Raw genomic sequence first — 72,089 nt, 5'->3', positions numbered from 1 at the left:
ACAGCGACGCGCTTCCTCAGACCTGACCCGCTGACAGAGATATGCTCCCTCCGTCTCTATGCGCTGACAGGGACGCGCACCCTCAGCCCTGACCCACTGACAGGGACGCGCACCCTCAGCCCTGACCCACTGACAGCGACGCACTCCCTTAGTCCTGGCCCCTTGACAGCGACGCACTCCTTCATTCATGATCCGCTGACAGTGACTCTCGCCCAGGTCTGGCAGCATCTGTGACAGAAAATGTCGGCTTCGTATTTCACATCCAATGGCTCTTTTCAGCCTGTTCCCAAAGCGCTTCATTATGTTATTAGCTTCACTTGTTTCTGCATTGCAGCACGTTGTTTCTGACAAGACTCACACTGTTCCCAAACTGTTTCAGACTGTAATTCATGCCCTAACGAATGGTAAATACTGTACCTGACTTGTTGCATACTGTTTCTGACATGCTTCCTCCTGTTGCCAGTCTGCCTCAGCATCATCTTTTCACTCCACTCTCCTGCTTTCCCTCCCCATGCTATGTGCGTTACTTTTCTGAAGCGTGCCTTGTATAAGTTCAGCATCACTCCCGCACTCCTGCATCCCATGCCCTGACTGACAAAGCCCAGGATATTCCTTGCCTTGGTTATGATTCTGCATGCCCTGTCACCTTCTGTGATCTATACAATTTTGTTCCTCTGCTCCTGAGCTCCCCCTAGCACTGTATATTTTAATTTATATTTTCTGCCTAAGGCCTTGCCGAGACAAAGCAATGCCTTTGCTTCATTGCATTGAACTTCATCCACAATGTGCTCAATTCAGAACACAAGCTGTCTTCCCTCCCCATCTCTGGCCAATGTGCGAGTGAGAATTAGACAGCATGCGGGCCTGAGCTAAAATGAAATCTCATGTCTCTTCACCAGTCTTGATAATCTCACAATGGCTCAGTGGTTAGCGCTGCAGCATCACACCAGGGACCCGGGTCCGATTCCACACGCGGGCAACTGTCTGGGTGGGAGTTTGCACATTCTCCCATGTCTGCTTGGTTTCAACTGGGTGCTCCAGTTTCCTCCCACAGTCCAGTGGATTGGCCATGCTAAATTGCCCATAGAGTTCAGGAATATGTAGATGAGATGGGTTATGGGAAGATGGGTGTGGGTGCAATGCTCCAAGTTTCAGTGCAGACTTGTTGGCCTGAAAGACTTTATTTCCACACTTCAGGGATTCTATGAATCTTCATTCAATGCTCTCAGCTCTGTCACACAGTTACCAAAGGCTCAGCATTTGTGCCTCTGTGTCATCCACCACCCGTCTCTCCACCACCGATGCTCAGTAGCAGCAGTATGTACCATGTGCAAGACGCACTGCAGAAATTCACCAAAGATCCTCAGACAGCACCTTCCAAACCCACGGCTACTTCCATCTAGAAGGACAAGGGCAGCAGATATACGGGAACACAGCCACCTCCAAGTCACTCAACATCCTGACTTAGAAATATATCGCCGCTCCTTCACTGTCGCTAGATCAAAATCCTGGGATTCCCTCCCTAATGACATTGCGGGTCAACCGTCAGCAGGAGGGATGCAGCAGTTCACGAAGGCAGCTCACCCCCACCTAACATACCACCACATACCATTCATCTAACAGAAGAAACATTGCCTGCACATTGAAAATGTCAAGGGTGCTTACCTGATTCAATAAAATCTCCACTTGCCCCTCGAAACACGAAAGGAACAAACCAAACCTGCCCAACATGGCCGCAACAGGCAAAAAAAACCCATTGCTTTAATTGGTCCACGATGCCTGCCCAGAATTGTCTCTCATGCTGAATATTTGTTTTGAAATAATATAGCCCAGCACTGTGCGCATTCCTGCAGCTGAAGTTTCGTCAGTGCCTAATATAGCTAAAGGTTAACCTCCCTACGTTTGTTCAAGTCCCCTTGTAACAATTGAGAGCATTTTCCCCATGACATGCTGTCCCTGTACATTGGCATTTTGTGAGTCACACAGAAGCACAGTGCTCTCTGCACCCCAGAGTTCCACAGCGAATGACCATTTAGACAATATTTTAGATAATATAACACTGTGTTTAATTTCTTCTGTCAGAATAGACAATTGCAAATTTTCCCACATTACACACTATTAGCATTGTCACTAGCCCATTTTGTTTATCTGTCTTGTCTTGTTGCCTCCTTATGTATTCTTCTGAAAATAAAAATTCCAACTTACATTTGAAACTCCATGACATACCACTCAGTGCATCTCACTTCGATGGGAAAAGCTCATGTGTGCTTACTGTCTGCTTCCTGTTAGCCAGCCCATTTTTGTTTTTGTTTGCCCATGCCAGTATGCTGCCTCTGACACCTTGGGCTTTAATTTTCACCAATAACCTTACGTTAAGGCACTACCCTGAAAAGGTTCCTTGAAGTCCTGGCTTTCATTGGCAGGGCACTTGAGTTTAAGAGCCATGAGGTTTTGCTGCAGCTCTATAAATCCCCTAGTGAGACCACACGTGGAATACTGTGTTCCATTTTGATCGCCTCTTTACAAGAAGGATGTGGAAACTTTAGAGAAGGTTTACTAGGATGCTGCCTGGACTGGAGGGCAAGTCTTATGAGAGAGAGTTGAGGGAGCTAGGCTTTTTCATTGAAGCGAAGAAGGATGAGAGGTGACTTGATAGAGATGTACAAGATGATGAGAGGCATAGATAGATAGCCTGAGACTTTTTCCCAGGGCGGTAATGACTATTACGAGGGGGTATAATTTTAAGGTGTTTGAAGGAAGATATAGGGGAGATATCAGAGGTAGGTTCTTTACACAGAGAGTGTTTGGTGCGTGGAATGCACTGCCAGTGCCAGAGGCGGTCATGGAGTCAGACAGTTTAGAGGCTTTTAAGCGACTCATGGGTGATCATAAAATGTCGGGCATGCAGGATAGTTAGATCTTAGTAGGTTAATAGATCGGTTCAACATTGTGGGCCGAAGGGCCTGTACTGTGCTGTACTGTTCAATGTTCTATGTCCTTTGTTGAACTTTTCAGACCAATCTGTCCAGTCTGTGTGCAGTTTGAAGTCTCCCGTTTGTATGAAAACATGAGAACATGAAGAGGGATCGATCTTCCACCCTGCCCTGCCTTTCTACAATTTCACATCTGACATGACTCAGAACTCGACTTCGTTCAGTGTCAAGTTTTCATAGTTTAGCAATGTCTAAACATATATCAAAATAGATTCAGCATTGTCACCTCAGGACCTATTTAAAACAAGTAATTATAGGCATTCACCACAATCTAAGAAGAGAGTTCATAGCACCCTGTGTTTTAAATGATTGCCCCTTTACACTGGACTTATGCTCCTTGTTAATATTTAACTGATTAGAGGAAACACATTTTCAAACTATGCCTGTTTTGGACAGGGGAATCCTTTAGCCATCAAGCCATCTGATCCTGGCAAAATGACTGCCTTCTTGACTCAATGTCTTTCAAACAATGTGCCCGTTATGATAGGATCTGTTGCAAGATCTGTCCTCCCTTGCCTATCCATTGATAAGAAGCATTTAGAGGGATGTGGGCCAAATGCTGTCCAATGGGACTAGATTAAATTGGCATAGCTGGCCGGCATGGGCACATTGGACCAAAGGGTCTGTGTCTGCGCTGTACAATCCATGAATCTATGAATTGATGAATCATATTGCTGTGGGTCAGGAGTCACAGTTACACCAGACCAGGTGAGGATGGCAGCTTCCTTCCCTAAAGGACATCAGGGATTAAAATAGTCTGGAGCTGGATGAAAACAGCAGGCCAGGCAGCATCAGAAGCATAGGAAAGCTGATGCTTCGGGTCTGGACCTTTCTTCAGAAATGGGGGAGGGGGAGGAGGCTCTGAAATAAATGGAAGCGGGGAGCCAACGATAGAAGGTGATTACTGGAGCAGATAGGTGGAGAGAAGACAGACAGGTCTAGGAGGCGTGAATGGAGCCAGTAAAGGTGCGCGAAGATAGGGAGTTGGGTTGGGGATTGGTCAGTGAGGTAGAACGAGCAGATAGGTGGGAGGGAAGACAGACAGGTCAAGGAGGCGGGGTCGAGAGACGGTGCTGGTCTTGGGATGAGTTGGACGTGTGTGAGGAGATTTTGAATCTTGTAAAGTCCATATTGAGACCATTGGGTTATAGGGTTCCCAGATAGAATCCGAATTGCTGAGCCCCCAGTTTTCAGGTGGCATCTTTGTGGCACTGGAGGAGGCCCAGGATGGACATGTTGTCCAAGATGTGGGAGGGAAATTTGAAGTGGTTCATGACTGCAAAGTATTGTTATTTGTCACAAACTGAGCGTAGATGCTCCATGAAGCGGTTTCCAAGCCTCTGCTTGGTTTCCCTGATTAGAGGAAGCCACATTGGGAACAATGGATACGATAGGCCACATTAGCGGATGTGAAGGTGAACATCTGTTTAATCTTTGGGCCTGAGATGGAGGTGAAGGGGTGCCATACCTCCTATGTTTTCAGGGAAAGATGCCAGGGCGAGTGGTGCTAGTGGGGACTGTGGAGCTGACAAAGGAGTCGTGTAGAGAGCGCACCATCTGGAAGGCAGAAAAGGGTGGGGAGGGAAAAATACCCATGGTAGTGGGGTCAGATTGCAGGTGGCGCAAGTGGCAGAGAATGATGTACTGAATCCAGAGGTTGATGGGGTGATACCTGAGGACACAGGGAATTCTGTCTTTGTTGTTATTGCGGGAAGGGTGTGTGAGGGATAAGGTGCGGGAAATGCTAGAGATGTGGTTGAGGGTATTTTTGACCACTGTGGGGGTGGGGAGGAGGGGTCCTTGGAAAACGAGGACATCTGGGATTTCTAGGAGTGGAACGCCTCGTCTTGGGAGCAGAGGCGGTGGAGGCGAAGGAATTGGGAAAAGGGGATAACATTCTCGCAGGAAGTTGGGTGAGAGGAGGTGAACAATTGGGATTGGGGGTAGCATTCTTGCAGGAAGGTGGGTGAGAGAAGTTTCAGCATTGGCAGTTCCTGCTACCTCAGGGATAAAAAAACCTACTTGGAAAAGGAATCAAAATGTATTCCTGAATGTAATTACCTTAAGGTGAAAATAAAGACCGCGGCAGGCCTTACAACATTTTGATATTTATGTCACAAATAATGTTTCAGAGACGGCTGTGCATATAGAGCACAACCCTCTCACCTTTCTGGAAAGATTTAAGAACTAGAATACGAGATTATTTCGCTGGAGTCTTAAGTTACAGGCTTTTAATCTACATAACATGATGGATCATTTAAATGTCATTGCAGCTGCATTATCGCTGGTTTAAAAGAAAAGGTGTAGACCAGACAGAGCCATTATGGTCCAATGTAATATATAAATGAGAATTAGGATGAAAGGTGCAACTTTAGATTACTGACCTATGTATCTCGTGACAATGGTGTCAAGATTTTTTTTTAAAATGAAGGCATCATTTGATAATGATGTGTTTTTATTCCCTTAAGAGAGGAGGTGTTATGAAGTTGTGTAGAGTAATCGTGAATTAGAAGGCAGGATGTTGAAGTTTGTCTGTTTAAAAATCATAAGGGATAGGAGAGCATGGCTCCATCAAGATGTAAAATGTTTTTCTAAGCTTAGAGATTTATACAGAACAGTTACCTAAGCAGCTGAAGATGTACAGGTGGTTCTAAAATTGAAACATGTATCAATTGGCTGTGTGATTGGAAGCTTTAGATTTGTTTTGATGTTTTGGCAACTCGCCAGAATCAGCCAACTAATTTACACTAAGCACTTATTGGTTGAAAACCAACTGAATTTACATCTGATGGTTTTGACAACCTCGGAACAATGCTATAAGGTAATTGCTATGGGGGTAGCACGGTGGCTCAGTGGTTAGCATATAGCATGCAGCCTCACAGCGCCAGGGACCCGGGTTTGATTCCAGCCTTGGGCGATTGTGTGTGTGGAGTTTGCACATTCTTCCCGTGTCTGGTTTATGTAAGTGGGAGCAAAGTTTGTGGAAAAGCTCAGCTGATCTGGTAGCATTGGTGAAGGAAAAACAGCGTTAACATTTTGGGTGCGGTGACCCTTCCTCAGACCTGATGGTGGCTGGGAAGCTATCAGTTTATATGCAGAAAATAGGGAGAAGGCTATTGAAAAAAATCGATGTGAGAGCGAAATATCATTATTAGTGACTAATAACATGTAGTGTAATGGCAGGTTATGTGATAATGGGTGACTGCTTCGCAGAACACCTACGCTCTGCTTGTAAGAAAAACCCTGAACTACCTGTTGACTGCCAGTTTCCTCTGGATGCTCCAGTTTCCTCTCACAGTCCAAAGATGTGCAGGCTAGGTGGATTGGCCATGCTAAATTGCCGGAAGTGTTCAGGGGTGTGTGTGTTATAGGGGAATGTGTCTGGGTGGGCTGCTTCAAGGGGCGGTGTGGACTTGTTGGGCCGAAGGTCCTGTTTCCACACGGTATTGAGAATTGAATCTAATCTTCCAAGGTATATAAAGGAGAGGGGTTTTGAAAACCGGTATGAGACTGAACCACCATCTGAGAAATAAGAATCATGCTATCACAAGAAATTGCTGAGCTCTCTCAGAAAGCACCATCTATCCATAAAAAGTACCACAGCACTTGCAGGCAAGAGACCTCACAACAGACATCACAGAGAAAGCATCCATGAGTTTGTGAAGCGTTCCATATTTTTGGCGTGGAGTTTAGATAAACCTGAGGTTCAGGGTAAAAGTTCGGCACAACATCATGGGCCGAAGGGCCTTACTGTGCAGAACTGTTCTATGTTCTATGACAGACAGATGAGCAGAAGATAGGCATTTATGTATTGGGGACAGCAGAAGAAAGGCATGTAGGCCTTGAGGGACTAATTTTACTTTACTTCCTTAATACTTGGGTTTATGTAAGTGGGAGCAAAGTTTCTGGAAAAGCTCAGCTCATCTGGCAGCATTGGTGAAGGAAAAATAGCGTTAACATTTCGGGTGCGGTGACCCTTCCTCAGACCTGATGGTGGCTGGGAAGCTATCAGTTTATATGCAGAAAATAGGGAGAAGGCTATTGAAAAATCGATGTGAGAGCGAAATGTCATTATTAGTGACTAATAACATGTAGTGTAATGGCAGGTTATGTGATAATGGGTGACTGCTTCATAGAACACCTACGTTCTGCTTGTAAGAAAAACCCTGAACTACCTGTTGACTGCCAGTTTAACACACCACCCTGCTCCCAGGCCAACATCTCTGTCTCTGGCCTGTTGCAGTGTTCCAGAAAAGTTGAATGAAGGGTGGAAGAACCATTCCTCATTTTCCGCTTGGGGACCCTGCAGCCCTCCGGGCCCAATATTGAGTTCAATGCTTTTAGGGCCTAAACTCTCCCATGTCCCAGACCCCCCAACCCTGCTATCCATAGCCTGCCATTACACGACCTGTTGTTAGTCACTAACAGTCCCCATCAATAGCTATTCACCATCCCAGCCTGATTGTTATCGACTCCTTTGTCTGTCCAACCGTCTTTCTCTCTCTTTAGGCACTCCTCTATCATTTACTCCCTGCCCCAACCCTTCCTTCTTTTCTGTATACCAGCTGTAGAAGTAGTCTCCATTGTCAAGGCTACGATGAGGTCTGGGCATGAGGGGTCAGAAACCAAAATGGGGTCTGAGTGAGCAGGTTGTTGCTGAGCAAGTGCTCCTTGATAGCTCTGTTGAAGACAGATTTCCTCAGTTTACTGATAACCAAGTGATGTAGCGGTAACTGGCTGGGTTGGATATGACATTTTTTCTGTCTCATTATCAGGCAGATACATGTATTGTGGCTATAATGAAAAAAAAGGTAGAGCTCTGCTGGTTTTTGGATCACAATTCCTCAGTACTCTGGCCTGAAATTTTGTCAGTGATCTCAGTCATTCCATTATCGCATGCCTTTAGATATTTCTTGACATTACTTTGAGTGAATCGAAGTGAATAAAAACTGGCATCCTGTGGAGCTATCATCTGGGACATTGTCCATAAGGAATACTTCTGGTAAGAGTAGATTAGGTGGTTTATACGAGGACAGGTTTGCTGGGTTGCTTTGAGAGCCAGTGTGAACTTGTTGGGCTGAAGGGCATGTTTCCACACTGTAGGGATTCTGTTTCAAGTCATTTCAGGGTTTCTGTCGAACTCTCTGTGGTAAAGTTCTCAAAGTTTTAGCATTAGTGTCAGCCTTTTATAAAGCAAGGCATTACAAAAATCACCATGGCTGGGTTTGCTTTAGTGAATGCAAAATGATTTTTCCTTTTTCTTTTCCTATTCTGACCACATCTTTCGAGAGCAACTCGCATTGCTATTGCTCTTCAGTCATTTTTTGATGGCCGGATTAATAAGGGCCTGGGGATTTAATTCATTCAAAGACAAGAGTGAACCAGATAGAATTTTACATCAGTCGAAATTGTCTCATGGTCACCATTAGAGTAGGATTTAATCCTGCTGCCCCATTTACTGTTCCCCTTCTCGTCTATCTTATTCATTTAGATAGGGACAGAATCCTATTTGATTTTGTGCAGATTTTGGATGAAACACACATTTGCAGTTGTCTCAATTCCCACAAACCTCAGCAAAATATTTGGGAAAAAGAGCAATTTTTCATTCATCCCATCCTTATCTCACAATTAACTTAATAATTGCAGTAAAGGGGAATTTTATGAACTCCACGAAATTCCTTCTGAATTTGTCTGAGTTACAGCATTAATACCAGTGTTCATCCAGCAACTCAGGAGCTGAAACATCAATCCCAACTCAAGCACAAATGCAAGCAATGATATAGAACGATACCCCAAAGAAAACATCCGATACCAAATAGAAAACACCATTAACGTTGACCATAAGATAGTGAAATTATCCGAGACAATGAAGAGTAAAATGATGGACTTCCTCCGATTCTCCATCTCTGGATCTCTGCCACTACGAGAAGCATGGAGTCTCCTGCGGGTTCTGCCCGTCAATAAAATATTTCTCACAGTTATTATATTGAACAACAAAATCAGAATGAGAGGGCAGCACGGTGTTAATATATGATGTAAAATTCAATCGTCACCCAGAACATAGACTCTAAAACACTTTCCCTTACGTAACAAAACCAGAGTAAAAGTTGATCTGAAAATAATTACCTGATAGCATGAAATACTAGAAAATGTTCTTCAAGCAGCTCAAAGCAGTCACAGTTCCCAGAATCATAGCGGCTGTTCGTTCAGTGCAGTATTTCCTTTTCAGCTCCTGACAGCAAATGGCAACAAAGCGATCGAAGGTGAAACTGACGGTGAACCAAACTGAACAGTCTGTGGGATAAAGCAGGACAGCGTGGATATCGCACACGGGGCTAGAAAACAAGAAATGAGAGTGACACATTTGGATAGATCACACTTCCCATGGGACAGAATCAGAATTATCATGAAGTTCACTGTAAGGAAGAGTAACAAACATACACATTTTATTTAGGAAATGAGAAAACCTTAAAGAACAAAGAACAATACAGCTCAGGAGCAGAACATCCAGACCTGCTCCTTTACATTTTGCCCTTCCTAGCAAAGGGGGTCTTCAATTACAGGATTTGTATTCCTCCATTTCCTTCCCATTCATGTATTTGCCGAGGTTCTTCTCAAATACTGCTATTGTGTCTGCTTCCTCCACCTCCTCTGACAGCGCGTTCCAGGCACTCACCACCCCTTGTGTGAAAAACTTACCTCACACGTCTCTTTTAGATGTGCCCCTCGCGCCTTGAATGTGTGCCCCCTAGTAATGGAGCACCCCTCCCCACCTTGGGAAAAGCCTCCCATTTGCCACTCTATCCATGAGATTCACAATCGTATGAACCTCAACTCCTGCATTTCAGTGAAAACAAACCTAGTCTATTCAAAATAGGCTATTCATTAGAGCTAAAATCCCCCCCACACCAAGCAATATCCTGCTAAACCTTTATCTATATCCTCTCCCACATCCTTCTGGTTGTATGGTGAACAGAACTGTAGGCAACAAGGTAGATGTTCTAAAAGTTAGATAGAATACCCTCGACCTTATCCTAAGTGTCATGGTTGGCTGGGTGTAGAAGGGGTGCCAGGAGTGTTGGATTTTGAAGAATGTAGAGAATGTGAAAAATCATACCATGCAAGAATTTTTTTCCTGAGGATATATTATGCATTTGCAGAGGAGAATGAGCAAAATAGGATAGTTCAGTTTTGAGTTGAGAAGATTAAGAGGTGAATTAATTTAATTGATTATTTCTTTAATGCAGAACTGTTTCTCTAGATGGGTTATCAATAATAACGTGATCGGACTGTAACACAACTGATAAAAAGAAGCCAAAGTGGCTGGGAGAAATTCTATTGTACCCACCAAACGATATCCATTAAAATGCAGAATTGTCACATGTTGAAAAAAAATGTTCCGAAGGTGGTTTCCAGATTTTGTTTTTATTGGATTTATAATGCAAGGAAAACATTTCCGTTCTTGAGAGATCCAGCAATTAGATGAAAAATGCAAATTTGCCAATAACAAGTTAAACGGATAATAACGGAAATTAGGATGATACAGACTGTTAAAATGGGCACAAAAACATTGACACAGACATGCATTCTTTAGTTATTCAACAGAACATGACAGCAAACCATGGCTATTCTGGAGCGTATGAAGGGAGAGATGCCTGACTTTAGACTATCAGGTTGTGTGTACCAATGGAAATGAGAGCAGCCAGATATGGTGTCTGGTACAAATCCTCTATTTCTAATGCCTCTGCAACATTGCAAGAACTAATTTACCGATCTGAGCTGCATTGACTCATTCTGTGAGCTCATCTGCATGAGACCTTTCCTACCCACAATTTCATCACCTTTTACAGAGTCTGTAGTATGCAACCTCAACCATTCTTTCTAAGATTCAGTAATAGTGGGAACTGCAGATGCTGGAGAATCTGAGATGACAAGGTGTAGAGCTGGATGAACACGGCAGGTCAAGCAGCATCAGAGGAGCAGGAAGGCTGGCGTTTCGGGTCTAGACCCTTCTGAAGAAGCGTCTGGACTCAAAACATCAGCTTTCCTGTTCCTCTGATGCTGCTTGGTCTGCTATGTTCATCCAGTTCTGTACCTTGTTATCTCTTTCTCAGGTTCAGCTATTTTTCGTCACATGCTCTGAGTCCCTATCGTGCTGTGGAACATGGTATCTAATCACCATGTGCTGTTATCATTGGTTTTCAGTAGAACGGGAAACATTCAAGACAACAATGATTTCCTGACTTTCACAATTCAAAACATATTAAATAACCTCAATGTTTTGAGCCTGAAATTTGTACTATTTTAATCCAGATGTTGTAGATCATGGTTTTGGAAGATGCTGTGGAAGTCGTGACTCTACAGATCTACCCTCAGTTTTGGGAAAACAGATTAATAATCTCGACTTGTTTCGAAGCATGCAGCTCCAACAGTATTCAAAGCAGTAGACACCATGCCATCTCAATGCAGAATTTAGGTAGCAGTCTCTCCTTAATTTTCAACATTCATAACCTCAGCCATCAAAGCACTGCATCCAATCTACAAGATGTTCCAGAGCACCCGGCAGAAACCCACGCTGATGCAATGCAAACTGCACACAGACAGCCGCCTGAGGCTAGAACTGAACCCCTGACCCCAGTGCTAAATGCCGAGCCACTGTGCCGTCCTGCAGAAGCTGCCAAAATTTGCACAGCACTAAACTTCATCCGCCACTTCTTGGCATTGTTTCAGCTTTATTCTGTTTAGCTGCGCTTAAGCGGAGCGACATTACGTTTAGTTCCGGGAACTACTCCCCGTCACGATGTTAGTTCGGCAGTGGCAAGGTCACTGTCTGAAATCTTACCCCGACTGGGAAAACCATGGGATGTCGTGCACTGTTTTGCCACGCTTTGAAATTCTCCAGAATTAAGCAGGATGCACAAAGTATAAAATACTTCCAGGTTCAGAGGTTGTTTTCTTATAGAATCCATACAATGTGGAAGCAGGCCCTACAGCCCAACAAGCCCACAGGGACCCTCAAAGCATCCCACCCAGACCCATCCCCATCCCCATCCTCCGACCCTGCACATCCCAGCACACTGCAGGCAATTTAGCATGGCCAATCCACCTAGCCTGCACACCTTTGTACTGTAGGATGAAAGCAGAGCACCCAGAGGGTACCCACGCAGACACGGGGAGAATGTGCAAACTCCACACAGGGTGGAATCGAATCTGGGTCCCTGGTGTTGTGAGGCAGCAGTGTTACCACTGAGCCACGGACATTAAAATGTGCCCAACAGAGCCGTTTTTTTTGTTTGGAGTGAGCACGCAGGAAGTGCCACAAAAAAAGGGGACTGCGCTGGGCTGAGCCATACGAAACAGTGCCAGGCAAGTCGTGGATGTGGAGAAGGAAGGGTCACTGGACCTGAAATGTTAAATCTGATTATTTTTTCTTTACAAGTGCTGCCAAACCTGCTGAGCTTTTCCAGCAACTTCTGGTTTTGGTCCTGATTTAAAGCATTCACAGTTCTTTTGGATTTTAGGCAGAAGGATTTTGTATATTGTGACTGTAATTCATTTATGTTTATGGATGAAAACATTGATGCAGAAACATCTTCAGCCAGAGAGCAGTGAATCTATGGAATTCACTGCCACAGAAGGTGATGGAGACCTGATCACCGGAGTATATTTAAGATGGAAATAGATAGTTTCTTGATTGTCAATGGGATCAAGGGTTAGTGAGAAAGCAGGGGAATGGGGCTGGGAAACTTATCAGCCATGATTGAATGGTGGAGCAGAATGGCTGAATTTCTGCTCCGAGATCTTATGGTCTTACGAAGACAAGGATGGTCTGGACAACAAAACACACTCAGTGAGTGAAGGCTGATTTAACACTCTCAGCTCTCAGCATATATCCCTCCAAATCTGAAATATCCATGCTTCTACTCTGGGCACTTAAGCATTCCCGATATTTTTCCATCATCTGCAGCTATGCTTTCTGCAAGCAAAAGGCAAGACAATGGTTTGACAACTGAAAGCTCATAGGAGTGTGACACATTTGCCTCGATGAGAGTTGCTGATCACTAACAGGGAGCAGAAATACTCTGGAATATTGTACTGGTTGATGATGGCTCATACCATCCTCCCACAGATGTTTAGTTTTCTTCAACCAGATAATTTGCAGTAGAATGGTGTATATATATATATTTCTCCTTAATTTGGAATGATGGAGTGTCAGTGTGTTAACTATTGTAATTGAAGGAAAGTGGCAGAATGAGGGTAGAGTGTTTATGTCAGCCCATACCACACAGCAGAGTGGCTCAGTGGTTAGCACTGCAAACCTGGGTTTGATTCCAACCTCTGGCCACTGTCTCTGTGGAGTTTGTACATTCTCCATGCGTCTGGGTTCTCTGGTTTCCTCCAACAGTCCAAAGGTGTGCGGGTTAGGGTGGATGGAGCGTGCTCAATGGCCTGGTCATGTTCAAGGAGGCAGATATAAGATGGGTTATAGGGGGCTTGGTCTTGGTAGGATGCACTGAGGGCCAGTGTGGACATTTGGAGGGATCCCATGCTAGAGTGATTCCATGATGATACTTCCGCATTATCTGAGAAACTAGCTTTGTCAGAAGTGTTACAGCCATAGCTTTTCACTTATCAGCTGCCTCTTATGTGCGCAATATTTGTTAAACAGTAATAACAAGTAGCAAAAATCTAATGGTATTGGAAAAAAAATGAGAATGGAGCCATGGAATGGGTGAGGGCACATAGGGGCCTACGCAAAAGAATGAAAACATGAAAACTGACTTTCTACCAAACCAGGAACTAATGTCGGTCAGTTTGTACAGGGTGTCAGACAAATAGAGTTGGAGTCAAGTGGGGATGGGCAGTCGAGTTCTGGAAGAATTTTAAAATCATTTTCCCCAAAGTTACTTTTATTGAAAACGAGACCAGCTGAGAATTGTGAAGTCTGATTTTTGAAACAAAGGCATATGTGAGCCTGCTGGCGTGCGGCTGTTTGAATCTGATCTAATATTGATGCAGGTGGTAGGAAGATGTACCTAAGGTCAAGATTACAGGTTGTGGATAGTCTCACTCAAGCTCAGAAAATCGCCCAGAGCGGGGAGAAGGGTAAGTGAATAGCAGAACTGAGGTTTTGTTGAATACTGGAGAGAATGGTTTGGTGCTCCCAGCATGAAAGTAAGAAGATCAACAATGGAGAATAGTGAGGTTTACAAACATACAAATTGAATGCTGACACTTACTGCCCGAAGTCGAAAAGAAAAGGAAGTTAGTTAACAGAAACAGGAATACAGCGGTGGATTCTAAAGTTACCACTATCTATGGAATCATATCAGGTGCACCAGTCTCATCAATAATGTTACACTGAACTACATGAATAATAATCCAGTTAAACTTAGTTCATAGAAAATAAAATAAACATCTGTTGTTACTTACGAGGAACACCAACAATTGCAAGGGTAGGATAGTAGAAGTATTGAACAATATAAAGTACATACTGGATTTGCCAGGCTACTGACATCGGATTGTAAAACAGAGAAAGAAAGTGAACAGTCCAGGATAAATCTCTGTTAATTGGTGTCACATTCCATGTTATTGTTCCAAGATCCTAAACACTTGAAACTTTCCAAGCTCCTGTGCTCAGAACCTGGTGCGTTGCTGTACAAGTCCATTGTGTTGCACTCAGATTCTGATCCATTGCTGTTAAGTTTCAATCACTGCTTTTGGAGTCTCGTAGATTTCGAAATCTATCTTGTATGCAACAACAGTATAACATACCAAAGAAGGATTACAGCTGATAGACCTAGTGGAGTGCTTCGACAAAATGATGCAGTGTCTAAATGTAGGTATTGAGTCACCAAAGTGATCTTACAAAGTATCCTTTGAGTGATTTGTTACAGCAGCTGAAATCTACTGAATAAAGAGCCTACTCTGATTTTTCGATTGGCTAAGAGACCATTAATTTGGCCATGTGGAAAACATTGAAGAAGTGTGCTGATGAAGGGAGAGTTGAGAGCTTGGAGATGATTGTGGAAACTGCAAAGTGCTGTAGAAAGAGCCAAATATAGGGATGTTTCTGACACTAGTTCGAGTCACAGTAAGGTGAAGGAATTAGAGCTGGAGAAGAGCACAGATTTAGCAAGTGGAAGTTTCATGTGGTCTTATACACAAATTCTGAAATGACTTTGTTCATTTGAGACTAACCAACAAGGTAACAGAAAACAGCCTATTGCAATAACTGAAGAAACTTTAATTCAGTATTATTGTTATTGAAGCCCTTACCAATTTCATAGACATACTCAGCTTTTGCTTTCTGCTTCAGGTCTGGGTGCAGACCAACACTCAAACTGTCAATCTCATTCCAAAACCTCCAAGATAGACCACTCCTGTTTGCAAGCTACATAACTTCAAACTTTCACATGGGCATTTTAATCACTGAAAGCTGTTCATTAATTCTTCAAAGCCACACACCTGTAGGCTAATCAATTGAAGCATTAAATGATGATTGACATTGCCCAGGTGAGACTAATTTCTAGATAACAAAGTGTGGATCTGGATGAACACAGCAGGCCAAGCAGCATCTTAGGAGCACAAAAGCTGACGTTTTGGGCCCAGGCCCTTCATCAGAAAAGAACAGACAGAACGTGGAGATTGATGTCCTTGATTACACTTCTCAGTCCTCAGTTAATTGGTGATACTGCACCGAAACGGCCATGTGTTCATTTTCTTCTGCTGTTCGCCTTATACTTCCAACAGAAAATAATGATCTGTGCAAATAAAAACCTAAAGAACTGCAGATGCTATAAATCAGGGTCAAAAGCAGAAGTTGCTGGAAAAGCTCAGCAGGTCTGGCAGCATGAATGATGAAAAAAATCAGAGTTAACGTTTCAAGCCCAGTGACCCTTCCTCATATGAACTGTACATTTTGTGTTAAAGTCTGAAAGAGTAAGCAACTACAAACATAAATACTTTATTTGGATATTATCTCTACCACACAGATTTCATTCAATGAATCTTTATTTCATGAACCATTACATGGGCACAGTTGTTGTTATATTTTCTTAATAAGGGCTATCAGGTTGGGAGTAAACCTTCGAAGTCTGGACTTGAAACTGACCTCTCTCCACCTTACAGCTACATTGCTAAACACAAGGTTCTGACCCAAACCTTCTTGAAATCCTCATGGCACATTTCTTTGCCAAATGCAGTAGAGTCACATGATGTTAGAGTTTGAAGATTTCTATTCAATATAGTATAACATCAGATTGATGACAATATAACTGGATTGTTTAATCATAACTGAATTAAATCAGTCGAAGAATGTTAGGTGACACAGTGGCTCAATGGTTTGCACTGATACCCCACAACGCCAGGGACCTGCATTCGACTGTACCCTCAGGTGACTGTGCGTGTGAAGTTTGCACATTCTCCTTGTGTCTGCATGGGATTTTTCCAGGTGCTCTGGTTTCCTCCCACAGTCCAATGATATGCATGTTAGGGTGGATTAGCCATGCTAAATTGTCTAGTAGTGCCCAGGGATGTGTAGATTAGGTGGGTTATAAGGGGATGGATCTTGGTGGGCTGCTCCCAGGGTCAGTGCGGACTTGTTGGGCCGAAGGGCCTGTTTCCACACTGAAGGGCTTCTGTGTTCTGCAGGCTAATAACAATCAGAAACTCCATGAGATTTGAGAATGTTGCAGATGTCGCCAGGACTGTATAGGCCAAGGCAGAAGACAGTGATATGAAAGATTGCTTTGAGTAAGAGATTGTTAAAGAGGTTTGATTTGATTTATTTACTATCACATGTATTTTTGACATAAAACACAGTGGAAATTATTGTATAATGTCGCCACTTACCGGTGCTATCTTCAAACACAGAAAAATAAATCGAGGTATAAAATATATTGGCAGAAATAAAGAAAATGTGTTCAACTTTAGTTGAGTGGTGAACAGATTTGAGTGCCTTCCCTGTATTGGTGTTTCTGGTATGAAATTTGCCACTCTTTGGCTCTTATCCTGCCCCTTGACCACAATATGCACTTGTCCATACCACCAATGCTCTGGGCACCACACTGGCTCAAATTCAATTCTGTTTTTGCTATGAGTCAGGGAGGGAATGTTGAATCGATGCCAGGTCTTAATTTTCTCGTGGGATGAGACTGTCGCTAGCTAGGCCAGCATTTATACCCATCCCTACATTTTATTATCTTCCATGTGCCTATCAAAGAGTATCTTAAAAGTATCTAAAGTACCACTGCCACTAGCACATTCCACACGCCCACCACTCTCTGTGTGAAGAACTCAGTTAAGATCTGTCTGATATCCCCCCTTGTACCTTCCTCCAATCGCCTGAAAATTACATCCCCTCGTTATAGTCATTTCCTACAGCTTCTTGTGTGTGGAAGACTGGGAATTTTTTGATTTTCCCAAATTTGAAGAATTGGGAACCTAACAATTGAAGCTTTACAGGATGCTATGGATCTTGGATCTCTTCCTTCAGGGATAAATATGATTCATCTCTAGTCCATTTGTGCCAGCTTGTCTAAACCTCAATCCACATTTTCATTCTTGTTCACATCTCTTTTACCAACTTAAAAACCGAAAGAACTGCGGATGCTGTAAAATCAGGGACAAAAAACAGAAGTTGCTGGAAAATCTTAGCAGGTCTGGCAGCATCTGTGAAGCAAAACAAAATGAGTTCACGTTTGGATCCGGTGACCCTTCACCAAATGATAGCCCAAAATGTTAACTCTGATTTCTCTATTTCTTCACAGATGCTCCAGGACTGCTGAGTTTGCCCACAACTTCTGTTTCTTTCCCTCTTTTACAGTTTTGTTCTCCCAGAATCAATTTGTCTGGTCTCTCAGCTAGCACTTGCCCTCTTAATGTCTGAACTTTACCAGTTATATAATTTACAAACTAATTCAATCATTTATAAATCTAGATATTTCACCATATGTTTGAATTGCTCCCATATTCAGTCACTGTATAGATAAACATTTTTTTGTGCAGCGACTAAAATTCCCACAGCATTCATGTGCCTTTTTGGAAGATATCATGAGCAACATCTTTGAAGTACAATAATGATATACAAACCAGAAAAATGTGTGAATTTACCACTTTAACTGGTGAGTGTGATTGTCAATCTTATTCAGAACCTTCAGTGCATTATCAACTCAATTGGTAGATAAAATGTGTGTGATTGTTAGTGTGTTGGGGACAGAATTTAATATAAGGGCAGCAATAGGTTTAAAATCCAAACTGCCTCAAGTCTGCAATGTAGTTTGGCTGATTTCTAGCATCAAATTGTATATTGTTGATCATCTTTCTGTGTTTGAATCAGAACTACAAGGAAATCTTTTTGCAACAAGGAAATCGTTGATAGAACAGCAGTCGCCTTTTTAATTTCTCATGTAATTTTTAAATTTCCGGTTTCTGGAGACAGTGAAATTATTGTGGGTGTGATGCCAATTCAGCTGCACAGCAGATTTGTCTTTCTTTTAACAGGGAGGGCATAAGTTCACAATGCACCATATTGATTTGCAGTAAAAGGCACCTTCAAATAAATATGCCATTGTGAACAGCTGCACAGCAGCAATGCCAACATGACAACGAAGGAAGAAGAAAAAAGACTAAATAAAATCTGTCAAAGGTTAATTGTCCAACCAGGGAGTGCTGAGACATGGCATTCTGGTGAGAACTTTGCAGTCAGCGTGAGTGTGAAGGGTCTGGTGGAAGGACTTGATGTTAAGGATTAGCAGCCTCAAACATCACATCAACTACTTCAAAGGAGGAGGGAAAAGGCTCAGAGGGATAGGTCCAGTGGGTGAGGGAGCCTGTGCTCCAACAACGCCAGGAATCCGTTGTCAGTGAGGAACCGGTACAATTTGAGAAACGCCAACAGCCTCAATCGGGTATTACAAATATGTGACACTGTCTGGATCATTTAAATAAAAAAAGGTAAGACGTGGCAGGAGAGCCCCAAATTGGAGGCCGTCCCGATGTGGGAAGCACATTCCCAGTGCCTGAGACCTGCATGTGTGCAAGAGCTGTCTCCACCTGCAGGTCCTCGAAGCTCGGGTCTCAGAATTGGAGCAGTATCTGGGGACAGTGCGGACAGTGTGGAGGATTGCACATGGCGGGAAGTGGTCATACCTCAGAATTTATAGGCAGGAAAGGGAATGGGTGACCACCAGGCAGAACAGGAGGGCTAAACAGGCAGTGCAAGAATCTCCTGTGACTATCACCCTGCAAAACTGATGCTCTTGTCCTGGATATGCTTGAGCGGAATGCCCTCTCACAGGACTACAGCAGCAGCCAAATTCATGGAACCAGCTCTGCTGCAGAAGGAAGACGAAATAACCATTGATATGCTAGAGTTTGCGGAGATTCAGTCCTAAAGGGAAAAGATAGGCATTTCTGTGGCCATAAACAAGAGTCCAGGATGGTGTGTTACCTCTCTGGTGCTCGGGTCCTGGATGTTTCCAAGTGGTTGCAGGACATCTGGAGGGAAAGATGGGAGAACCAGTGGTCGTGGTACATGTTGGTTGTAACAATATAGGTAAAAATAATAGAAGGAATGAAGTCCTAAGAGCAGAATGTGGAGAATTAGGAAGAAAGTTGAAATGTGGGACCTCAGGAGTAGTGCCATGAGCTATTCAGATCAGAAACAGCAGGATGTATGGGATGAATGCATCGCTGAAAAAATGTTGTTAGTGGGGAGGGTTTCAGATTTGTGGGGGGATTGAGACTAGATCTGGGCATGTGCCACCTGGATGGGTTGCACCTAGAACTGATATATTGGGGACAGCAAGAGTGGGGATTAGCTGCTTTTCAAATCAACTGGCATTTGAAATACTCCCACATGCCTGAGGTGGATTTACCCACAAACAGTCGCCTCCTATCAGGATTCTCCAGTTCCTGCCTGATATTGTTGTAGATCACCTTGCCCCAATTTATGACACTCACTCAGGGACTGTTGTTATTTCTATCCAGGAGAATCTTAAAACTCATGGTATTATGCTCACTATTCCCGAAATGCTCCCTACTGAAACATCAGTCCTCAGGAAGGGCTCATTTCCCAACATCAGCTACAATATAACACCTTCCCTGGTTGAACTGTTTATAAACTGTGTCAAGAAACCTTCCTGAATGGTCCTTATAACTTCTGCCCCATCCAAGCCACCAAGCACAAAGTTAAGCCCAGTCAATATGCGGGAAGTGAAACTTACCCATCACAGAGAGGTTTTGGGGTGGGTGGGTTAAACTAGTGTGGCAGGGGCATGGAAACCAGAGGAGTAGAGCAATAGATGCAGAAATTGAGGGAGAGTTAGAAACCAAGGCAAATGTGCTGAAGACCAAGAACGGGCAGGGACATGCTACTGAGAAGAGCAGGGGAGTTGGGTCAAAAATGTTTCAGTGCAAGAAGAGTAACATTGAAGTAAATGACCTTAGAGCATTTGTTAGTACCTGGAATGATGAGATTATTACAATGACGGAGATTTGGTTGAAAGAGGGACAGGCAGCTGAATATTACAGGATTTAGATGTTTAATGTCAACAGAAGAGGATGTAAAGGGAAGTGTATAGGATGAGCCAAAGGGAGCACCAGAGAGGTAACACACCATCCTGGACTCTTGTTTGTGGCCACAGAAATGCCTATCTTTTCCCTTTATGATTGAATCCCCTCAAACTCTTTTATATTCGACAGCTGCATGGGAAACTAGATTGCACAGAATAGGAAAATAGGCTGAGGGAGTTTTGAATAATAAGTAACAAGCTGCAGAAACTCTGAGTCCTGCGAAAATTCCTTTCTGAGCCGAAGATGACACCCGCACCTGTTTTCCCATCCTGTGTTGTCTGTACCAGGCAGCAGTTTTGCCTTACTGTCTGCTTTCTCTCTACTGCAAGTTTGGCACGCTGTGTGAGACAGAGAATATCTCTCCAGGCTGCTACAGCTGCTGCTTGGCTTCAACTCAGACCAGGATCATGAACGGTGCCAAGAACGAACCTAGGCCCCTCAACTAAACATAGATCAAGGGGTCCCTGAAGGGCAGAAGCAGCAACCTACCTTCCCAGCCCCACCCCTCCTCTCTCTATTTTTGAGATCCCTTCCCCTCCCCATTTCTGAAGAAGAGACCTGACCCAAAATGTCAACTTGCCTGCTCCTCTGAGGCTTCCTGGCCTGCTGTGTTCCTCCAGATCCACACTGTGTTCTCTCTGACTCCAGCCTCTGAGGTTCTTACTATCTCTGAGAGCATGAGTCTTGTAGATATTTTCTAGAAAGCCATGAGGCTTCTTGCTTTATTTTTTTCACCCCTCTTTTCTTTTTCATTCATTATTGCCAGTAAAATAATTTATTACTGCCATTATAATCATGTATTATTATGTAATAAGCATTCACATTTAAGCAAATTGCTGCTGTGGATCATTCTCTTAATTATATTTACTGGAATCCGAAAAGAACAGCTTGAATGTACGCTGTGATCCAAGATAGAGAGATGCATTACTGTTAAAGGAGTATTGCACAACTGTACCGAGGGAGGATACATCACAGGACATGTGCAGTGAGCCAATGTAGAAGGAATAGGGAAGGTGAAATCACAATGCTGGTTGGGGGAATGGGGGTGGCTAATGCTACAGGCCTCCTAACAGCCAGAGGGACTGACAGGTCAGAATATGCAGACAGATTTTGGAACAATGTGAAAAACAAATGGATTGTTGCGTTCGGTGATTTTAACTTCCCCAACCTTGTTGTGCTGAAGGGTCTCTTCCTGTTCTGCACTGTCCTCTTCTCTTTGAAGTCTCGCACAGAAAATAGGGAACAGTCTGGGAGCAGGCGAAGATGAAAAGCCTGAAGCAGGGTGGGAAGATGCAGAAGTTATCATCAACAGACTGAATCTGGTTATGAAGCGTGTTCGGGGACAGCCTGAAACAGCTTGGGAACAGTGTACAGGAAGCCTGCGACAGTTTGAATTCATTCTAAGGAAATCGCAACACAATAGTGAACAACAAAGGGGACAGTCATGAATAGCCTGCAGCCAGCGTGGAACCATGTGCAGCAATTTTGCAGAAGTCAGCAGCGTTTCAGAAACAGGTTGAGAGCAGTCTCAATGGGATCAGGGAGGGAATCAATCATCTGAAGGAGGCAAGGAAGAAGCTGAAGATGGCAGGAACAGCTTGCAGCATTTGCGAACAGTCTGAAGTAAGATGGAGACAGGCTGATGCATTTCAGGAGCGATCTGAAGCTGGAAAAAATAGGCTGGAGGAAGTCACGGACAGGCTAAGGCTGCGTATTGAAGCAGACAATCATCAATAGTCTGAAGAAGATTAGGAATAGGGAGAAACAATTCAGAGACAGCTTTCAGCAAGTCGAGAACAACCTGAGGCAGGTCATGTCCAATCTGAATGAGGGTCATTGGACTCAAAATCCAACCTCTACCTTCTCTCTACCCACACTGCCAGGCCGGCTGAGTTGCTTCAGCAATTCTACATCCCTTGTGTAATCCCCGGCAATCTGTGTGAAACAAGAATCCATATTCCTAAATTTAGAAACATTTAAAGATTCTACATCTACTGCCTGTTGAGGAAGAGGAGACTCAGTACACCTGGACAAAACAAATTGTTTTCTCAGTGATAGTAAGAACTGCCGAGGCTAGATTCAGAAATAACACAGTGTGGAGCTGGAGGAACACAGCAGGCCAGGCAGCATAGGAGAGACAGGAAAGTTGGCATTTCGGGTCGGGACCCTTCTTCAGAAATGGGGGAGTGAGAAGGGAGCTCAGAAATAAATATAGAGAGGAGAGGTGGGGCTGGGGAAGGTAGGTGGGATGGTAATCGGTGAGTGCAGGGAGGGAGTGGTGAGGATTGATCAGTGAGCTGGGAAGGTTGAATAGGTGAGAGAGAAGATGGACAGGTTGAGTCAGGTCAAGGAGGTGGGAATGAGAGGTATGCACCTTTATTTTTAATCCTAGTTTTAGATTGTTCCAAAAAAAATGTCCTTTCAACATCCAGCTGGTCAAATTCCTTCAGGATCTCATTCTGAACTCCAGAGGATACTGGCTTTCCATTAATAATGCCTGAATAAACTGTTTTCTTTTTAATTGTACCAGATCAGCTTGAGGTAACGTGATTGAGATGTACTAAATTAAGAGGGACATAGAGCAGATAAGAAGAAATATTTCCCCTTAATGGAGTGATCAATGGCGAGGGGGCATAGGTTTAATTTTGTGGACCAGACCAAAACTCCCCTGAAAGTATACCAAGGAGATAGCCCAATCCTTAACTTTTATCTTCATTAAGGTGATGCATTCCAGATACGATTGAATTGCTAGGTTTTAAGCAAAACACACTTTATTTGTACATCATAGCTACAATTTTTTTTAAAAAATGGAATTGGCATGTCTTTAACTGTGTTGAAATATTTAACAAAATAATTTATTATTTAACTACTACTTATCAAGTGTTCCATTATAGCAGCATCTCATAAAAACACCCTTGGCAAAGGCAAATTCAGTAAAGCAGATTTTCTCTAATTGAGGAGAAATGATCAGCAAATGAAACAGTCTAGTGGCAGAGAAAGAACTCAAAAGTAGTAACAGCTGTATTTAGCAACTGCAAACCAAAACACTCAACTTCAACATTCCCACATTCTCCACTTTGGTGTGGGGCAGCACGGTGGCACAGCGGCACAGTGATTAGCTCTGCTGCCTCACAGCCTGGGTTTGATTCCACCCTTAGGCGACCGTCTGTGTAGAGCTTGCACATTTTCCCCGATTCTGTACAGGTTTCCTCCAGGTACTCTGGTTTCGACCAACAGTCCAAAAGATGTACATGATTGGCAATGATAAATTGCCCCAGTAGTGTTCATGGATGTGTAGATTAGTTGGTTTTATCGGGAGATGGGTCTGTGTTTGATGTTTTTAGAGTCACTGTTGGCTTTTTGGGCCGAAAGGCCTGTTTCCACACTATAGGGATTCTATTCAATGATCTATGTACTGAAAACTAAACGGAAACCCTGGGCCTGTGCTTCTCATGCTACTTTTGTCTAATAAAAAAACAAATCAAAGCTGTTCACCATATTATATCATCACTGACAAAACATCTCTGCAAGAGGATCAAGATAGTGCAAAATGCTCGAAAGAGCACAATGCCAACGTACCTCAAACCTTATAAAAGGATGCTATAGACAAATAAAGGTGGCTCCATTTTCAAAGACGTTTACCTCAGGCTGTTCGTACGCTAATGTATATATTAATAATTCTGACTCCGTCTGATTGACACTCAGAAATACTCCAGTCTCATCAGCTTCACATTCAGAACGAGTCCATTACAGTCATATTCACATTAAAAATGATTCCTGTGTAGTCAGATTCACTCTCAGTATGGCAGCCAGTACGGCATGGGAATGGACCCTTTGGCCCACAATGTTGTGTTGAGCATGAACCCAAATTAAAGTAATCCCTTCTGTCTGCCCACCGTCCATATCCACCCATTTCGTGCATATTCATATGCTTATCTAAAAATCCCTTAAACACCCTAGAACACTACAGTGCAGTCCAGGCACTTTGGCCCTGATTGTATCTGCCTCCTCCACCATTCCTGGAAGTACATACCAGCTCCAGTCAGTCACTGTATCAAAAACTTGACCCTCACTTCTCCTTTGAAGTTTCCCCCCTCTCATTTTTAATGAATGCCGCCTAATATTAGACATTCCAACTCTGGGAAAAAAATCAACCCTATCGACGCTCCTCATAATTTTATAAACATTTATGTATTTGATAGTATGATACAAATTTTGTAAAATGATACTTATTTTATAAAATTTTTATGAAGTCTCCCCTCAGCATTCACTGCTCCAGAGAAAACAACCCAAATTTTTCCAGCCTCTCCTTATAACTCGATGGCTCAGTGGTATACTCACTGCACTGTTAATCCATAAGACCCAGATAACGTTCTGGGGGACCTGGGTTCAAATCCTGCTGCAACAGAGGGTGGAATTAAGGATTTAATGATGACCATGAATCTGCTTGTCAAGGGCTGGTCTGGGGGACCCACCTGGCTCACTAATGCCCATCCTTCAGGGAAGGAAGCTCCCACCCTTATCTGGCCTGGCCTACATGTGACTCCAAACCCACAACAACATGGTTGATTTAGGACTGAATTAGGGATCCCATTAATGAAGGGAGAAAAACACCTCTCCTTATAGCTCACAGTTCGATTGATATTCAGAATGAATATAGTCTGGTTGTATCACTCCAGAGCTTTCACTCATGCGCAGAATAATTTACAGACACACTCTTTGAGTTTAGTCAGTTCACCCGCGGAACAATTGTGATCTACTCAGCTTCACGTTCAGAGTGATTGTGGTCCAAACCTATTCACATTCAGAATTTCATGTCAGATTTATGTTAAGAATCATTCTTGACATGTTCGCACCACACATTGATTCACACTCAGAGCCCTTTCACATTCAAAATCTGAACCATTCCAGTCTCCTCAGAATGTACCCCAGTCTGTTCAGATTCACATTCCAAATGATTTTGTTCTAGTCATATTCCTGAAATGATTCACTCTCAGTGTGACTCCCATCTAGTCGGATTTACACTGAAAATCACTCCTTTCTGGTAACATTCGCCATCACAATCGTTATAACCCAGAGAGATTCAGCCTCAGGATTATCCCATTCTAATCTGGACCCAGTGAAGATGGTAGTGGAGTGGCAAGGGTTACTCTCAGGCTTTTGACCCCAGGGCTCAGCCACTCCTGTCTGCTTTTCCTTTTCTATTCTTCTCGTTTTACTTCTGCTGTCTTCTTTCTGTTTGTCTATCATTTTAAGACAATAAGGCCATAAGACATAGGAGTGGAAGTAAGGCCATTCGGCCCATCGAGTCCACTCTGCCATTTAATCGTGGCTGATGAGCATTTCAACTCCATTTCCCTGCACTCTCCCCGTAGCCCTTGATTCCTTCTGAGATCAAGAATTTATCAATCTCTGCCTTGGAGACAATTAACGTCCCAGCCTCCACTGCGCTCTGTGGCAATGAATTCCACAGGCCCACCACTCTCTGGCTGAAGAAATGTCTCCTCATTTCCATTTTAAATTTTCCCCCTCTAATTCTAAGGCTGTGCCCACGGGTTCTAGTCTCCCCACCTAACGGAAACGACTTCCCAGCGTCCACCCTTTCTAAGGCATACGTTATCTTGTATGTTTCTATTAGATCTCCCCTCAACCTTCTAAACTCTAATGAATACAATCCCAGGATCTTTAGCCGTTCATCATACGTTAAGCCTACCATTCCAAGGTGGTGGCAGAGAGGCCAACAGACGACAGGTGCCTACATTGGAATCTAAGCTTTCCATTCGCCTTTACTGTGAATTTATTTAGAGCGGCACCGTAGCTCAGTGAACACATGCATCAGCAGGTTCAGGGACAGCCTCTTCCCGGCCAGTATCAGACTCTCTTGCCTCAAATAATGCTGATCTTGCTAACCTTGATCTCGCCTCGCGCTCGCCCTGTGCAGCATCACCTGCATGCCTCTGCCTAATTTTTTACAAATTTCAATCTGTGCAGCCTTGCTTATTATAATCTGCCTATACTTCTGTTAAACAAAACTTTTCAATCTACTTCGATACAGATGGCAATCAATCAAGGTGGATGCAGAAAGGGAAGAAAGAGGCAGAAGTGAGACAAGTTGCAAAAGTCAGGACTGGGAGATGCTGAACGTTCTTCGTAGTGGAGTTAAATAAAGCAAAGAAACCGAGGGAGCAATGAGAGAAACATAGAGGGAGTAAGGCAAGAGGGTGGAGAAATAAGTGAGTACAATGAATGTGAGGAGAGACAACGTGACACACTCACATGTACACTCACATTTGAGGTGATGCTTAAACAAAGAGAGAGAATAGCAAAAGTTGAGAGAGTAGGATTCGCAGACAAGGTTACAGGGATGAGAAATAAAGGAGTGTGAAATGCTAGGAAGACAAACTGAGAAGTCGGTTGCACAGGATGAAGGACTAAAAGGTCGTTATGATATTCCACAGCTGCATGGGAACAAGATGGGAAAACAAGCTGGGAGATTTTGCAACAAATTTTTTTCCCGTTACTCCTTCATGAGATGAGGGCGCCACTGACTGGGCAGCATTTATTGCCCATCTGTAATTGCCCAGAGGGCAGTTCAGAGTCAGCCGCATTACTGTGGTTCTGAAGTCCTATGTAGACCAGACCAGGTGAGGATGGCAAGATGTAGAGCTGGATGGCCTGTTGTGTTCATCCAGCTCTACACCTTGTCATCTTGGATTCTCCAGCAAATGCAGTTCCTACTATCTCCAGGTAAGGGTGGCAGTTTCCTTCCCTAAAGGACATTAGTGAACCAGATGGGCTTGTCCCCTGACAATTGACAATGGGGTTATGGTCATCATGAGATTGTTAGTTCCAGGTATTTTTTACTGAATTCAAATTCCACCATCTGCCAGTTCCCTGGAACGTATCTCGGTCTCTGGATTATTTGGGAATCCAAGGTTTAATCCTATCGTGATAGATGGTGAAAATTGAATCGAGTAATGAAAATAGAATTAACAGGCGATTGATGAACATAGTACAGCACAGCGTTATACAGGCCCTTCGGCCCAGGATGTTGCGCTGGCCTATTATCCTACTCTAGGATCAAGCTACCCTGCATACCCGACATTATACCATCATCCATGTGCATATCCAAGGGTCCTTTAAATGTCCTGAATGTATCTGACTCCAAGACCAATGCTGGCAGCGCATTCCACACACCTGCCACTCTGTGTAAAGAACCTACCTCTGACATCTCCCCATCTGACATCTCCCCAACACCTTTCTCTAGTCACTTTAAAATTATACCCCCTCAGAATAGTGATTTCCACCCTGGGGAAAAAAATAAAGAAGTCTCTGGTTATCCACTCAATCTATGCCTCTCATAGAACATAGAAAGAACAGAGAACATAGAACAGTACAGCACAATGCTGGCCGAACCCTAACCCTATCAGGCCATTTGGCCCACGATATTGTACTGAACTTTTACCCTAAACTTAAGGTCAATCTAACCTCCACTCCTACTTATATTATAATCCACATGCAATTTAATAGCCATTTAAATGCCCCTAATAAGGCTGACTCCAATTCCCTCTCCGGCAAGGTATTCCACACCCCTATTGCTGTCAGAGTAAAGAACTTATCTCTGATTTCTTCCCTATATCTACGTCCACTCGCTTGAAAACTATCCCCATCACAATACCTACCTGCACCTTAAGAAAAAGTCTCTGGCTGTCCAATCTATCTATACCTCTGATCATTTTGTACACCTCTCATCCTTTGTCATTCTAAAGAGAAAAGCCCCAGCTCTCTCAACCTTTCCTTGTAAGACCTTCCCTCCATTCCAGGCGACATCCTGGTCAACCTCCTCTGCACCTTTTCCAATGCTTCCACATCTTTCCTGTAACGAGGTGGCCAGAACTGGACATAATACTCCAGAAGTGGCTGAACCAGGCTTTTGTATAGCTGGAGCAATACTTCACGGCTCTTGAACTCTATTAATGAAAACTAACACACCATACGCCTTCTTAACAACTCTCTCCACCTGGATGCCACCTTTCAGGGAACTGTGGACATGAATCCCAAGATCCCTCTGCTCCGCCACGCTGTCAAGTATCTTTCCATCAATCCATATGATCCATAATCAAGGGTCAGCCAATTCTGGGGAATCTTATCAAACGCCTTACTTAAATCCATGTCTATCACATCCACTGCTCTACCTTCATCCACGAGTTTGGTCACCTCTTTAAAGAATTCAATACGGTTTGTGAGGCATGATTAACCCCTCACAAATCCATGCTGACTATCACAAATCAAACTGTGCCTTTCCAAGTGATTGTAAATCCTGTCTCTCAGAGCCCTTTCTAATAATTTGCCCACCACTGAAGTAAGACTAACTGGTCTGTGATTGCCGGGGTTATCTCTATTCCCTTTTTTGAACAAGGGAGTGGCGTTTGCTTCTCTCCAATCTTCTGGCACTATACCCGTGGACAGTGAGGATGAAAAGATCATCGCCAGAGGCCCTGCGGCCTCTTCCCTTGCTTCACATGAAATCCTTGGATAAATCCCATCAGGCCCACGGGACTTATCTATCTTCAATTTCCTCTGAATTCCTAGCACATCTTCTTTACTAACATCGACCTCCTCTAGCCTACCTGCCTGTTTTACACTGTCCTATTCTACAACTAGGTCTCTCTCAGTTGTGAATACTGAAGAAAAGTATTCATGAAAAGTATTCTGAATAAGGGTCTAGGCCCGAAACATTGGCTTTCCTGCTCCTATAATGCTGCTTGGTCTGCTGCGTTCATCCAGCTCTATACCTTGTTATCTCAGATTCTCGAGCATCTGCAAGTCCTACTATCTCTAAGTCATCTTATAAATCATCTTATATGCCTATCTGCAACCACATCTCATCCTTCTTTGCTACAATGAGAAAAGTCCTAGCTCCCTCAACATTTCCCCATAAGGCTTTCCCTCCAGTTCAGGCAGCATCCTGGTAAGTCTCCCCTGCACCGTCTCTGAAGCTTCTACATTGTTCCTGTAATGAGGCAAACAGAACTGAACACAATATTCCAAGTGTGGTCTAACCAGGGGCTTTATAGAGCTGCACCATAACCTCGTGGCTCATAAACTCAATTCCCCTGCCAATGAAAAACAACACACCATACGCCTTCTTAACAACCCTATCAACTTGGCTGGCAACTTTGAACAAACTATGGATGTGGACCCCAGATCCCTCTGTTCCTCCACACTGCCAAGAATCCTGCCATTAACCCTATACTCTTCATACAAATTCAACCTTCCAAAATGACAATGACTCTGTTGGCCATTGTGAGGAAAACCTGTCTGGTTCACTAAAGTCCTTCATGGAAGGGAACTTCTGTCTGCACTACATGGGATCACAAACACACAGCAATGTGGTACTGTCGAATCCCTACAGTGTGGAAACAGGTCCTTCAGCCCAACAAGTCCACCCTGACCCTCAGAGCATCCCACCCAGCCCCATCCCCCTATAAACCAAACTAATCTGCACGTCCCTGAACAGCACGGGCAATTTAGCACGGCCAATCCACCCTAACCTACACACCTTTGGACTGTGGAAGGAAACCCACGCAGACGCAGGGAGAATGTGCAAACTCCACACTGGCAGCTGCTCGAGGCTGGAATTCAACCGGGGACCCTGTCGCTATGAGGCTGCGGTGGTAATCACTGAGCCACCGTGCCATCCTGAGTCAAGTGTGGTTGACTCCTGAAACTCATAAATTAAGAACAAACAATAAATATCTGCGTTTGTCAGCAACAGCTGAAACGCATGAATGAATTACAATGTAAAACACTGCATTTGCCTCTTGTCTCTGTTTATTGACAGTCTGCAACGTTTGTAACTCATTCATCAGATCCACTGTCACATCTGGTAGTCATTCGTTCTCTATTTTTACCATCCCTTTCCTCAGAGACCTTCATGAATTCCATACTGATTAAATCTATCTGCTCAGTGACTGAGATTAATATGAGCATAATTGTGTCCCTGGAGGGTTTCCCTCTCTTATTAATAAAGGTTTTCCTTTCAATCAGTCATCTCACGTTTACAAGGGCAAACACTGACTCCGGCACTAACAGGGATCAGCAGAGAGAGGGAACCGAGAGATCAGAGTTAGTGAATAATCTGCAATTTTGCAACGATGGATCACAATCTGAGAACAACTGACTGCAATCTTACATCAGAGGAGAGGAGTTTGTCATGGGACATTTACATACTTTTCACACATGCTGACACAGCAACATTAGCTAATCGGATCAAATATGTGCTTTACATTATTCAATACTTTTACTACCCTATCCTGGCTATTGTTGGTGTCCCTGGTAAGTCTTTATGTCCAACTATTTAATCTGAGGATCGTCTTTCATTATAGTGGTGTTTTTGATATTTATACTTCCCTGTTTGCTGATCTTAGTCCCTCAAGTCTTCCTAGCTAGTAATTAACTCTGCAAACCACTGAAAACTGTGTTACTGATCAGAATCAGTTGCTCTGATCTATTCCAGATACATGAGATTTTAACTTCAGCTCTTCAGTGTTTAAACCATAGTATCGATGACTTTATGAAGGTAGAAATGTCCTCATTTGTGTCGTTTAGGGAAGCAGACGCTATGATGGTGTTGCAGCAATCTCTGGTGAGATCCCACTTGGAACTTTGTGAGCAGATTTGGGCACCAAACGGTAGGAATTGGAGGGAGTACAATCTGGGTTTACAAGAATGCTATGTAGAAATCGGTTGTTAAATGGGACAAGAGATGATAAATATTCGCATGGTTTTGATTTTTAAGGGGCTGATCGAAGTCGTCAGGATATTCATTGGAAACAACAATTACTGCCATTGGTAAGGGAGTCGAGAACCAGGGGGAGCAGACTAAAACTTAAGATAATTCTGGAGAGAGGAAGCAAGTCAACACACAAAAGGTGTTTGGAACTCCCTCCCACAAACAGCAATGGATGCTGTTCAGTTGTTTATTTTAAATCCGAGATAAGGTACGGTTTTGTTCAGTGAATATATGAAAGCAGTCATGTGGAGTGAGGCCACAGTGCCACAGGCTTGAGGGGCTGAGTGGCCTACTCCTACTGCTCCACCAATGCTGAGTTCCGTCACCTTTCAGGCCAGCATCTGAAACAGACTGACAATGAGCTCTACAATCCTTTCCCCCTGAGATCAGCCCAATCTGGCATTACCTCCATCGCCAGTATGGTGTACACTCACCTCCTGGTGCTTAGATTTTCATCTGCACTTCTGTGAAATTCAGATTCAAATATTCCACTTTTTTTTATTTTGCTGGTGCCTTACAGTTTGAGTGTCCAGAAAGAATAATCCTCATTAAACATTGCTGCTTGTCTCCCTGCTTGCATCAAGGTGCATTCAATTATTGCCCAAACTTATGGATTGAGTTATTTTCCTCGCGCCTGACCATCAGAAGGCACCAGCTCTCTCTACATATTGATTTTGTAGACATGCTCACCGAGTCGGTGGGTTTGCAAACATTTCGCCACCCCACTAGGTAACATCGTCAGCCTGCCTCTGGTGAAGCGTTGGTGATCTGTCCCGCTTGTTATTTATTTGCCTCAGTTTGCTGGAATGGTTGGCATTACTTCTGGTTTTGTTTCCCAGTGGTTTGTACACAGAATGTAATTCAATGAGTTTGAGGATGAAGTTCCAGTTGGAATCCCAGGCTACCACCAAACCTCTGGCTTGTCTCTAGCTTGTGTTCCACAGGGTCGAATTCAATATGATTGTGGTTGGAATTCCAGTTGGAACACCAGGCCACCAGGAATCCCCTGGCTTGTATCTGTTTGGCTTGTGTTTCGCAGGGTTGAATTCAATACTGGGAAGGTTAGTACCACTTCCAGTTCTGTTTCTCAGTAGTTTGTAGACAGGGTCTCATTCAATGAATTTGTTGATGGGATTCCGGTTGGAATACCAGACCAAGCATAGTCAGGCCAGGGAATTCCTGGAGGCCTGATATTCTAACTGTAACTCCATCAACAAACACATTGAACTGGACCCTATGCACAAACCATTGAGAAACAGAACCAGAAGTGTTACCAAACTCCCCAGTAAACCGAGGCGGTTAAATAGCATGTGGGACAGAACTCCAACACTTCAGGGGAGGCGCACTGACGATGGTACCTAGCAGGGCAAAAAAACATTTGCAATCAAACATACTGGCTTGGTAAGCATGTCCACAACTTCATTCCCAAGCTCTAAATCTTCTCGAAAACAATTTCAATCTTCTCTATCCTGCGGTGTAAGTCGTCCATGGCTCAAATCCGCTAACAGATTACTTTCTTTTGTGCACTTTCCAGACTGCTGCTAATCAGTTCACGCTCATACCAAACCATGGTCATTTTAAGAAGGTTATCCTCCTGTTTGGAACTCAGATGCTGTCAGAGTCACGGAACTCAGAAACAATAAATAGATGCGTGCTGTGCATGGTTATTCGCTGCCCTGCATGTTGCTGTGAATTTCACACAGGATCTTCGAAATCTGGTTTGTGCCTGTCCCCTCAATGCTTGTTCGTGACTCAAGCAACAGAATGAATCTGCCCACAGCCACACACTCTTGTGTTACATGAGGAGACAAGGTGTCTGAATTGCCTCTGAGGGATATGGATTTCTCCCTGTTAACTTAGACAAAAAACTAACGTTACTCCTTTATTTAAGTAGCGTGACAGGGAAAATCTGGGAAATTATGGATTGGTGAGTCTTACAAAAGTTGTCAGGGAATTATTGGAGAAGATTCTGAAGAATGGTACTTGGAGAGATGTGGACTTAGTAGAGATAGACAGCAGGAAGGTCATGTCTCACAAGCTTGACTGAGGTTTTCTTGAGGAAGTGACACAGATGACCAACAAGAATAGGGCACTTATGTGTTATGTTAATGGACTTAAGTCAGGCCTTTGACGGGGTCCTTCATGGTAGGCTGATACAGAAGCTAAAGCCATATGGGATCTCCTGTGAGCTGGAAAGATGTGTGCAGAACTGGTTCAGACATTGCAAACAAGAAACACTGGCATCTGGATTCAGGAAGTTCCACCAATACCTTTATGAATGAAAATTTCTAATAATAATAGACCACAACCCCTATTTGGCCTGCTTAAAGAGGACAAGGCAGTGTTGCCCATAGCTTCTGGCAGCAGTCAGTGGTGGGCTCAAATACTATGCGCATATAATCAAAAGTTCGAACACCCTCCGAGAGAGCAAGTAGCACATGTGGATGCATTGAGCCACCTTCTGCGGTGTTACCTCCAGTGGAAGAATCCATAAAGGCATTAAAATTTCTGGACACACGTCCAGTAATAGCTGTCAATATCAGACTTTGAACGCAGAAAGATTGTCCTGGAAAAGTTGAAATGGCTGGTGGTGATAGGGCAAACAAAACGGCTGTCAAAAACATTTTTTTAAACTTTTTTGGACCCAGTGACCAGCTCACAATAGAGGAACATATTGCAATGGGAAACAAGAATGACTGTCCTGAACAAAGGTCACTGCCAGATACTGGCTTCACTCCATTAGGGCTATCCAGGGGTGTCCAAAATGACAATATTGGTGTAAAGTCATATGTGGTGGCTGGGACCGGATGCAAACATAGCCACACTTGTAAGGCAGTGCCCAGAGTGCCAACATGGCAAAAATTACCACCAGCAGCTCCTCCATCTTGGGAATGGCCAGGTAAACCATGGACTTGGTTACACATTGACTATGCAGATCCTTTCATGGCCTCAATTTTCTTAGTCACTGCAGACGCTCACTGAAATTGGTTGAATATACATACTGCCCATTCATCAAACATGGGGCAACTATAGAAAAACTGCTTGCATCTTTTTCAACACATGGAGGCCTGGTCACAGATAATGGGCCATTATTTACCAGCAGGGAATTTGGGTATCTTAATGTTAAATGTAAGGACAGCTCCATACCACCCCTCATCCAATGGTCTGGCAGAAAGAGCAGTCCAACCTTTGAAGGCAGGCTTAAAGAAACAGCCTCCATCAGATACCAAGCTGTCACTGTTTTTATTTGATTACAGGACCCATCTCTCATGCAACTACAGGGATAGCTCCAGAAAAGTTGTTAATGAGAAGAAGACTCCACACCAGGTTAAGTCTGATTTTCCCAGGCCTAAGAGAGGTTGAAATGGCATCAGGTTGCCAATGCTGGTCACAAGACTCTGCCAAGCAAGAGAGACCAGTTACTTCAGGGAATGAAGTTTGATGTAAGAAATACAGAAATGGTCCTGCATGAGTAAGAGACATGATTGGTGTGAGGTCAGGACCAGTGCTGTGTAAAGTATGGGTAGGTGCAATCTGTCACCTATGAATTAATACCACCCTGATGTCATGTGGGGAAGAGTCGCATGTCAATGCCAAACTTTCTTGGGATCATAGTGTACCAACACCTGAAAAGATGATAGCTGTTCTTTACTTCCCTGAAGGCTATGCAAACATTTCCAAGGCAGCCATTTTTAGGAGTTGATGCAAAGGTGCCAGGATTGAAGTCAGGTTCAGTATAAGCTTTCTGTAATAATTTACTAGCCCAAGTAATGAGCACCTGGACAGACCTTTGATTGCCCTCACTTTATATTCCAACAGGTGTGACCTGGTTTTATCAACTCTGTAACCCAAATAGGTCACTTGAATACACAATTTTCCCCATCTTAGGTATAGGCCCACCTTGGAAAAATGCCTATGTCCAAGCTCTCTAAGTGTTCTTTAGTAGCTTTCCCTGTTATTGGACTGTCACCTAGATAAATGGTGGGAACTGAGGTAGACCTTATAAAATGTTTTCCTCAGCCGCTGAAAAAGTGAACAGGCTAATGTTAGCCCAATGGCAGTGTCCTATATTGGTACAAACACTTATGGGCATGAATTGGAACATATTTCTGTGAATCCTCTTCTAACCTCAGCTGCAAGTATGCATTGCTCATGTCCAGCTTTGTAAAAGCAGCTCCCCTGCCAGCTTTACATATTAATCCTCTATGTGAGGGATTAGGTTTTCAGCCAAACATGAAAAGCAGTTAATTTGTTTAAAGACCCCACAAAAGGTAAACTGACCTGTTTTGCTTCACAGTCAGTACAACCAGTACTGTCCATTGCACAAATTGGACTGGTTTGATGATTCCTTCACTCTTCAGCCTTATGATTCCTGCCTCTACTTTTGCTTGTAAGGCAAATTGCCCTGGGTAGGCCTTGCAGAATCATAGAATTGCTTTCTGGTCAACATGAAAGGTGGCCTTAGCTCCTTTGATAGTCTGTAGACCTTCCTGAAAATCTTTGGGTATTTAATTAGGACTTCACTCAGGCAGCCATTTTCTAATTGAAAACTGTTCAGTCAACCTAGGTGAACCTTTCTCAGCCAATTTCACCCCATCAAACTTGGGCCTTAGCCTTTTGCTACAATCACATGAAACTGAACCAGCTGCTTTTCTTAAGCGACCAGGACAGAAGTTATACCCTTAATCTGTAAAGATTCACCAGTACATGTTGTCAGTCTCACTAAAGTCTTGCGTAAACTTAACGGCAGGAGTCCTGAGCAAATTTTGTTAAAAACTGCTTCTGCAATCATTGATATCGTTGCACTAGTATTGACCTCTATTTGAGCTAGGTGACCATTTAACCAGATGTTTGTTTTGATTTTTTTCTGATTTAGATGTTACTTAGCATTTTAGTTGTTCCAAACCAGGTGTGGGTGGACTTTCCAAAGTGTACACTCTTGTGGATACAGGCCTAAGAACTACCTTACTCAGTTTAGGTCTTGTGGGACTCTTTAGCTGTCTCGAGTCTGCATGCCAGCAGCACCTACATTGACTTGCCAGCCAGCATTTTTTAACCATTTGGGTAAGGCTTGGCTTTGTTTGGTGTTTTGCTGTAGGTCGACCTAGAGTCCCTCTGTTCAGGATGTGTCCTGAATGAGGCTATGCCTTCACTTAAGAGGTATTCCCCAAGTTCGGTTGGACTGACAAGGGTGTTCACTTCCATCGGAATACCATGCAACTCAAAGGGCCCACTTGCTGCATTTTCCAATGGTAAAACCAGTTGTAGTACTTGTTTGAAGTCAAGTTGAGCTTCAGTTAGCACACACTTTTGCATTGGTACATCATTAATCCCACGTACCAAACAGTCTTTAAGCATCTCATTTAGAGTTAAACCAAAGTCACGTGCTTCTGCCAGTCATCTTAACCTTATCAAAAATCACAACACAGATTCCCCTGGCCCTTGAATTGCCGAGTAAAAATGATTGCATCTCAGAATTAGAGGATTGAGGTTGTAATATTCCTTAATTATCTCCAACAATTCTTGAAATGTTTTAGTGTCTAATGCATCAGGGAAAGTTAGGATCCTAATGACAGAAAAAGTTGCAGTTGCCCAGGCTGCCAGAAGAATTACTCGTTGCTTTACATCTGCCACAATATCATAAAGAAAAAATAACAAATTATTTGCATGTCCCGGGCTCAGTCATTGATTGTAGGTTCAAACAACCAAGCTTCCCAAACAAAGGCTTAATGTTAGAAATACTTACCAAACACAATGATGACTGTTGTCAGCAATTTTCTTCAGGAATGTGCTTTACTCTTGTTGCCAATGAGATAACTCCACAGAGGCTAGTGTCCCATCACCAAATCATCCTTTATTTACACATGAACAGTCCTTGACTCTCATTCTGCCTCTTCAGAGTCAGCTGTCAGAGTGTCACTATCGCTGATACTCCTCTTTATTTAATCTGTCAGCCAGGCCTCCCTGATTAATAGCCCTAATCGGTGAACTCATATTCTATGATGTCCAGCTTGCTGACCTTGTTACAATCACTGCACTTGTTTAGTCTTTTGTCTTCTTTTGAATTTCCATGTGATGTTCAAAAACCCATTGCATATTCTGAAGTGTACCTTTTATTAGCTCTCATCTCTACAGTTATCCAGGTCTCCTATCCACAGAATTAACTCTTGCATGATTCTGTACAAAATCAGCGAATCTTGTGAACAACTCCACTTTGATAGGATGCAATGAAAGTTGTTTAGCTATTTCCTGGGTGTCCTGTCTCTGATAGGGACTTCATAGACTCAATGCCTCCATCTTGACAGAGTAGAATATGACTACATTGTAATGCAAGTTGTGGCAGCCATTTCAGTCACTGTCCTTGTTTCAGCTATAAATGATCTTTTTCACAAGTTGTATGTCTGTCTCCTGCCAATGAATAATAAATTAATATTTGAAATGAACATGTCTTCATAACAGAGTTGAAAGTGGCTAGAGGTTTTAAAAAAAGACAGTACTGCATGTGTAAGACCTAGATGTCCTTCAGCAGATGAAAATAGCCATGGGCAATAATGAAGAGGTCACCCTCAATTTTCTGCTGTGGGATCTAAATTGTGACTAGAACCCACAACAACCTTCAGTACTGATTCATTACCTTGACAATAATTGAGATTCTTGTTAGAGTAAAAGAATCATCAGGACCTAGATAAATTTATTCTTCTAATGATCCTGAGAAAAAGTTTGGCACCCACTGTTGTACTGAGAACTCTAGCAGACCATGGCTAAGACCTAATACTATCTCAGTGTCAAGGTCTATTCTGGGGCTTAGTCTCCAGATGAACAAAAGCTGGCAAATGCATGGTAGATGAAGAACAATGTGGATAAAGGTGAGATTATCCACTTTGATAGCAAAAACACGAAGGCAGATTATTATCTGAATAGCTATAAATTGAAAGATGGGAATGTATCCAGATGTCCTCATATACCAGTCACAGAAGGTAAGAATGTAGGTGCAGCAGATGATAAAGAAGGCAAATGGAATGTTGACCTTGATAATGACAAGATTTGAGTAAAGAAGCAAGGATGTCCCAACTGCAGTTATACAGAGCCTTGAGCAAACTACATCTGGAATATTGTATGCAGTTTGATCTCCTTATTATTTGTATCCTTGCTGACATTTTCATTATTGTGTTAGTCTGGAGCTGTAAAATGTGAGCTGAGAGCTGAAGATGACATTTTGACTGAGCTGTAGCTTGTGTTGAAAAAATAACAAATAAATAAATATTTATTTACAAGGCCCACTCAGCTAGTTCCAATTGCCCGCATTTGGTTCGTATCCCTCTAAACCCTTCCCATCCATGTCCCTATCCAGTTTTTTTTTAAAAATGTTGTTATCGAGGTGATGCATTTTGGAAGGTCGAATTTGAAAGCTGAGTACAGGATTAAGGATAGGATTCTTGGCAGTGTGGAGGAACAGAGGGATCTTGGTGTGCAGATACATAGATCCCTTAAAATGGCCACCCAAGTGGACAGGGTTGTTAAGAAAGCATATGGTGTTTTGGCTTTCATTAACAGGGTGATTGAGTTTAAGAGTCGTGAGATCTTGTTGCAGCTCTATAAAGCTTTGGTTAGACCGCACTTGGAAGACTGCGTCCAGTTCTGGGCGCCCTATTATAGGAAAGATGTGGATGCTTTGGAGAGGGTTCAGAGGAGGTTTACCAGGATGCTGCCTGGACTGGAGGGCTTATCTTATGAAGAGAGGTTGACTGAGCTCGGTCTCTTTTCATTGGAGAAAAGGAGGAGGAGAGGGGACCTAATTGAGGTATACAAGATAATGAGAGGCATAGATAGAGTTGATAGCCAGAGACTATTTCCCAGGGCAGAAATGGCTAGCACGAGGGGTCATAGTTTTAAGCTGGTTGGTGGAAAGTATAGAGGGGATGTCAGAGGCAGGTTCTTTACGCAGAGAGTTGTGAGAGCATGGAATGCGTTGCCAGCAGCAGTTGTGGAAGCAAGGTCATTGGGGTCATTTAAGAGACTGCTGGACATGTATATGGTCACAGAAATTTGAGGGTGCATACATGAGGATCAATGGTCGGCACAACATTGTGGGCTGAAGGGCCTGTTCTGTGCTGTACTGTTCTATGTTCTATGTAAGAGTGGTTTCCTTTCTGACTGGAAACTTGCAGCCTGTGGTGATGCACGTGGGTCTGTGCTGGAGCCCCTTCCATTTCTGTAAAAAATGATTTGGAGGATTATATAAGTCACTTGATGAGTACGTTTGTGGAGGAGACCAAGATTGGGGGAGCTGTGGTAGATAAGGGAGATGGACAGATATGGAAAGGACAGAGAGTTGGCCAGAGTAATGGCACAGGGGATTTAACCCGGACAAATATGATGTAATACATTTTGGAAGACCTAATTCAGGGAGGATGTTGACAGTAAATAGCAGAAACCTTCGAAGTATTAACATTCAGAGGCGTGCCAGTCCACAGTTCCCTGATTGTGGCCAAACAAGTTGGTAAGTTTGCCAAGACACCATATGGGGCACGCCTCGCCTTCTTCGCTCAGGATATAGAGCATTAAAGTTGGCAAGTCACATTGTCGTGTTTCACTAAATGTTTAGTTAAGCGAGACATGTTTGTTAGTTTGCTGAGCAGGCTGGTTTTCATACAGATGTTTTGTCTCCTTTCTAGGTGACATTGGCAGTGCTGTGTCACCTCCATTGAAGCACAGTTGTTCTGTCCTGCTCTGAATTTATATGGTTCGTCCTGTCACCGTGGGTAGCCTTGTTTCCAGCTTTGTACCGTAACTTGCTATATGAGGAATATAGTTATTTTTGCCACACTGCCAGAAGGATTTGGAGGCTTTGGAGAGAATAGAGAAGTGTTGTAACGGGGACTTGATTAGTGTGGAATGTTGTTATAAATGAGGCGAGATTGGAGATGCTTGGTTTGTTTTCATTTAAGTGTAAAAAGATGATCTGATATAATTAAAAGAAAGTTCATAAAATTATAAGAGGCATAGGATAGGAAGGATTGTTGGAGCCTTTTTTTCCCAGGAAAGACATGACAATTCCTCAGGTTACATAGGTTCAGTGTGAAAGACGATGGAGATATATGAATGGGATAGGGTGTGGGTGAATTGGGAGGGTGTGTGTGTTTGGGTGGGTGGTGCTGGCTATTTGATAAACCAACCATGGTGCTGAAAGTAGGCACCAACAATAAACATTTTAAAAAATGGGATGAAGTCCAACAAGCTAAAGGAAGGATGCAGTAATCTTGAGATGCTACCAGTGCCCTGTGCTAGTCAGGGTAGGAATAGCAGGAAAGCAAAGATGCGTATGTGACTTGCAGGGTGCTGCAAGAGGGAGGGATTCAAATTCCTGGGATTGGAAGTGGGAGAGGTGGGTCCAGTGCACCTGGGCAGGACAGGAATCAGTGGGGGAGAGTTTGCTTGTGCTGGAGAGGAGGGTTTAATCTTAAATGGCAGGGGTGTGGGAAACAGTTCAGGAAGTTGGAGGGAAGTAAAGTGGGGACAGAAACAAAGGACAGTAATGGGAAAAGAGAGAGTAGAAGGCAGAGAAACAACAGACAAAAAAAAACAAACAGGGCCACATTATACCATGACTCTAAAAAGGCAAGTGATGTCAAAACATGAGCCCGAAGCTCTGTGCCCCTATGTGTGGAGCATTTGAAAAAGGTGGATGAATGAATTGTGTAAGCACTTATTAATGGATATGGTTTAATTTGGATCATGGACACTTGGCTCCAGTGTGACCAAAGATGGGAACTCAACGTCCAGGATTATTCAATTTTCAGGACATACAGACAGAATAGGAACAGAGATGGGGTAGCATTGCTAGTTAAGCAGGAGAGTAAAGGAAGACGTTCGTCTGGATGACATGGAATCTGTCTGGGTGGAGCTGTGGAATACCAAAGGGAAAAAGACATCAGTGGGAGCTGTATATAGAACACCAAGCAGTAGTTGTGAGGTGTCAAACTGTATTAACAGGAGATTAGAGATGTGTGCAGTTAATATGGGGGACTTCAATCTACACATTGATTGGACTAATCAAATTGGCAGGAACGTAACTGAGAAGGATTTCCTGGAATGTATCGGGATGGTTTCCTCAAACATTATGCCCAGGAACCAACTACAGAGCAAGCCATCCTAGACTGGGTAATGTGTAACAGAGAGGTTTAATTATCAACATTGTGTTGCGAATTCCTTTAGGGAAGAGTGATCATAATACTCTTCATTAAGATGACAGAATTAAATCTGAACATAGAGCCCTGCACTTAAAGAATGGCAACTTTGATAGTATGAGGCAAACATTAGATAGGGTAAACTGGCCAAGGACACTTAAGGGGCTGACGGTGGATTGGCAATGCCAGACATTTAAATAACACATGATGGGCAATTGTTCAACATCCCTGTCTGGTGTAAGAGTGAAATAGGGAAGGTAGCTCAACTATGGTTAACAAGGGAAATTAGAGATAAAGTTCAAATCAAAGAGGAGGCATATAAATATCGCCAGAAAAAGTAGCAAACCTCAGGACTGGGAAACATTTATAATTCATAGAACATAGAACAGTACAGCACAGAACAGGCCCTTCAGCCCACAATGTTGTGCCGACCATTGATCCTCATGTATGCACCCTCAAATTTCTGTGACCATATACATGTCCAGAAGTCTCTTAAATGACCCCAATGACCTTGGTTCCACAACTGCTGCTGGCAACGCATTCCATGCTCTCACAACTCTCTGCGTAAAGAACCCGCCTCTGACATCCCCTCTATACTTTCCACCAACCAGCTTAAAACTATGACCCCTCGTGCTAGCCATTTCTGCCCTGGGAAATAGTCTCTGGCTATCAACTCTATCTATGCCTCTCATTATCTTGTATACCTCAATTAGGTCTCCTCTCCTCCTCCTTTTCTCCAATGAAAAGAGACCGAGCTCAGTCAACCTCTCTTCATAAGATAAGCCCTCCAGTCCAGGCAGCATCCTGGTAAACCTCCTCTGAACCCTCTCCAAAGCATCCACATCTTTCCCATAATAGGGCGCCCAGAACTGGACGCAGTATTCCAAGTGCGGTCTAACCAAAGTTTTATAGAGCTGCAACAAGATCTCACGACTCTTAAACTCAATCCCCCTGTTAATGAAAGCCAAAACACCATATGCTTTCTTAACAACCCTGTCCACTTGGGTGGCCATTTTAAGGGATCTATGTATCTGCACACCAAGATCCCTCTGTTCCTCCATGCTGCCAAGAATCCTATCCTTAATCCTGTACTCAGCTTTCAAATTCAACCTTCCAAAATGCATCACCTCGCATTTATCCAGGTTGAACTCCATCTGCCACCTCTCAGCCCATCTCTGCATCCTGTCAATGTCCCGCTGCAGCCTACAACAGCCCTCTACACTGTCAACGACACCTCCGACCTTTGTGTCGTCTGCAAACTTGCTGACCCATCCTTCAATTCCCTCGTCCAAGTCATTAATAAAAATTACAAACAGTAGAGGCCCAAGGACAGAGCCCTGTGGAACTCCACTCACCACTGACTTCCAGGCAGAATATTTTCCTTCTACTACCACTCGCTGTCTTCTGTTGGCCAGCCAATTCTGTATCCAAGCAGCTAAGTTCCCCTGTATCCCATTCCTCCTGACCTTCTGAATGAGCCTACCATGGGGAACCTTATCAAATGCCTTACTGAAGTCCATATACACCACATCCACAGCTCGACCCTCATCAACCTTTCTAGTCACATCCTCAAAAAACTCGATAAGGTTTGTAAGGCATGACCTACCCCTCACAAAGCCGTGTTGACTGTATTTGATCAAGCTATGCTCTTCCAGATGGTCATAAATCTTATCCCTCAGAATCCTTTCTAACACCTTGCAGACGACAGACGTGAGACTTACCGGTCTATAATTGCCGGGATTTCCCTATTTCCTTTCTTGAAGAGAGGAATTACATTTGCCTCTCTCCAGTCCTCAGGTACGACTCCAGTGGAGAGCGAGGATGCAAAGATCTTCGCAAGTGGCGAAGCAATTGCATTTCTCGCTTCCCAAAGCGGCCGAGGACAAATCTGATCCGGGCCTGGCGACTTGTCAATCTTAATGTTTGACAAAATTTTCAGCACATCAGCTTCCTCTATCTCTATCCATTCCAGCATGCACACCTGCTCTTCAAAGGTTTCATTCACTACAAAGTTGGTTTCTTTCGTAAAGACAGAAGCAAAAAACTCATTTAGGGCTTCCCCTACCTCTTCAGGTTCCACACACAAGTTCCCTATGCTATCCCTGATCGGCCCTACTCTTTCTTTGACCATTCTCTTATTTCTCACGTAAGTGTAAAATGCCTTTGTGTTTTCCCGGATTCCTTCTGCCAAGCCTTTCTCGTGCCCCCTCCTGGCTCTCCTCAGACCATTTTTGAGCTCCTTCCTTGCCTGCATGTAATCCTCTCTAGCTGAACTTGACCCTAGCTTCCTCCACCTTATGTAAGCTACCTTCTTCCTTTTCACTAGAAGCTCCACCGCTCTCGTCATCCAAGGTTCCTTTATCTTACCCCTTCTTGCCTGTCTCAGAGGGACATATTTACTCATCACTCCCAACAACTGTTCCTTAAACCATCTCCACATGTCGATAGTTCCCTTACCATGGAACAACTGCTCCCAGTCCATGCTTCCTAACTCATGTCTAATGGCATCATAGTTTCCTCTTCCCCAATTAAATATCCTCCCATTCTGCCTAATCCTCTCCTTCTCCATCGCTATGTAGAATGTGAGGCAGTTATGGTCACTATCACCAAAATGCTCTCCCACCACAAGATCTGATACCTGCCCCGGCTCGTTTCCGAGCACCAAGTCTAGAATGGCCTCTCCCCTCGTCGGCCTGTCAACGTACTGTGTTAGGAAACCCTCCTGAACACACCTTACAAAAACAGCTCCATTCAAATCTTCTGCTCAAAGGAGGTTCCAATCAATATTAGGAAAGTTAAAGTCACCCATTACAACAACCCTACTGCGTGCACACTTCTCCAAAATCTGTCGACCTATGCTTTCTTCAATCTCCCTGCTGCTATTGGGGGGCCTGTAGTAAACCCCTAACGAGGTGACTACTCCCTTGCTGTTCCTAATTTCCACCCATACTGACTCAGTCGGCAGATCTTCCTCGACAAAGGAAGCTTCTGTAGCTGTGATACCCTCTCTGATTAGTAGTGCTACACCCCTCCTCTTTTTCCCCCCTCCCTATTCTTTTTAAATGTTCTAAACCCTGGAAGATCCAGCAACCATTCCTGCCCATGAGAAACCCATGTCTCTGTTATGGCCACAACATCATAGCACCAGGTACTGATCCATGCTCTAAGTTCATCACTTTTATTCCTGATACTCCTTGCATTAAAGCAAACACACTTGAACCGATCCCTTGGTTCCTTCCCAGGAAAATCCTTCCCACTAGCTGGTCTACCTCTTGCTACTGCCTCACCTGCATCAACGCTCACCTCTGGTATACAGCTCAGGTTCCCACCCCCCTGCCATACTAGTTTAAACCCTCTCGAACTACTCGAGCAAACCTTCCACCCAGGACATTGGTCCCCTTCCAGTTCAGATGCAACCCGTCCTTCTTGTACAGGTCCCACCTTCCCCAGAAGGCATCCCAATTATCAACATATCTGAAGCCCTCCCTCCTACACCAGCTGCGTAGCCACGTGTTCAGCTGCGCCCGCTCCCTGTTCCTCACCTCGCTATCTCGTGGCACCGGTAGTAAACCAGAGAACACTACTCTGTTCATCCTGCTCTGCAGCTTCCATCCTAACTCCCTGAAATCACTTTTTATATCCTCAAACCTATTTCTGGCTATATCATTTGTGCCAATATGTAACACGATTTCTGGCTGTTCGCCCTCCCCTTTTAGAACTTTATACACCCGATCGGAGACGTCCCGGACCCTGGCACCAGGGAGGCAACATACCTTCCGGGAATCCCGATCTTGCCCACAAAATCTCCTGTCGATTCCCCTAACTATCGAGTCCCCTACCACGAGTAGGTTTCTATTCTGCCCCCTTCCCTTCTTTGCCACAGTGTCAGGCTCAGTGCCAGAGAACTGACTACTATGGCTTTCCTCTGGTAGGTCATCCCCCCCCAGCAGTATCCAAAACGGTATACTTATTGCTGAGGGGAATGCCCACAGGGGATCTCTGCACTGTCTGTCTGTCCCCTTTCCTCCCCCTAACTGTAACCCATCTATTCTCGTCCTGAGCCTTAGGAGTGACCAACTCCCGATAACTCATCTCAATTACCCCCTCTGCCTCCCGAATGATCCGTAGTTCATCCAGCTCCAGCTCCATTTCCCTAACACGGTTTTCAAGGAGCTGTAGCTGGGTGCACTTCCCGCAGATGTAGCCAGTGGAGACGTGTGCCACATCTCCCAACTGCCACATTCTGCAGGAGGAGCAAGCAACTGCCCTAGCATCCATACCCCACTTATCTGAACACCCACTCAATACTAAAGCAGAAAGCTTACTTCAAGTAATAATAACAAATTAATAACAAACTTATATTCAATAGAGAAAGTTTAGAATGAACCTTGCCTTATTAACTAGGTTTCGAGGAGGAGGGCGGGTGGGAGACACTACAGTTGTAGAGTCTCGGGTTTAGCCGCCTTGCTGCTATATATGGTCACTGCTTTCCTTCCCGGTTGCCCCTCTGGTCCTCGTCACTTCCTCTGGTGCTCCCGCTCCTTCTCTGAAAGAGGAAAAAAAACACCGCTGCCCGCTACCGGTAAGTAATTTTAAAAATAAACTGCTTTACCTTAGCTGCAGTCTTCCGGGTCCGTCTTGCCTCCGCTGCTGCTCGCACTCAAAATGCAAACAGAGGAGGTGGGATAAATTCATAAGGGTAAAGTAGAATATGAAAGTAAGCTTATGGAAAACATTAAAAAAAACCAAAAAGGACCAAAATAATCTTCAAGAAATACCAGGGGACAGAGGGTCAAGCATGAAGGAGGAATTGAAGTAAATCCTTTTTAGTCAGGACATGGAATTGGGGAAATTGATGGGATAAAAACCCAATAAATCCACAGGGCCTGATGCTCGACATCCAGGATACTTGAGGAAGTGGTCCGAGAAATAACGGATGCATTGGTGATCACTTTTCAGCATTCTGTAGGCTCTAGAAAGTTCCAATGGACTGGAGGGTATATAATGTAACCCCACTGCTTTAAAAAGGAGAGAGAGAGAGAAAATAAGCAATTATAGGCTGGTTAGTCTAATATCGGTGGTGGAGTCAATTATTAAGGATGTAATAACTAAGCATTAAGAAAGCAGTGACAGAATCGGCCCTCATCAGCACAGATTCACTGAAGGGAAATCACTTTTGGCAAACTCTCTGGAATTGTTTGATGATGTGACCAGTCATGTGGACAAGACTGAATCAGTAGATGTGATAATGGGAACTGCAGATGCTGGAGAATCCAAGATGACAAAGTGTGGAGCTGGATGAACACAGCAGGCCAAGCAGCATTTCAGGAGCACAAAAGCTGACATTTCAGGCCTAGACCCTTCATCAGAGAGTCAGTAGATGTTGTGTATCAAAAGACTTTTGACAAGGTTTCATGCAAGAGATCAGTAAGGAAAATTAAAGTTCATGGAGTCGGAGATAATGTAATAACGCCAATAGAGAACTGGCTGGCAGGCAAGAAGCAGGGCTTTGGAATAAATGGGTCCTTTTCAGACAGGCAGTGACGAGTGGGGTGCGTCTGGGTTCAGTGCTGGGACCCCTGCTGTTCGCAATGTATATAAATGGATTAGACAAAGGAATTGAATGCCGTATCTCTAACTTTGCAGATGACAGTAAGCTACATGTTGGTGTCTGCCCTGAGGAGGATGTTAAGAGGCTTCAGGGTGACTTGGTCAGAATTGCTTGGGGGGGCAAATACTTGGCAAATGCAATATGATGTGGATAAATGTCAGATTACCCATGTTAGTTGTAAAAACAGGGAGGCAGGTTATTTTCTGAATGTGGCAGTTTCGGAATAGGTGAGGTGCAAAGACATGTGGGTGTTATGATGGAACAGTCACTGAAGGTTGACATGTAGACGCAACAGGCAGTGAGGAAACTGGTGGCATGTTGGCCTTCATAGTGAAAGGATTTGAGTAACCGAATAAGGATATCTTACTGCAGATATACAGGGTCTTGTTGAGGCCACATTTTGAGTAGTGCATCCAGTTCTGGTCTCCCAATCAGAGGAAGGACATTCTCATGATTGAGGGGGCCCAGCAAAGGTTCACCAGGCTGATTCCTGGGATGTCAGGACTGACATATGAGGAAAGGCAGGATTGACTCTGCTTCTACACGCTGGAATTTAGAAGAAATGAGGGGATGGGGATCTCATAGAAACATATAAAATCGTGCTGCAACTGGACAGGCTAAATGTGGGAAGAATGTTCCCGATGTTGGGGAAGTCCAGAACCAGCGGAAACAGTCTAAGAATAATCAGTAAGCCCTTCAGGACTAAGATGATGCAGAATTTCTTCACTCAGAGTTTGAATCTGTGAAGTTCTCTCCCATAGGAAGCTGCTGTGGCCAGCTCATTTGATATATTGAAGACGGAGCTGGACATGCCCTGTGCAGCTAAAGGGGCCGAAGGGTATGGAGAGAGGGCGGGAATTGGATTTTGAGATTGCAATATCAGCCTTGATTATCTGGAATGATGGTACAGGTTCAGAGGGCTGAATGGTCTACTCCTGCATCTATTTTCTATTTCTCAACATTTCTGCAAAGTCGTAGAGTTCTACAGCACAGAAAATAGTCCTTCAGTTCATTCCATCTGTGCCAATCAGAAACAGCCACCTCACTATTCTGGCCAAGCAGCATCTCAGGAGCCCAAAAGCTGACATTTCGGGCCTAGACCCTTCATCAAATCTGAGATGCTGCTTGGCCTGCTATGTTCTTCCAGCTTCACACTTTATAATCTGGGATTCTCCAGCATCTGCAGTTCCCATTATGACCTCACTATTCTGATCGAGTTTTCTATCATTTGGCTCACAACTGTATTCCTTGGCATTGCAAGTGCACTTTAAACATTTCTTCAATGTCACGAGGGCTTCGATATCCCTCACCCTTACGGTGAGTGAAGAAAGGCTTTCCTCACATCTTCTTTAAACATTCTGCAGCCAACTACCTTAAATCTATGCTCCCTGGTCATTGATCCCTCAACCAAGAGGAGGCTATCATTCACATCTGTCCTATCTAAGCTCTTCATAGTCATATTTATCTCAATGATGTTCCCTCTTGATTTCCTCAACTCTGAGGTGAACAGCCACAGCCTATCCAATCTCTCCTGGGGATAGGTCTGTATCCTGTGGAGTTTAGAAGAGTCAGAGGTGAGATAATTGAAACATATCAGATCCTGAGGGGACTTGGCCAGTTGGATGTTGAATGGATGTTGGGAGACCAGAACTGCACTACTCAAGATTCAGCATCAGCAAGGCCCTGTATATCTGCAGTAAGATATCCTTACACTGTTACTCAAATCATGTCACTATGAAGGCCAACATGCTATCAGTTTCCTCATTGCCTGCTGCATCTGCATGGCAACCTTCAGCGACTGTTCCATCATGACACCCACATCTCTTTGCAGCTCACCTTTTCCAAAACTGGCACAATTCAGAGAATAACCTGCCTCCCTGTTTTTACAACTAAAGTCGGTAACCTCACACTTATCCACTTAACACTGCATTTTCCAAGTATTTGTCCACTCACCAATTCTCACCTGGGAGAATCTACAGCCAGGGTCATTGTTTTAAAGTAAGGGGGCACACATTTAAAACATTTTTCTCTGAGAGTTGTAACTCCTTTGAATTGCCTTCTTCAAAAGGCAATGGAATAAGAATCAATAAGTACTTTTAAGGCTAAAGTAGATAGATGCATGCTTACTGGATGGATGTAAGTTTATCGTGGCAAGCAGAAATATAGGACTGAGATTAAAATTGTATCAGCAGTGATTTCATTGAATGGTGTAGAAGATGCAAAGGGCAGTTGGCCCATTTTGAGCCTTGTACATACACTTCTATACCTGCATATTTGGAGGGAAGAGGAGATCATTAGGTTGCATCGCGAATGCTAGAGAAACTCAACAGTGCCTGTGCAGACAAATATAGAGTTCGCATTTTGAATCAGAACTTATGAAAAAGTTATGGAAAAGTGTCATACCAGACTTGAAACATCAATTTCCCTCCACTGAAGCTGCCAGGCGTGATGGGTTCTGCCAATGTTCTTGGTGTTTATTTCAAGTTTCCAGCATCTGCCACATTTTGACTTTCATATATGACATTATACTCCTGACTTGCGAGTCACAGAATTAATGGACTGGTGTTAGGGAGACAGCAGGTGAGTAACTTGATACATGGTGCTAAACTTTTGACTGGTTCTTATAGCAAAAGAGTTTTTCATTTAGTTCATCTCTGATGAATGATGATGCACAGCATGTTATACTGGAGAGTTCAACTATGGTACCGCCATTGGACCTGATGGCGAGGTTGTTGGATTTTATTTTGTTCCACGACGGCCTTTACTATGCACTTGTGCAGCAGAATTGTAACATTCTGTTGTTGATTTAGTTGCTCTAATCTTGGTGCATGTGGACATGGCACTTCGAGTATTTCACAAGCTGGAACATCCATGAGGAAGTCAGCCAGTGATATCCTGGTATTGAAATGAATGATCTAAGTTAACTGGAAAGATTGGAGAAGATAGGCCTTTCCCTGCTAAAACAGAGAGGTTTGAAGAATTTGATAGAGGCCTTGAGCATTGTAAAGAAACTTTATACAGTCATTTATATTCATCCCTAGATACATAACATTTAAAAATCTTATTAGTTTCTTAAAACCTAACTGGAATACTTACATTTATTCTGATTTATAATTTATTTACTTACCTTCCTCACAGTTAACATAGTGACAATCATCATCCTGGTTAATGAAAAATGTGGTCTATCAAAGTGTATGACTCATTACTTGATGGCAATGGCAATGGCAGATCTGTTGATCGTCATCTTGGACCTGATTTTGAGACACATTCCGATTGTTTACAAGGAAAAGTTTTACTTTCTGAATTCCATTCCTATCTGTAATATCCACGCTGTACTACTTTATACAGCAACTGACTGTTCTGTCTGGTTCACTGTTGCTTTTACTTTTGATCGATTTGTTGCCATTTGTTGCCAGAAGGTGAAACGTACATACTGCACAGACAAAACAGCGACTGTGGTTCTTGGAATAGTGACTTTGCTGAGCAGTTTAAAGGACATCACCTGGTATTTTATGTTAACGGGCGGGTATCGGCTGAAGAACATACCCTGGTTTTGTAAATACACAAACTATATTTATTATTCTCCAGCATGGTTGACAGTAGAATTCCTCCACAATATTCTAACCCCGTGCATCCCGTTTGGTTTAATTCTGTTATTCAATCTTTTCACCATCAGAAACATTGTAGTGACCAGCAGAGCCCGCAGGAGGCTCCGAGCTCAAAGCAGTAAGGAGAAATCCAGAGACACAGAGATGGAGAGTCGAAGAAAATTTTATTGTTCATTATCTCAGCCAATTTCATTCTCTTGTGGTCAATGTTAATGGTTTATTCTCTTTGGATCCGGATGTGGCACCTGGGACATCGGTCCATAATTCTAAATAAGTTTGCAATGGAATTAGGATTCATGATGCAACTCCTGAGCTGTTGCACAAATACTGCAATTTATTGCGTGACCCAGACTAAGTTCAGAGAGCAGCTGAAAAATATTCTGAAGTATCCATTTACTCAAATGTGTCAACTAATAAAACAACTTTATTAATCAATGATACTACCATGTTCATAGTTAACTCGCCTACACATCCCTCACCATGCTTCCTGTAAGGACTCTGTCCCATTCTTCCAGTTTCTCCTTCACTGTCACATGTCTTCTGGCAATGCTACCTTCTACAAAGGGGCCTCACAAACAACAGAGAGAGAAGCAGATAGAGAGGCAGAGAGAGAGAGAAAGTGAGACGAAGGAAAAAGAGAGTGAGAGGAAAAGAGCAGGAGAGGGAAAAAGAACAAGAAAGCCTAAGAGAGTGGGTTTTTACACAAAAAATGCAGAAACATGAGGTAAGAGAAAAAGACAAAAAGAGATGCTGCGAACATATACATACACAATACATGGTGTGAGAAAGAGAAAGATAAAGAGGGACACAGAAGGTGAAAGAGACAGAGAAAAAAAAGAGGGATAGTGAAGGTGGGGAGAGAGAGAGAGAAAAAGGAAAACGTCATTAAGAGACAAAAAGCATTTATGAAAATACATCGAGATACTGAGATTGTGATACTCACAATTCCAGCGAGTCCAGCTAGCCCTCATCATGTCAAATGTGTGACCATGGGCAACTCACGTGAGCCTTAGTTATCCTTGTCACCTTAGTGCAGTCTGTAGCACACTGTCTCACATGTCCCTCTCTCCAAATGGGGTTGGCATACTTTGGGATAACAAGGTATAGAGCTGGATGATCACAGCAGGTCCATTTCTGATGAAGGGTCTGGGCCCGAAACATCAGCCTTCCTGCTCCTTTGATTCTGCTGACCTGCTGTGTTCATCCAGCTCTACACCTTGTTACGTCAGATTCTCCAGCATCTGCAGTTCCTATTACCTTGGCTTACTTTGGCATGTGTGGTCCACAAAGGGGCCTAACTTGAAAGATCAGAAGTGGGATTGAGAAACACACACACACACACACACACACACACACGCAGATACACACACACGCATACACACATACACATACACACACACACATTCACACACACACATACACACGCACACAAACACACGCATGCACACAAACACACGCATGCACACAAACACACGCATACACACAAACACACGCATACACACAAACACAGGCACAGACACGCACACCCACCTACAAAGAACAAAGAAAATTACAGCGGAGGAACAGGCCCTTTGGCCCTCCAAGCCTGCGCCAATCGAGGTCCTCTACCTAAACCTGTTGCCTATTTTCCAAGGATCTGTATCCCTCTGCTGCTTGCCTAATCATGTATCTGTCTAGATACACCTTAAATGATGCCATCATGCCCGCCGCTACCACCTCCACTGGCAATGCGTTCCAGGCACCCACCACCCTCTGTGTAAAGAACTTTCCATGCATATCTCCCTTAAACTTTTCCCCCTCACCTTGAAATTGTGACCCCTAGTAACTGAGTTACCCACTCTGGAAAAAAGCTTCTTGCTATCCACCTTGTCTATATCCCTCATGATTTTGTGGAACTCAGTCAGGTCCCCCCTCAATCTCTGTCTTTCTAATGAAAATAATCCTAATCTACTCAACCTGTCTTCATAGCTAGCACCCTCCATACCAGGCACCATCCTGGTGAACTTCCTCTGCACCGTCTTCAAAGCATTCACATCCTTTTGGTAAGTGGCGACCAGAACTGTACGCAGTACTCCAAATGTGGCCAAACCAAAGTCTTATACAACTGTAACATGACCTGCCAACTCTTGTACTCAATACCCCGTCCGATGAAGGAAAGCGTCTTGTATGCCTTTTGACCTCTCCACCGGCTTTGCCACCTTCAGGGTACAATGGACCTGAAAACCCAGATCTCTCTGTGCACACACAGGCACACAGACAGACACATACATAGACACTCAAACACACACATAAATGCAGTCAAATACAGACACGCACTTACACACACACACAGACACAAAGACACACACATAGACACACACACACACACATAGACACACACACACACACACACACACACACACACACACACACACACACACACACACACACACACAGAAATGTACAGACGCTTCCAGGTGAAAGAGAGATCTACTTGTGCTTTGTCTTTGTATTCTCTGTTAGCAAAGGTCTCCTTTACATTCAGGAGATGGATCACAGAGGGTCAAAGATTTTCTACTTGCTGCCTTGAAAACCGATCCAGAACCAGAGGTCACTTGCCAATGTCTTCTCATGACAATACTTCTGTTGTAGGCTGGCTGCAGTATTTCTGTGAACCATAGCACCAGATCAAAGAAGAACATTATATTTGCTGTTTGGGTGCTGGACTGTTAATCCAGAAACCAGCTCTGGGGACCAGGTTGGAACCCTGTCAAGGCAGATGATGGAATTTGAATTCAAATAAAAAAACAATGTGGAGTTAAGAATTTAATGGTAACCGTGAAACCATTGTCGAATTTTTGGAAAACCCATCTGGTTCCGTGTTGTCCTTTAGGGAAGGAAACTGCTACACTGTTGATGCTTAACTACCCTCTGGGCAATTAGGGGCCAGCAATAAATGCTGGCTGACCCAGCAACGCTCATTCCATGAATGATTTTTTAAAAAAATAGTTTGTTTAAATACCCTTAAGTCGGTCACTCAAAGGCACCCCTCTCCACCCAATCCCCAGCTCATTCAATCAGCTGCAAACTGCCTTTACCTGGCACCCACCTCTTCCAGGTATGAAAGACATGAACAGTCACAGAGTCATGCAGTATCGCAACTTGGGCCCAATTCGCCCGAATGGAAACAAATTTCCTAAACTGATGTAGTTCCATTTATTAGCATTTGTTCCTTGATCCTGTAAGCCCTTCTTCATATTGCCATACAGATGCATTCTAAATGTTGTCATTGTACCTGCCCATGTCCTCAGAACATTATCAGGGTCTCCGGGTTAACGCTCCCAATAACAATCGCTGGGATGTTGATCTAGAGACCCAAATAATGTTCTGGGGACTCGGGTCAAATCCCACCACAGCAGATTGTGGAATTTGAATTCAATAAAAATATCTGGAATTAAGAGTCTAATGATGACTATGAATCCATTTCTATTTTTTGGTGGAAAACCCCATCTGGTCACTAGGGAAGAAGCTACCATCCTTACCTAGTCTGGCCTACGTGTGACTCCAGCCCATAGCATTGTGGTTGACTCTGAACTGCCCTCTGGTCAATTAGGGGTGACTAATAAATGCTGCCTGGACAGAGACTTCCTTATCCTATGAATGAACAAAGGAGAATAAAAAATCAAACAGCTTTACTTTATAAGACAAAGACAAGAGCTGCCTGAGTGGGTGGAGCCATGGGTAATATGGGCTTATGGAGATAGGGTAGAGTCTGCGTGGAATGCTCCTCAGACAGTTGGTGCAGACTGGATGGGGTGCATGGCTTCTTCCTGCAAGGTTAGGATCCTATGGATTATGGCCTATTATTGTCCATTATCTGATCACGCAGTCTCATGATTGACCTAACTGAATGTGCATGCAAAGTGGGATGAAAACAAACACAATTATATTATCTTGTAACCTGGGCCCCAGAGGTTTCCTTTACACCTGGGCAATAAATTCTTTGTGAGGTTGAGTGATTCTGCCCCAGCAGGACCATTTTTTAAAGACCCTGCGTTTCTCAAACTAGACTCATTCCACAATTTTACCTTCACCAGGGTAATGAATGGAACAATGTTTCATGTGCACCCAGCTCTCGAAATCTGGTTCGTCACCCAAATGCGGCAGTTGGTCAGGAAAAGTAAGAATTAACTCTGATTACACTTTCATGCAAAGATTCAAAAGTTGACACAATGTCAAGGACCTTGTTTTATGAGTTGAACAAACTATTGAAGCTCCCTTTGGATAACTGGTCTCGTTTAATTGTTTTAAGCAAACAGAACAAACCAAGACCAAAACAGGCCAGCGTCTGAACATTGAACCCTCAGATTAAAATAGTGATGATTTGCCAATTGAACTATTTCATCACAGAATTCCTACAGCGTGGAAACAGGCCCTTCGGCTCAATGAGTCCACACTGACACTCAGAGCATCCAACCCAAACCCATCCTCCTGTAACCCATCCAATGTACATATCCCTGAATGCTATGGGCACTTTAGCATGGCCAATTCACCTAGTCTGCACATCTTTGGACTGTGGGAGGGAACCCACGCATACATGGGGAGAATGTGAAATTTCCATACAGACAGTTGCCTGAGAGTGGAATTAAACCCAAGTCCCTGGCGCTGTGAGGTAACACTTTTAACCACTGTGCCACGTGCTGGACATTTCAATTTCAATGTATTTTTAAAATCATTTTAAAATCATTTTTAAAAGTGTCCATTTTTGTTTGTTGTCCTCTTTGAGCCTCTTGCACATGTACAGTTCAATGGGTTGGGCTTTGCATCCTCTTACAAATCTTTCACTTTCCCCAATTATCTGCTTCTTAGGACTGGAGTGAGTTCTGAAGGTGATTTTTTTTTAAGATACGGATTTACATTGAGATCTCAACATCTTGGAAGCTTTGTTTAGTTTCACAAGATCTTCCATTGCAAAATTGGAATAGAAGGCTACTAGCTCACATTGATAGTTGTGGAAACTGACAATGAATTTGAACAGACTTTCTTGAAAAGGTGATCAGAGGTTCCATACACACTTGAAAGCCAGAAGTCTCACTGAGAACTCAGATAGATCACAGAAATAGCTGGTGGACACATTTTGTCCACGCCAATGAGGAGACACCCAGACACCCTTTCTGATCACATCTTCCTGACGTACACATAACTCTGTAGGTTGTAACACTTGATGTGCACATCCAGGTGTTTTTTTGCAAGAGTGTGGAGTCTCTGCCACAAGCACAAATTCAGGCAGCAAATTCCAGACACCCATAACCCTGTGCATGGAATAAAATTCTCTTCTCAAGTGCCTCTGAACATGCTGCCACATAGCTTGAATCTGTGGCCTCTGGTTCTTGAACTCTCTACTCCATCTCTACCCCTCAAAGCCTATATCCCCAAAGATAAACAACTCAAGCTCCACAGTCTCTCCTCTTAGCACAATTCTCCAACCTTGGCAACATTCTAGTAAGTCCTCCCAATTTGCTCTCTAGTGCAGTTACCTCCTTCTCATAATGTGGTGACCAGAACCGAACACAATACTCTGGTGTGGTCATAATGGGGGTTCATCATTAGATATCTACATTTGCATTCTATCCTCTGCCAATGAAAGACAGCATTTCAAGTGCCTTCTTTACAACCTTATCAACGAGTAATGCTACTTTGAGGGTCTCATTCCCTTGCTTGCCAAGATCTCTCACTTCATCTATCCTTTTCAGTATATTCTAGTCTATTAAGTATTCCCTTCCTATTTGACATACCTGGGTGCATTCGCTTGCAATCATCTGAGCTGAACTGTATCTGGCACTTTTCTGCTCACTCCACCAACCCATGTATCTCATTTGGAGATCTACACTATCCACAACACAGTCAATTTTTGCATCCTCTGTGCATTTCCCAGCTGTGCACCATGTTCAAGTCCAAATAATTAATGTAGCGGCAGAGTTCCTAACACCGAACCTTGTGAAATGCTACTTGAAATAGAAAAGCAGCCATTTACCACTACCCTTTGGCAAGCCAGATTTGGATCCAATTTTACCTGCATCCCACCGGATTTTACATTTTTTAAAAACTGTTTGACATGTAGGACCCTGTCAAATGGTTTTCTAAAATCCATGCAGACAACATCCACTTCACTGCACAAAAACAAAGTTGCTGGAAAAGCAAGTCTGGTAGCATTTGTGACAGAAAAAAGAAGAGTTAACATTTGGATCCGGTGACCCTTCCTCCACTGCACTGCACGCGCCACTCCTCCTCTTCACTTCCTCAAAACAATCAATTCAATTTTTAATGCATGACCCTCCCTTCACGATTAAACCTGATGAAACCATGCCTTTCTCAGTGACAGTTGATCTGAACTGTCAGGAATGATTCTGATAACTTCACCACCACCACCAAACTAAAATTATTTGGCCAATAATTGCTTGCATTTCCTTTGTCAACTTTTTTAACCAAGAGAACCACATTTGCATTGATCTAGTCCTCCGGCACCTCACCTGTGCTTATTAAAGATTGGAAAACAATTCCTATTCTTCTATTTCCTCCCCAACCTCCTTCAGCATCCAAGGGAACAAACTATTCAAACCTAGTGACTTATCCGCCTTCACAGCTGTTACATCCTCTAACTCTTCCACTATAATTTTGAACTTTTTTTTCACACCTCACCTCTTAGATTATAATAACCACAAAATCGTTTTCATTTGTGCAGACAGTCAAAAATGATTTAAATTTCATCCCATCATTCCCTGCATCTTTAACCAAATTAAACTAATCCCTTCTGCCTGTGTTTAATTCATTTTACTCCCAAAATGCAGCACTTGCCATCTGTAACCGATCTATGTCTTGCTGTATGCTTTGACAGCGTTCTGCACAGTCCACAACTCCACCAATCTTTGGGTCGTCTGCAAACTTACTGATCCACCCCCTTACGTTTTCATTCAAGTCATCAATACATATCATTAAGAGCAGAGGTCCCATGATGGATCTCTGCAGAAGACCATTTGGTACGGACCTCCAGGCTGGAAAACACCCTTCCATCACCACACTTGGCCTTCTATGGGAATAGTAATCATGTTGAGCTGTTTAACAAAATATTTTCTGGTATTTTTTCTTACAAGTTCGCTCCAAATTAGCAACTATCCTATAGTTCTGTTATGAAACATTTTGGTGTGCTGTATTCAAATTTGCGGACCGTTGCTGAACTTCTTCATTACATTCTGAACCTGTGTATACTATTTGCCGTAATACTGCTGCTTAATATATTTTTTGTTAGATATATTTTATTGACCAGCAGAGCGTGCACGAGGATCTGAAGTCGCAAATGGAGAGAGTCCCAGAGATCCAGAGTTGGTGAGCAGAAGAGTATCCATCATTTTATTGTTTGCTATCTTTGGGAATTCCATCCTATCATGTGCAATATTCATGTTATACTAAATGTTGCTTCATATGTTATATTTGGGTAATGCTATATGTATCAAATACCTTTTGTACAAGAGTTTGTATTGATGATTAGATCTTGAGCTGTTGCACAAATACTTGCATTTATGCAGTGACACAGAAAAAAATAACAGATAACAAATGAATTAATGTATCTATTTTATGTAATGTTCAAATTCACTAAATTTGCAAACTAAAGGGATTTTCCTGCCTGTCAATGCCCAGTTAATTTTTGTCTGATTTGCTCATGTTTGTTGCATGTGAATGAGTTGTACCACTTTTGTTTACACTCTTGGTTTCTAAGCCGGGCTGCTATGGGTTCTTGTTCCATTCCTGGCCAGTCATGTCTGAAATGCTGCTCTTGGAATGAGCTGTTTTATGTAGCATCCTGCAAGTGGAACAATGAGAACTTCTTGTATTTTCTTTCTCAGACAGAGGTTACACATTTCAAAGCACAGTCCTGAAGCAAATTAGAGCCATTACCTGGTCAATGTGTATCCTTTAAATCAAAATTGCAAAATGCAAACTAATCGCATTGCAAAAATGTAATTAAGTACTTTTCCATTTGGAACATTCATGTTTTGTGGGGGAATAAAGGTCAAGATGCAAATGTGACCAAAAGACGATAAGACATAGGAGCAGAAATTAGGTCTTTCGGCCCATCAAGTCTGCTCTGCCATTCAATCATGGCTGATAAGTTCCTCAACCCCATTCTCCCGCTTTCTCCCTGTAACCCTTGATCCCCTTGATAATCAAGAACCTATCTATCTCAATCTTAAATGCACTCAATGACCTGGCCTCCATAGCCTTCTGTGGAAGTGAATTGCATAGACTCACCACTCTCTGGCTGAAGAGGTTCCTCCTTATGTGGTGCGCTGGTGGTGAAACACTATGACAAACTTTTGGAAGTGAATATTGCCATATGAATCTTTACCTTCTATGGTCTAGATATTGCTGTTTATGCCCACTACCTCACTATTCCCTCAAACAAAGCACAAATACTGAGATAACATGACGTCTAATTTAGGATCCTGCATTTATAATAGCCCTAAGCATTGTTGTGATGTTTCCTATGAGTAGGCAAGCTTGAATATCTTTCTGGACTTAGTCCAAAAACTTTGTGACCTTGTTACCGCAATCAAACAAACTGGATATAATTCCTACACACGTCTGTTGTTTGATTTTCCACTTGTTTTCTAACCAAAGTAACGCTCCCACCTGTGATCCAGCTACTGACGATAAACTGTCTTTCCAGAACCGGGAATTTCTCCATTGGGTAGCACTGCTACCTCATGGCGCCAGGGACTTGGCTTCAATTCCACCCTTGGGTGACCGTCTGTGTGGAGTTTGCACATTCTCCCTGTGCCTGCATGGATTTCCTCTGGGTCTCCGGTTTCCTCCCACAGTCTAAAGGTTTGCAGGGTTGGAGGCTTGGCAATGCTACAATGTTCCATGGTATCCAGAGATGCCCTAGGTTCAGTTACTGCTTAGGGTTAGAACATAGAACATAGAACAGTACAGCACAGAACAGGCCCTTCAGCCCACAATGTTGTGCCGACCATTGATCCTCATGTATGCACCCTCAAATTTCTATGACCATATACATGTCCAGCAGTCTCTTAAATGACCCCAATGACCTTGCTTCCACAACTGCTGCTGGCAACGCATTCCATGCTCTCACAACTCTCTGCGTAAAGAACCTGCCTCTGACATCCCCTCTATACTTTCCACCAACCAGCTTAAAACTATAACCCCTCGTGCTAGCCAGTTCTGCCCTGGGAAATAGTCTCTGGCTATCAACTCTATCTATGCCTCTCATTATCTTGTATACCTCAATTAGGTCCCCTCTCCTACTCCTTTTCTCCAATGAAAAGAGACCGAGCTCAGTCAACCTCTCTTCATAAGATAAGCCCTCCAGTCCAGGCAGCATCCTGGTAAACCTCCTCTGAACCCTCTCCAAAGCATCCACATCTTTCCTATAATAGGGCGCCCAGAACTGGACGCAGTATTCCAAGTGCGGTCTAACCAAAGTTTTATAGAGCTGCAACAAGATCTCACGACTCTTAAACTCAATCCCCCTGTTAATGAAAGCCAAAACACCATATGCTTTCTTAACAACCCTGTCCACTTGGGTGGCCATTTTAAGGGATCTATGTATCTGCACACCAAGATCCCTCTGTTCCTCCATGCTGCCAAGAATCCTATCCTTAATCCTGTACTCAGCTTTCAAATTCAACCTTCCAAAATGCATCACCTCGCATTTATCCAGGTTGAACTCCATCTGCCACCTCTCAGCCCATCTCTGCATCCTGTCAATGTCCCGCTGCAGCCTACAACAGCCCTCTACACTGTCAACGACACCTCCGACCTTTTTGTCGTCTGCAAACTTGCTGACCCATCCTTCAATCCCCTCATCCAAATCATTAATAAAAATTACAAACAGTAGAGGCCCAAGGACAGAGCCCTGTGGAACCCCACTCACCACTGACTTCCAGGCAGAATATTTTCCTTCTACTACCACTCGCTGTCTTCTGTTGGCCAGCCAATTCTGTATCCAAGCAGCTAAGTTCCCCTGTATCCCATTCCTCCTGACCTTCTGAATGAGCCTACCATGGGGAACCTTATCAAATGCCTTACTGAAGTCCATATACACCACATCCACAGCTCGACCCTCATCAACCTTTCTAGTCACATCCTCAAAAAACTCGATAAGGTTTGTAAGGCATGACCTACCCCTCACAAAGCCGTGTTGACTGTATTTGATCAAGCCATGCTCTTCCAGATGGTCATAAATCTTATCCCTCAGAATCCTTTCTAACACCTTGCAGACGACAGACGTGAGGCTTACCGGTCTATAATTGCCGGAGATTTCCCTATTTTCTTTCTTGAAGAGAGGAATTACATTTGCCTCTCTCCAGTCCTCAGGTACGACTCCAGTGGAGAGCGAGGATGCAAAGATCTTCGCAAGTGGCGAAGCAATTGCATTTCTCGCTTCCCAAAGCAGCCGAGGACAAATCTGGTCCGGGCCTGGCGACTTGTCAATTTTAATGTTTGACAAAATTTTCAGCACATCAGCTTCGTCTATCTCTATCCATTCCAGCATGCACACCTGCTCTTCAAACGTTTCATTCACTACAAACATGGGAAGACATGGATTAGGGTTAGACATGGGTTAGACATGGGAAATACAGGGGTAGTGGAATGGGTCTGGGTGGGATGCTCTTCAGAGGGGCAATGTGGACATGGGCCGAACGGCTGTTTCCTCACTGTAGGGACTCTATGAACTGGACATTTTTCACCTCCTTTGGCCGCCCTGTTCCTTCTATTTTTCCTTTTTTTTTTGAAGAATTCTGTTTCTTCTTTTTAACCAAGCTGATGTCAGAGGTTGGTGACTTTGTGCATTTCTTATTGAACTCCTGTGTTAACTACGCTTGACTACATGTGAAAGTAAAATCTAATTCTAATTCTAATCAGATTCATATTCAGAACGAACCCGTTTGAGGCATATTCACATTCAAAAGGACTGGTCTGGTCAGGTTCTCACAGACCACGACACCCGTCTATTCAGATTCACACTCATTATGACTCCAGATTCTTACGATTAACTCTCAAAATGATTCCTGTCAAGTCAGATTCGCAGCCAGAAAAAGCCCAGTTTCATAACTCAGTGTAACAAATCCAACCAATCTACACTGTAATAAATTCTTACACCCTCACAATATGGCATTACCTGGATATTTACACTCTGGCAATGAGGTACTCCCTTATTACTGACCCTCTGACCACGAGGGTCCACTGCCCGGTTCTCTTATAGTGCGGCCATACCTCATTATTGTGCCTGACAATAAGCCTTTCTCTCAGGATGGATCCTCTGACAATGAGCCACTCCCACAGTTCTTGTCTCAGTCCTGAACAGCTAGTCATTTCACATGACCTCAGCCCTGACCCTATTACAATGAGGCAGTGTCTCAATATTGACTGTCTGACAATCATGTACTCCCTTAGCACTGGCCCACTGACATTGAGGCATTCCTGCATTCTGTCCCTCTCAGAGTGCTACACATCAACACTGACCCTGTAATCATCTGGCACTCCGTCAATTCTAACTCCATGAGAATGAGGCACTACCTCATTATTGAATGTCTAGAGTGATGCACTCATAAAGTTGTAACCCTCTTACAATGAGGCATCCAGCAGAACTCAGTGGCTGAGAGAGCTGCAATACCTCGGTACTGACTGATAATGGAACTCTCCCCCAGCTGTCACCGTCTGACAGAGCTGCAGTACCTCAGTACCGATCCTCTAAATGTGTCACAAACTCTCAGTTCTGACACCAGCACATTGTGGATTTGCCTCAGAGTGGACACTAATCAGTCACTCACTGCTGACCCTCTTTCAGTGCTGCAATACCTCGTGACTGATCCTTTAATCATGTGGCACTCCCTCAATTATGACCCCTTTACAGTGAGACACTGCATCAGTTCTGACCTCTGACAATAATGCAGTCCTACAGTTCACACCCTCTGACAGTGCTGAAATGACTCAGTACTGACATTTCAACTCTGCAGCACTCCCTCACTCCTGACCCTTGTGCTAGCAGGCACTGCCTAAGGAGTGGTCCTCTGTCAATAATGCAGTCCCATCCCTCTGACAATGAGGCACTCCCTCAGTACTGATCCTCTCACAGAGCTGCAATATCTCTGCACTGACCTTCTAATCATTTGGTCCTCCCTCAATTCTCACCCTACTGGATTGAGACATTGCCTCAGTTTTGACCATCTGATAAGAATGGATTTCCACAGATCTGGCCCTGTGGCAGTGCTGAAATACCTCGCTACTGACTCTATAATCAAGGGACTCTCCCACAATTCTGACTACTGCGTTAACAGGTACTGCACGAGAAATGACCCTCTTAAAATTAAACACTCTCTCAATTCTGAGCCCTCCTCAATGAGGTACTCCCTCAGTACTGGGTTCTGACAGTGCTTCATGAGCTCAGTGCTGGCCATCTTTCCCTCAGCACTGATCCTCTGGTAGATCTGCATTATCTTAGTACTGACTTTCTATTCACGTTGTACTGCTGCAATTCTGATCCAAATGGTATAAGGCGCAACCTCAGTATTGAGCCTCCGGTACTGGTGGAACGCAACAAGATCAATCCTCTGACAATGGGGAACTTCTTCAGTTGTGATCGTCTCTCGGCGCTGCAATGCCTCAGCCCTAGCCCTCTAATCGTGTGGCTCCCTCAATTCTAACCCTATAACAATGAGGCACTGCCTCACAAATGAGCTTCTGAAAAAGATGCAATCTATCATGACTGACCCTCTGACGGTGCAGCAGAATGGAGGAGTCAGAATTGAGGAAGTGCCACATGATTGGATGGTCAGTATGTCAGTTCTGACCCTCTGATAGAACTGCCATATCTGAGTACTGGCCCTCTAAATTTATGGTCCAATTTTAATTTTGACACCAATACCCTGAGGGACTGCCTCAGGATGGACCTCTGACAGAAAGTCCCTCCCTCAAGATGGGTCTTTGAAAATGAATCACTCCTTCCGTGCCGACCCGCTAATCGTTTGACACACACTCAATTCTGACACCATAACAATGGGGCAGTGCCTCAATATTGACTGTCTGGCAATCATGCACTCCCCAAGCACTGACCCACTGATAGTGCGCTTCTTCCTCATTCTGACACTCTATAATCAAAACTGACCTTGTAATTGTGCAGCAATCCCATAAATCTAACCCCTTGAGAATGACGCGCTTCCTCAATATTGACCATCTGACAAAGTGTTGGAAAAGGTTATAAGGGATACAATTTATAATCATCTAGAAAAGAATAAATTGATTAGGGATAGTCAGCATGGTTTTGTGAAGGGAAGGTCATGCCTCACAAACCTTTTTGAGTTCTTTGAGAAGGTGACCAAACAGGTAGATGAGAGTAAACCGGTTGATGTGGAGTATATGGATTTCAGCAAGGCGTTCGATAAGGTTCCCCATAACATCAATAATTGGAAACATTCATCCTGGAGACCGGTTACTGGTGGTGTACCACAAGGGTCGGTGTTGGGTCCACTGCTGTTTGTCATTTTTATAAATGACCTGGATGAGGGCAGTGAAGGATGGGTTCGTAAATTTGCAGACGACACTAAGATAGGTGGAGTTGTGGATAGTGACAAAGGATTGGTTGCAGAGAGACACAGATAAGCTGCAGAGCTGGGCTGAGAGGTGGCAAATGGAGTTTAATGCAGACAAGTGTGAGGTGATGCACTTCGGCAGGAGTAACCAGAAGGCAAAGTACAGGGCTAATGGGAAGATTCTTCATCGTATAGATGAGCAGAGAGATCTCGGTGTCCATGAACACAGATCCTTGAAGGTTGCCACCCAGGTTGACAGGGCTGTTAAGAAGGCACACAGTGTTTTAGCTTTGATTAATAGAGGGATCGAGTTCCGGAACCAAGAGGTTATGGTAAAGCTGTACAAAACTCTGGTGCGGCCGCACTTGGAGTATTGTATACCGTTCTGGTCACCGCATTATAAGAAGGATGTGGAAGCTTTGGAAAGGGTGCAGAGGAGATTTACTAGGATGTTGCCTGGTATGGAGGGAAGGTCTTACGAGGAATGGCTGAGGGACTTGAGGCTGTCTTCATTAGAGAGAAGAAGGTTGAGGGATGACTTAATTGAAACATATAAAATAATCAGAGGGTGAGATAGGGTGGATAGGGAGAGCCTTTTTCCTAGGATGGTGACGGCGAGCACGAGGGGGCAGAGCTTTAAATTGAGGGGTGAAAGATACAGGACAGATGTCAGAGGTAGTTTGTTTACTCAGAGTAGTAAGGGAATGGAACGCTTTGCCTGCAACGGTAGTAGATTCGCCAACTTCAGGTACATTTAAGTGGTCATTGGACAAGCATATGGACGTACATGGAATAGTGCAGGTTAGATGGGCTTGAGATCGGCATGACAGGTCAGCACAAGATCGAGGGCCGAAGGGCCTGTACTGTGCTGTAATGTTCTATGTTCTATGGCTAGCTCTCCCTGTGCTCCGTGTGATTTAACTTCCCTACTGGACTACTGTGAGGAACCTTCTTGAACGCCTTACTGAAACCCATATACGTCCATGTTTCTGCCTTAATCAATGCTCTTCATTACTACTTCAAAAAACTCATTCAAATTACATGAGTTATGATTTCCTGTGCACGTGTCCTCGGATCCCATGGACTGTTTCCTGTTCTAACAGTCTTCAAATGGGGGATCTTGTCAAAAGCTCTGCTGAAGCCCAAGTAGACTGTGTCAAATGCATTGCCCTCATCCACACACCCAGTTAGCTCTTCAGTCATAGATTCATAGAGTCATACAGCACAGAATCAGGACTCTCACTCCTAATCATCTGTACTGATCAGGTGTCCCAAACTTAACCAGTCCCATTTGCCTGCGTTTGGTATCCGTCTAAACCTTTCCTAATTGTGTACCTGTCCAAATGTCTTTTAAATACAGAAATTTTATCTGCCTCTACCACGTCTGTTGGCAGCTCATTGCATTCACGCACCACCCTCTGTGTGGGAAAACTTGCCTGTCGGGTCACTTTTAAATCTTTCCCCTTTCACATTTGAACCTACTCCCTTCCAGCTTTGGACTCCCCTACCTTGGTTATTCCCCTTATCAAAGCCCATCATGATTTTTTACACCTCTGGAAGTCACCCCTTCGTCTCCGATACTCCAGGGAAAAAGTACGAGCCTATCCACCACTCCTCATAAACCCTCCAGTCCCGGCAATGGCCTTTTGTAATTATTTTTGCACTCTGTATAGTTTAACAGCATTCTTCCTACGGCAGGGTAACCAGAATTCACTGAAGTATTATGACATAGAACATAGAACATTACAGCGCAGTACAGGCCCTTCGGCCCTCGATGTTGCGCCGACCTGTGAATCTAACCTGAAGCCCATCTAACCGACACTATTCCATTACCATCCATATATTTAGCAATGTTCATTTAAATGCCCTTAAACTTGGCAATCTACTCCTGTTGCAGGCAGAGCATTCCGCACCCATACTACTCTCTGAATAAAGAACCTCCCTCTGACTTCTGTCCCATATCTATCTCCCCTCAATTTAAACCTATCTCCACTCGTGCTCGCCATCACCATCGAGGAAAAAGACTATCGCTGTCCACCCTATCTAATCCTCTGATTATCTTGTATGTCTCTATTAAGTTGCCTCTTCACCTTCTTCTGACAAAAACAGCCTCAAGTCCCGAAGCTTTTCCTCATAAGACCTTCCTTCCACACCAGATAAGATCCGAATAAAGCCCCTCCAAATCCTTCCGATAATGTGGCGATCAGAACTGGATGCAATAGTCCAAGCGCGGCCACACCAGTGTTTTGTACAGCTGCAACATGACCTCATGGCTCCGAAACTCAATCTCTGTACCAATAAAACCTAACACGCCGTACGCCTTCTGAACAAGCCTATCAATCTGCGTGGCAACTTTCAGGGATCTACGCACATGGACACCGAGATCTCTCTGCTTATCCACACCACCAAGATTCTGGGCAGCACGGTGGCTCAGTGGTTCGCACTGCAGCCTCGGGCAATTGTCTGTGCGAAGTTTGCACGTTCTCCCCGTGTCTGCTTGCATTTCCTCCTGGTGATCCGGTTAAGGCGGATAAGGGAGGGGAAGGGAATATGTGTCTGGTGGCGGCATCCTGCTGGTGGTGGTGGAAATGGTGCCTGAGGTTGGTATGGATGTGGGCATGTGGGTTGATAGGTAAGGTCAAGTGGAACCTGATTGCTATCTTGGGAGGGAAGAGAAAAGGTGAGGGCAAAAGTGCTGGGTTGGACACAGTTGAGGGCCCTGTTGACCACGGAGCCGGAGAATCCTCAGTTGAGGAAGAAGGTGGACATTTTGAAGGCTCCCTTGTTGATGTTGGCCTCATGAGAACATGTTCGATGGAGATGGAGGAAGTGAGAGAAGAGGTTGGAGTCTTTACAGAAAGTGGGGTGTGAGGATATATAGACCAGGTAGCTGTGAGAGTCAGAGAGTTTGTAATGGATATTAGTGCGAAGCCTACCCCCAGGAATGGAAGCAGAAATGTTGAGGAAGGGAAGGGTGGAGTCAGAGATAGAGCAGGTGAAAGTGAGGGCAGGATGGAAATTGGAGGCGAAGTTGATGAAGTTTTCCAATTTCAGACAAGAGAGAGAAGCAGCCGGATGATATCATTGATGTATCGGAGAAAGTGTTGTGGGTGGGAATGTTCCACGTACCCCGTGAAGAGACAGGTTTAACTTGGGCCCACGTAGGTGCCCGGAGCTGCTCCTCTTACCCGAAGAAAATGAGAGGAGTTAAACAACAAGTTGTTGAGGGTGAGGATGAGGCCGACCAAGTGGAGGAGGGTGGTGGTGGGAGGGGAATGTTCAGGTCTTTGCTCCAAGAAGAAGAGGACAGCCCTAAGAACCTCCTGGTGGGGAATGGATGTGTAAAGAAATTACACGTTCATGGTAAAGAGGACGCAGCTGGAACCGGCAAACTGATGTTTTTAAAACTGCGTAAAATGTCAGAGTATTTCTGGATGTACGTGGGCAGTGCTTGGACCAGGGGACAGAAGATTGAGTCAAGGTCGGAAGAGATGAGTTCTGTGGGGCAGGAACAGGCTGAAACAATGGGTCTGCCAGGACAGTCTCATTTGTGGATTTTTAGGGGGACATAGGAGCAACCTGTGGGGAGCTGTGGCCTTTCAGCTTGGAAACAGAGGGGGAAGATCACCGGATAGACCAAGATTAGATACAATGGCCCGGTGCAGTCATGGTCCAGGAGAAGTCGGAGGAGGTATCTGAGAGCTGGCGTTCAGCCTCTGCAAGGTAGACTTCAGCTCACCAGACCACAACAGCACCACCTTATCGGCAGGCTTAATAACAAAGTTAGGGTGAGATATGAGTGCATGGAGGGCAGTCAGTTGGGCAGGACGTAGGTTGGGTTTGGTGCAGGGAACAGAGAAATTGAGGTGATATCACGTCGACAGTTCTCAATGAACAGATTGAGTGCACCTGCATCCCCACCTTAACAATTCTGCACTGAGGGTGTCTGCACTGAGGGGTGCCATTAACTGTATATTTTTCCGTCATAGTTGATTTCCCAAAGTGGAGCATCTCACATTTAATGGATTAAAATCCATTTGCCGTTTCTGCAACTGATCTGTATCCTTTTATGACGTCTACACTCATCACGATTCTCCCAATCATTCTATTGTCTGCAAACTTGCAAACCCATCCATCTATATTTTCACCTCAGTCATTTTGTATCGACCACAAACAGCAGAGGTCCCAGCACAGATCCCTGCGAAACACCAATCGTCCTGGATCTACAGCCTGAAAAGCACCATTCCACCTCTTGCCTCTGTCTTCTCTGGACAAGCTAGTTGTGAATCCAAGCATCCAAGCCACCATGGACTCGGTGCATCTTAATTTTCTGGATGATCCTATCATGAGGCACCTTGTTGAAAGTATTGCTAAAATCCATGAAAACAATATCCACTGCTCTACCTTCATTGATCACATTCGTCACCTCCTCAAAAAATTCAGTCAAGTTAGTAAGACATGACCTGCCCTGCACAAAGCCATGCTGACTGTCCCTAATTAGGCCATGCTGTTCCAAATACAGATAAATACAATCCCGAAGAATTCTCTCCAATAGCTTCCAATGAACGATGAGAAACTCGCTAGTCTATAGTTTCCTGGATTGACCCTATTTCCCTTCTTGAACAGAAGAAGAACATTTAGCAACTTGCTAATCCTCCAGTACCCCTCCAGTGGCTACCAAGGATACAAAGATATTGCTGAATGCCCTGACAATCTCCTGTCTCACCTCGCTGAAAAACTTGAGTAGATACCATTGGGTCCTGAGGACTTATCCACCTTAATGCTCTTTCTTGATCTCAAAATGCTGTTATCATATGAGCATGCTCCACACAAATCCCACTATCCTCCACACCCTTCGCCTGAGTGAATAGTGATGCACGGTACTCATTTAGGATCTTGCCCACATCCTCTGCTTCCAAACACAAGTTCCCTCCTTTATCCTGAATGGCCGTACCTTCTTGCTATTTATCCCCTTGTTTTAGATGTATGCACAGAATGCCTTGGGATGTCCTTCAACCCTCCTTGCCAAGGTCATTTGATCGCCTTTCTTTTTCTGCTTTCTTTATGTCAGCCCTGTTCGATTTTAGCTTCCTAAACCTGACATATTTTTGTTTTTCCCTTTTGACTAACTTCACAACCTCCCCAATTATCCAAGGGTCTTTTACCTTGCCATCCTTGTCCTTCCTCCTTCCTGATCCTAAACTCATAAGCAGGCCTTTAAACAATTCCCATATGGCAAATGTGACAGCTCCTCCCAATTAACACTCCCCAGCTCCTACCTAAAATTGATATAATTTACTCTCCCCCAAGGTCTTGACTTATTCTTCTTCATAGCAATCTTAAAATTTCAGGAGTTGTGATCACTATTTCCAAAATGCTTTCCCACCCTTCTCACCAGTTACCTGACCAGGACAAAGTCCAGTATGGCCCATCTTCTATCCACATACTGTGTCAAGAAACTCTCTTGGATAGACTTAACAAATTCAGCCTCATTTAAACTCTTGTTGTAAGGGAGTCCCAGTCAATACCGGGGAGGTTAAATTCACTGACTGTGACAACTCTGACTTATTGCATTGTTTCAAAAGCTGCCGACATATTTGTTCCTCAGTGTGTCAGTGGCAAAAGGGGAGCAGGCTATTAGTTTAATCTGATCAGAGTGATTGTGTCTATCTTATTTTTGAACGCTACCTCTGTTGCCTCAGTGGGCAAGCCCTCCAGAATGTCCTTTCTAGGTACAGATGCAACATTTCCCACAGGTTAGGAGTGCACCTCCTTCTTTTATCTTCCCCTCTATCTTGTCTAAAGCAATGAAACCCTGGAACATTGAGCACCCAGTCCGGTCTCTGTCTCAACCAAGCCTCTGTAATGGCCTCAACATCAGAGTCCCATGTACTGATCCAGGCTCTAAGCTCATCTGCCTTACCTGTAATACTCCTGGCAGTGAAATAAACATATTTCAGCTTGTTCGTGCCATCATGTTCATGTACCTGTCTCTGACTGCCATTCTTTTCTGATTTATTGGTCCTAGCATGTACCTGCCATCAATTCATCTACTTGCTGACCTGCTGCTCTGGTTCCCAGCTGCCTGCCAGTCTTTAAATCCTCCCAAGTAGCACTAGCAAACCTCCCTGTGAGGGTATTTGTTCCCGTTCAGTTTAGGTGCAACCCATCCCTCTTACACAGGTCACCCCTTGCCCAAGAAGCGGTCGCAATTATCCATGAACCTGAAAGCCTGCCCCCAGTACCAGCTCCTTAACCAATGCATTCATCTCACCTATCTTTCTCTGACTTAACTCACTAACATGTGGCACTCGTGGCAACCCATAAATTATTACCCTCTCGGTCCTGCCTTTCAGCCTCTTTGCTAACTCCTTGTACACAGTCCACAGGATCTCATCCCTCTTTCTACCTACGTCATTGGTACCAATGTGCACAATGGCCTCTGGCTGCTCACCCTCCCCCTTAAGAATTTCTTGCAACCACTCAGAGATGTCCTTGACCTTGGTACCAGGGAAGCAACACACAGCCCTGGTATCTCAAATGTGGCTACAGAAACTATGCCCCCAACGAATGAGTCTCCAACCACGATCACTCACTTGGATTTGCCTGACCCTGTCCCACAGCAGGGCGGGTTGTACCACAGACCTGGCTGCTGCTGATTATATAACCGTTCCAGTTTAGTTTTAGATCAGTGTTAACCTTGATTAAGTGGATAGCCAAGCACCTCAGTGGTCTACAGTACAGGAGAAATAAATTCTTGAGCTCACGGATTCTGTGAGAGTCAAAGACAAGCAGTGAATTGTTCTTACCTCATTTCCAACACCTGGCCCATTGCCCTGCATGGCTTGGATAACACTTGCACATTTAAAAAAAATGTAAGGATGATGTGAGGGTAAGGACATGGAATTTTGTGATATGGTCATATTCTCTCTTGTTGGAGCATATTGCTGCTTAGCACTTGTATGGTGCAAATGTTACTTATCCTTTATCAGGCCAAGCCTGATCGTTGTCCAAGTCTCACTGTATTTTCTCATGGTTGACTTCACTGTTGGAAAAGTCATGAATTCTGCTGGACACCTGGACAATATTCAATGAACGTTCATGTCTCCACTTTGGTTCAAATGAAGACATGACTTCAACCAGTGCAGGTATCCAGTGAATGCCACTGACTCAATTTTCTATTCCTTTGCTTCACACCACATTCAATGAGAAGTTGCCTTGGTGGAAATGACAGATTGCACTTTCCTTCCTTTTCAAGCTCAGGATCTCTGATCATATTTGTGGTAAATCCTGAAAGAGGTTACGAGAAGTGTGGCATGACGAAAAGTAAACTGAGCCTAAGTGTGCAGCTGTTTGACAGCACTGTCATCCAGATGTTGCATTACTTCGCTGATGATTGAGAATACATTGAGGTCATAATTGGTCAGGACAATTTGGCTGCTGATTGCGTGATAGGTCATCTTTCTCTGAAATGTGAGTGTTGCAAGTGTTTAAAAATGTACTGGAAAACATTTACTGTTGGTGTGGTGACCTTGGGGCACATTGTTCCAGTACAGTTTGTGGGATGCTGCCAGGTGCCATGGCATTTGCAGTATCCGGAACATTCAGTCTTGTCATTGCATGAAATAATTTGAATTGCGTGTAAGTTAAGATCTGTGATGCCTCCTCAGGATGAGGGCAAGAAGATCATCCAGACTGATGAATGGTTTCATCTGCTCCTTCACCTTTT

This window comes from Stegostoma tigrinum, chromosome 36 (genome assembly GCF_030684315.1).
Source record: "Stegostoma tigrinum isolate sSteTig4 chromosome 36, sSteTig4.hap1, whole genome shotgun sequence".
Classification (NCBI taxonomy): Eukaryota; Metazoa; Chordata; class Chondrichthyes; order Orectolobiformes; family Stegostomatidae; genus Stegostoma; species Stegostoma tigrinum.
The sequence above is the reverse complement of the archived record's forward strand: the minus strand, read 5'-3'. Positions refer to the sequence as shown.